The 65,173-nt window shown below is 40.3% G+C and overlaps 2 protein-coding genes and 1 non-coding gene across 4 annotated transcripts; all 3 read right to left on the reverse strand.

Annotated features, from left to right (window-relative positions):
- Window positions 1-4,320: 4,320 nt before the first annotated feature.
- On the reverse strand, window positions 4,321-16,854 carry CLDN11 (claudin 11). Its single transcript, XM_037525712.2, has 3 exons — window positions 16,445-16,854; window positions 12,384-12,548; window positions 4,321-5,744 (listed from the first exon to the last, which is right to left on the reverse strand). Exons 1-3 carry the CDS (start codon window positions 16,668-16,670, stop codon window positions 5,512-5,514), a joined length of 624 nt encoding a protein of 207 aa, XP_037381609.1. The 5' UTR covers window positions 16,671-16,854; the 3' UTR covers window positions 4,321-5,511.
- An 11,224-nt stretch (window positions 16,855-28,078) lies between these two features.
- SKIL (SKI like proto-oncogene) lies at window positions 28,079-58,160 on the reverse strand. 2 transcript variants are annotated; one of them, XM_054700714.1, is made up of 7 exons: window positions 58,144-58,160; window positions 54,805-56,558; window positions 40,982-41,079; window positions 38,881-39,113; window positions 35,276-35,514; window positions 33,804-34,028; window positions 28,079-33,187 (listed from the first exon to the last, which is right to left on the reverse strand). In XM_054700714.1, the coding sequence occupies exons 2-7, from the start codon at window positions 55,903-55,905 to the stop codon at window positions 33,029-33,031; spliced, it is 2,055 nt and encodes a 684-aa protein (XP_054556689.1). In that variant the 5' UTR covers window positions 55,906-56,558; window positions 58,144-58,160; the 3' UTR covers window positions 28,079-33,028. The 2 variants fall into 2 exon arrangements, with proteins under 2 accessions (XP_054556689.1, XP_037381610.1); XM_037525713.2 differs by lacking the exon at window positions 58,144-58,160 and adding an exon at window positions 57,281-57,536.
- On the reverse strand, window positions 31,478-31,578 carry LOC119258367 (small nucleolar RNA U13). Its single transcript, XR_005128230.1, has one exon. It is a non-coding gene; the product is annotated as a small nucleolar RNA U13 (small nucleolar RNA).
- Window positions 58,161-65,173: the final 7,013 nt, after the last annotated feature.

Below are 65,173 nucleotides of genomic sequence, written 5' to 3' on the forward strand. Positions count from 1 at the left end.
AGAGAACCAAGATATGCTTGGAAACTCCCAAGTAAATTACGATACCTTCAAACAATGGAAAGTTATACAGACATTTAAAATCTTGTTTTAGAAAAATATTTAATAATCTAAGAAAATGTTCACTTTTTTAAGTAGATTGCAAAACTATATGCAAATTATGTTAGAGGTATTTGTTTAAAAATAAAATAATGACCAAGGATATACACAAAGAAATTGCTCTAATGATGAAATGATGGGTAATTTTTTATTTTCTTTATTTATATTTTCATACAGCATTAGTTTGCTGTGAGTATCTATTGCTCAAGCTATGAGTGTAAACTAATTGCATCAGTATTCCCTGAGAGTTTATTAGATTACAGAATCTCATACTCCAGCCCTGATCTGCTGAATGAGAATTTGCATTTTAACAAGAGTCCCAGGTGATCTGGACCCACAGAGCATGACTGTCTGTGATTCAACCTAAGAGAAATAACCATTTTAATTTTTAAAAGCCCCAGATTGTGATAAATATGTGCTCACTGCTATTTGGACGGTGACTTTGATGTAAAGCATAAGCTTTTTTAAAAAAAAACAACTGTATTTTCTTACACCATTGTTCATTTTTGTTCATCATTGTGCATATCAAAACAGGGGCGGGATGAGCACAGAGAGTATGGTGATGGTGCAAGGATGATGTGGTGGTGGGAGATAAACGGGGACTACCCCTGAGGGGAGAATTCAAGGATTGTGTAAGTTATTCTTACCTTCCAAAGTCCTCTGGAAATGGCTTAAGATTTCCACATTTTTCATTTCAACAGTGGGGCAGGGCGCAGTGACAAGTCCCTCCGTCTCCGCTCCCTCCCCCTGCCTTGGGGCCACAAAGCCCAACTCTGAGATTCTGCGTGAGGTAGAGAAATATAGATTCCTCAAGAGCTGCTATTCAAGCCATAAGCAGCATGTGCCAGCATTCCCCCCACAATCCTGGGTCAGTCTCCATTAAGCTGCACATCTGGCTGTCACACACTCTTTTGTGGGGACGTCTCAATGGCAGCACTGATGCTGCCTCTCCCGGGGGCCAGCCCCACAGTGGCCTCCCTGTCCTCCAGCATGTGATGTCATGAGCATGAATGTCCTGCCAAACATTTAAGATGTTGCACTTCACATTGTGTACATTGTATAGAGAAACAGTGACGGGCAGATTTGAAATTTGAAAAGAAAAAAAAACAGGGCAAAATACAACCAAACCTTGTTCTGTTGTTATCCCAAACCACCCATTCAGTACAAATATATAACTTGTATTCTTTACACAATTTCTCTCTCCTCTCTCTCTCTCTCTCTCTCCTCTCTCTCTCTCTCTCTCTCTCTCTCTCTCTCTCTCTCTCTCTCTCTCTCTCCTCTCTCTCTCTCTCTCTCTCTCTCTCTCTCTCTCTCTCTCTTTGTTGTTGTTGTTGTTGTTGCTGTTGTGGCTGCTGTCACTGTAAGTAGCATCTCTAGATTCAGAAATTTCCTTGAAAATGCTTTCTCTAGTTTGGTTTCTATCAAATTCTTGGAAAGCACGAGCTGAACTGGTTCATTTCAAATCAAAGGGCCATGGGATGTGATCTCTTCAGAACACACCCGAGAGTGGAAGGAAAATTTGATGTCACTAACTCTAAGTCGCCTCTCCCCTGAGTACCATGGAGAAGGAGTGAGGGAGATCTGCTGAGCCACAGAAAAGCATAAGACAGCCTTCCTGTTTCCCAAAGTGTGACAGGGGACCACTTCGTCAGAATCACGGAGGGGCTCATAATGGAAAAACAGATTTGGGGGTGCTGGTTCCTAGGCACTGAGTCGGTCTCTGGGAGTGAAAGAGTGAATCTGCATTTTACCTGACATAGCAGTGATTCTGTATTTGATATCAAGAGTGTTGGAGTTCTACTTAGATTCAACATTCGTGCTATGCAGTGACTAGCTTATCTTAGCAAAGACTCCAAGCTCTCTACAGCTCATTTTCCTCCTCTATACAATGGGGGATTTGGAGAGGATGAAACGTGTGAAGTTCCTGGCACAAACTGGTCTCAAGAGCATGACTTCTTTCTCTATTATTAAAGCAGAGCACTTTGCATCTGTCATTTTACCTGTGATTGGGTGGTGGGGGCGGTCATTGTGTTCCCCCAGGTGACAATTATTATCACTCTGATTACCAAGTTGTAATGGAGCACTAATGAAAGCAAATAAAATCATCAGACTGAGTCCCTCTTATGGTTACTGAGGCAGAACCTGTTTCCCTATAGCTGTTTCCAATCCAGTGGCCATTTACCCTACTTAGCCAGTGAGTCCCTGAAATGTGGCTCGTACAAATTGAGTTACATATAGGTGTAAAATGCACACTGGAATCCAAAGACTTAATAAAAAGGAAAGACATAAAATATTAGTAATTGATTACCTATTGAGATAATGATACAGTCAACCTCCCGTGTCTTCCAATTCCGCATCCATGAATTCAACCAACCAAGGACTGAAAATACATACTGTGTAGTAACAGACCTGCCATGGTTGCAGCTGTACTGGACATGCACAGATTTTTACTTTTCATTATTTCTAAGAGATAGGGAGTATTTACATAGCATTTACATTGTATTAGGTATCTAAGTAACCTAGAGATGATTTAAAGCATACAGGATGTGCGTAGGTTACGTACAAATACTGTGCGATTTGGAGCACAGTATATCAGGGATTGAGCATCCTTGAGTTTTGGTGTCTGCGGAGGTCCTGGAATGAACCCCTTGAGGTACAGAGGGACAACTATATTTCAGATGAACTGGATTAAAGAGAATATATTAAAATAAATTTCATTTGTTGACTGGGCATTGGGAAAAAAAAAGAATTCTGAGTAAAAGCTCTTTTTTTTCAGTTAGATTTGCTCTTTTATAAAAATTGTCTGAGGGCCTCCCCTGGTGGCGCAGCGGTTGAGCACTGGGCTGCGAAGCTGCCCACAGCCTCTGCAGCGCCGGTTCGATCCCCAGCCTCCGGCAAGGGTCCCACATGGCGCGCGAACCTCTCCTGCCACTCCCGCTGCTCCCCTCAGCAGTGTATTTCGTCAGTCTGCCTGTTCTGTTCCCCGCTCTGGCTCTGGTGAATTCTCTCACCCTTCCGCACTTCTGACTGGACCCAGTGCTTATATAAATAAATAAATAAATCTTTAAAAAAAAATTGTCTGAGACATTTGAGTAAGGTTATGCTTATGTGTCACCTGATCTGTCTGGCATTGACAAAATAAAATTACGTTTTGAATGGCAAAAAAAAAATAATTTCATTTGTTTATTTTTAGCTTTTTTAATGTGGCTCCTCAAAATTTTTAACTGCATGTATGGATCTTATTATATTTTTACCTAACAGTACTGTTCTAGTGGGACAGCAACCCTTTCCTCCCCCTATCAAATTGATGATAAAACCTAACAACGGAGTTACGAGCTACAAGATGAAAGTTCCAATTACATGGACAATAACCAGTCAGGAAAAACCTGGGCTGTCTCTGCTGCTACAGGGAAAAGTGGGGGTCAGGTAGCATGCCCCCATCACATGAGGAAGGAAGCAGCAGCAACAAGAAAGGAGGAGGGCAAGTGGGCACATACATCCCTAAGACAGAAGAGAACAACTTGACACTTGATTTATGGGGACCTAAAGCTTTACTTGTTCCCCCTCCCCCATGCCTTTTGCTCTGCCCATGTACACAATGGTTACGAGTTTTGATGAGTTAGGGAGGGTGCTCTAATGCAATCACATGACCTGTGTCCTTACAGAAACTGTATCATAAGTAAGAAAATATCTTGGCCAACATAAAGATTGTCTCTTCTTGTGTAAGCAATTTAGAAATAGTTTCCACTAGGTTGTAATCTCCTAATGTACACAAATATCTCTAACAATGACTAGCCCGAATGGATCTTTCCAAAGAGGAAATGTTTGGCAATGATTATACTAGCAGCTAATGAAATTAGTATTTTTGGAAAAATTCTGACAAAATAGATTATAGTCTTTTTTTAGAGCAGACTCTAACTTGACAATTTCTAGAATAGAAAACAAACAAAAATCAACTCAAAGTGTCTTTTCCAAAATTTCCAAACATCTACATACATGTTAGAATAAAATGCATTCAGATATTACTACTTGAAGATCCAATAAAATGGATGTGTTCTATACTTCTTCTATACTTCACCAATTCCTTTACTAAAAGTTCAAAGTAGACAAAAGAGTTTAATTTCACAATTGGTTTCGGATGGCTAACCATTCATCTATGACATCAGCATGTTATCATGTCATTCAGCCTAAAAAACCTACAGAGCATCTAGGTTATACTTTTACGACCACACATCACCACCACGACATAGTGAATAGAATATAACTTTTTAATAATTCAGAGTAGTGCAGAATGACCTGTTCATGAGTAACAGATCAGTTTCCCTATAAATTACTAGTACAGATTAGCAAAATTTTTAAAAATCAATAGATGACACCTCAGGATCCAACAGAATATTAAAGGCCAGTTTTGCTGACAGTCTGTTATTTTATTGCACAGATTTCACTTAAAGAACAAAATGCACCATCAGTGTTTGGAGAGTTTGGGGTCTCAGATACTGATACATATCAGTGTTTACACCCGTAAAGCCAAATGTAACAGTACAATTTGTGTTAAGCAATAGCACTCAAGATGCCTAACAGAATGAAAATTGAGAGAGAAGGAACGCTTTGAAACATGTTAAGTTGAAGTTATGTGCAACTCGGATTAAGAACTGCATCTGGAAATCAAGAATGTTCTGTGGAGTGTAGGTTAGAGTTATACTCACTTGTACTGTTATTTATCATATAATTAAAGTCTATTTGGTTCATTTCCTTCATACTGATGAATTGAGAATTTCAGGAAAACCGTGGTTATAAAGATGATCAATCTTGACAAAAAGTATGTACAGAAAATGTAAAATCACAAACTAAAAAATATCCCCACCCCATGGCCTCAACTTACAAAAGGGAAACTTTCCCAGAGAGGGATTCCCAGCCCTCACCCACCCCACCCCAATTCTATCTTTTTCTATTGCTTAGAACTAATGACCTTGGAGCTGAAGAGGAGGGAGGAACAGAGAAGCATCTTTATGAGGCTCCCATTGTCATCTGTAACAGTTTCAAAGTGTCTTTTATTCTCTCCCCCACACCCAGCTCAGCAATGCTTGCAAGATATTTAAAATTTAAAGAGAAAGGAAACACATACATACATATATGTACGTATTTTAATGAGTAATGAAGGGAATGCCCAAGGAAAGAGCTAATAGTGGACAAACCATGAGAAAAATGTGTGGGCATTATCTCACCTAAAGATTTCTTTTAAGGCAATAAGAGGGAAGAGGGTGTTAAGACTACAGAATGCCAGGCAGGATGCCTTACTGAACCTCTGGCTTTGGAGCCCGGCTGAGGAGTGAGTGGGCTTCCCCCCTGTGCAAGCAAACCTAGGGCCCAGGACCCAGCATCTACAGCACCTCCGTGGGCAGGCTGGCAGCTCTCTTATACGTGGGCACTCTTGGCATGAGTAGGGGAGCTGGAGCCCGAAGAGTAGTAGAAACGGTTTTCCCCAAATGCCTGGGCATCTCCGGAACAGCAGACGATGACACAGCCACCCACGAGGCACAGCACTGCACCAATCCAGCCTGCGTACAGGGAGTAGCCAAAGCTCACGATGGTGGTCTCACGATGGGCACACACAGGGAACCAGATGGTGGCGACGATGGCACAGAGAGCTGGGGAGACAGGAAGAGGGCTGTGACTGGGCACGTCCGCCCCACTCCAAGGGAAGAAGGCAGGCATCTCCCCTCTCTACTGTCTGGCTTCTCTCCCTTCTCTCCTTTCCAACCAATTCCAAAAACTCAACACACACAGCTCTGCTCCCTCGGCAATCTGAACCCAAAGGTTTGCATCTATTGAGTAAGATGATCAAAAGCTTGCATCAAATTGCAAAGTCCTTATTTTTTCAACAAGTGTCAAAAAGAACTCCAGTGTAAAAACCTGGAAATACATTTAAACTCCAAAGACTATTTTTGTATTTGCTTATACATCTTGACCTAGTTATAATTTTATTACAACTTACCTGATTATAATTATCTCCATGCATGTTCACTTCACATTCCAAGTTCTACGTTCCTTGAAGGCAGGGTCCATGTCTTACTTTTTTGTAAAATAATTGTTTAGCTCAGTACAAAGCACATGGTATGTGCTCAAAATCTACTAATTGCATAACTGAATGACTAAGCTATACGGAAATGAGAGACAAGATGGTTCCCACTTCAATTTTCCACTCCATTTTTTTCAATTAGGTTAATTCATATTACAAAGACCTGAAGAAGCTATAAAAATGCTCTTACTTGTAGTGACTCTTGCTAAACACAAGTGGAGTATCAGCTAAGAGTTTGTGTTATACAGAAGCTCGACACACAGGTGAAGAATTCTTAGTATAAAAGGATTTAAACTTTCAAGGATTTTATAGTGATGACATTTGTCATGATGGGTACAATGGTAGAAGTTGATCTTCTTGTACCCACCAATCTAGCTTTCAGATTTGGTTTTGATTTTAATAAATAAGGCAAGAAATAGTTTCTATATCATTAGCTCTTCCCCTCCTCTTAACTCAAATAACAAAACAAGGACAGGAAAGAATGTTAAAGCTTAAAATTTTTTGAATTGTAGAACAGTATTGTCAAATAAGGTAGATACAAGGTACAGGGATTATTGATTCTTTCTCATGAAGCCAGTGACACCTAAAAGCTGAGTTTTGAATTTTAACTAGTTTATATTTAAATGGCCACATGTGGATATTGTAGTGAATAACACAGCTTTAAATAAAGTAACACCATAACTTTCACTGATGTCATCTGATTTCTCACCACTACAAGCAGGTCAGAAATTTTAGTTAAAGTTTTACTTGAAATGGCACCTTAAATTTGACAGATTTTTTTAAATGACGTTTTCAATCATTGGCCATAATTTCTTTAACAAATTCCAGACAGGGCATTGTAAAATCAGTGTGGTGTATCCTTGTGGGGTATCCTTGTCACTTTCGACTCAGCAAGCTTTTTCTGATTTCTATTCATACTGAGTGATTTTCTAATTTATCTTTCTCTCCACAGAGAAGAAATACAATTGTTCTCCAACATACGCGTTAAGTTTTATGTTTTCTTGAAACACATGATACACACAAAAGTAGACTCCATATTTCATGTAAACCTAACTTAACTTTCAGATTTGGTCTAAGTTTTATGAAACAAAATGAGAAATTGCCTTTAATTTCATTTAATTCGTCCCTGTTGCCTAAGTATTAGAGGAAAAAAACAAGATGATCTTTACACAGGAGAAAAATCAAACTCAGTATTCCAAAAATAACCATCAGGCTTGACTTTGACTGTTTTAGGGGTTTGGTTAGATTTTGTTCCAATATAATTCACTGGAAAGGGGAAAAATTAGAAAAATATTTAAATAATAAACATATAGGACTGAATGAGTGAATAGGTAGAAGGATGAAAGACAGACAGATGAATGGATGGGAAGTGGTCTTATTTTAAGTGTGTTTTCCATTTCACACACACCAAAACTGACTTCTAAAAGCATAAAACATAAAAGCATAAAACCTTAATGTGACTTTAGCACACTTCACGTTACAAGCTGGTGATTTACCTCATTAAAGATTTCCTTCTTTTATAACCCATGCAAAACAAGACAAATGAGCACCAGCAGGCTCTTTATTTCCTAGTAGATAAATGAAATCTGGGTGGAATTCCTGTGGTTCTCAAAGATGAAGCCCATCAAAACCACTAGAAGATGACAGACCAGCACAACGTGAAGGGAAATGAGAGGCCCCCTGGACTCAGCGACCTTGGATTGAACTCACAAGGACAATGTTTAAAACTAAAAAAGGAGGTTTTACTCCATTTCCGCAAGGGTTTTAAGAGAAAAGGAGATATGTTTTCCTTAAAGTTAAATAAATGCAAGGTAAACTATTTCTTGACTAAAAAATGTGAAATATGACTAGAACCGGCAATAATTTTTGGCTTCCCTAAGGACATAAAAGGCTTACTAGATTTATTTCTATTTGCAGTCACACACAAAAGAGTTTGTGATGGTTCTCTCTATTATTCGAGGGAAGGAATATGTTTTTCAAAAAACATATCACAGTTATCTGCAAGGACATCAGAAGATAAAGAGAATTTTCATTACTTTTCTTGTTATGTCATCAGAATTAATTTTGAAATTAAGTTTCTAAGTAACAAAGGGAAGTAGCAATCCTCACAGTTTTCAGTCTGTTGCCCCTCTTCTACTTTCAGAAGATGCAATACTTAACTGCATGCTGTTGGGGTGGGGTAAGAAAAGAGAAGGCAGGAAAGGGAGAAGCAAGCTTCACTGTGTAGATTAATCTGGACTCAGTTGACTCTCTCACAAATAGAATTTTAGCTCTTCAGAGAATAAAAGTGACTGCCTCTTTTGTTCAGTTTTAAATAATATCTTACAACATACTCTTCAGATGATAAAATACACCCTTATTAAAAGTTAACAATGATCTTGATATAGCCAAACACAGAAAATATTTGGAAAGGCAGTTTTAGAGGTAGAAAATGTGGGTGTAGCTTTTAATCTCTTTTGGGATTAAATGATACATGGCAATGGATGGAAATAAATTCATATGATGAAGTTGAATAAAATTGGTCCAGAGGTGTTTGACTCTGGCGGTAACAAGTTAAAGACAAAGTGGCAGAGAAAGACAAAAGAGCACCAGACCCGGCTATTTCTTCCTTCCTCCAATGAAAACTGTCTGCTTTCAGCCTGTCACTCAGTACTAAGCACTGAAAGGACTTTTAAAATCATCACTTCCAGCACAAAGCAACATTTTCCCTAAAATCACCTAAATTTCTCTGATGTATTAGTGATAACAGGAGAAATCTTGGAGATATTAGATCTGGAAAACTGTTCCCCAAAAAATCAGACAGGAAGAAAGGAAGCATATTGGCCAGGAGTTGATTATTAATGAGAATGAGTTCAGGCTTAGGGAGTTCATTCTTTCTGCTTTTGTGTCTGTTTGAAATTTTCCATAATAAAAACTTCAAAAAAAAATTCCTGTTTAACATTTTGCAATGCCATGAATACTGTCTTCTCATGGGATGTTATTATTACACAGGATCTAAATAACAATTAGCTTAAGCTTTTCTCAAAGAAGTTAGTTAACTCAAGGCAGCAAATAATAGGATTTCGAACAAGCTGTTGGTTGGAGTCATATTTAATTGTTTTCTTATAATTTGAAACTAAAAACAAGTTTTTCTTTTTTTTATTTGTTGTTATCTAAAATACTGACCTAAGGAAACACAGCAGCCAGAGGACATACTCCCTTACACCAGCGATGTCTGTGTAGTTCTAATATTCACAACAATCATCAAGTCAATGGAATATTTAAGAGCATTATTTTCCTGGCCTGCTTTCAATTTTTTTTCCTTTTATTTCAATTCCACACACACATCATTATCTTTTTTTCATGAAAAACTTTTTTAAAAGCCAATTTTTTTTACTTAGGAAGAAAAGTGTATTTTCTTTCCTTCTGTGCTTTGCCGCGTCTCCCCAAGAACTACCCAAATAAAGCACTACCTTGAAGCTAAGGTGAGAATTAGACTGAATCAGAACTAATCTTCAGGATTTGTTGGGTAGCTTACTGTGGCTTTTTAAAAATGGAATGAGCAAAAATGAACAACTGATCTGTACACTCTGGTGTCCACAAAGCAAACAAAGGAAGTGTTTCCGTTAGACCAGGATGCGAGCTGGTGTTTCCAGGCACGGCCCACAGTCGCCCCAGCTCCATGTATGGCGATGACCTGTAGGCTTTAGACATGATGGGAAAAATACCCACAGCCTTCTGGGTTAGCTCTCTGTTTCCTCCGGCCAACAACAGCACTAATAAGAGCAAACATTTGTTGAGCACCTACTGTGTGCAGGAGACCATGATAGTGAGTTGAGTGCATCATTTTACTATTCTAACCAATCTCAGAAGCAGGAGCTATTGTCCCCATTTTAGAAAGGCACAGAAACATTAAATAACTGCCCCAGTTCACACAGCTAGAAGGAATAGATCTGAGATTCGGTGCTGTTGGTCTGACTCGAAATGATAAGATAAAGCAACTCAGGGCATAGGTACTTCCTGCCTGAAAAAGCCACAAGATTAAACTTGCCTCAGATCTGAGCAGCCTGCAGCTCCTTGAGCTACTCATCTGGCTTAAGAAGTAGCAGCACCAGGTTTCCTTTCCTTCCCCACAGCAGGAACCAAATCTTCACACCATTAAACTTGGACTGCCCAGAAGATAAAGCTCTTGTACGACAGACATCATTTTTTTAAGATTTCAGAAAAATAAAGATTTTCAGGGTCAGGAAGAACTGACTTTAGTCAAGAGTGCTCACAGTGCCCACAGCAGGATTAGCTGTGACACCTCCCAGGCCCCCAATGCCGCCTGGTCCCTTTGGTCAGCATCCACCTCACCAGCCGGTGACCCATCACCCAGCACAAGCCCGGGACTGGCTTCTCCCAGGAGAGCGACAGAAACCAACCCAGACCAGCACAAAGGGAACCTTGACTCACTCTAGCTCCCCACACCCACTGTTAACAGGGGAAACTAGGCACTCGGGGCTCAGTAGAGAGACCTAGAGGAGACCAGCAGCTGCCCCATTTGAAACAATGAGCTTTACATGTCCAGAGCTAGCTTGTTCCAGTCAAAACAATGTCCAGCCCAGAGGCAAACGACCCGCTGAGAAATAAGCCCGGAACAGGAGCCAGCAAAGGGATGGCAGAAAACACTGGAAATACAAGGCTGTGAGAGGGCAAGGAGTGGTACCCGGGTCCCATCTGAATGGCAAGTGGCCAGAAAGTGCAACCCTCCTGGGGGGATGGGGTCACATCATTCGATGTCCCCTCCCATCAGTTCACTCCAAGCAGCAAATAGGGACTAGAATCACGGCCATGACCTGGCCCACCTCACTTTCCTCTCTAAAACTCTGTCTACAGCCATCAACCCACTTTAAAAATAAAGACTTTGTTTAAATCAACTAGGAAATTTCTTACAACTGGCTGCTATTTTTTAATAACCTTTATTATTTAAATGGATAATTCAGTTGTCTTTAGGGTTTTTTATTACATACATATATGTACTCTTTTATATATGTATCTCTGTTTCCCATTAGTTTAGCTTTGTTTAGTTTTGTTTATGTTTAACTGGTAAAATACTAGGATCCCCCATCAGGTATCGCCACCACAGAGGAGCACCCACCACCAAATCACCCACACTCCACCACCTTAGTCCATTGTGCTTCCTTCCCTCTTGTTTTATTTCTTAATGTATCCTCTTACTTGTGGATATTCTGTGACTCATATGGAAGGAAGGTCAGAATTTGTAACACAGCAGACCAGTGTCTGCTCACTGATGTATCAGTGCATTTTGCAGCAAGTTCTTAAAATATGTGTCTTCTATTAGGATTGAGAATGTGCTGATAGAATTTGCATTTAAGAAATGAGTAAAGAAAATGAAATCACCGAAAGGAGCAGAGTGAGAAGGCCCCTTCCTAGGTTGTTAAAATGAAGCCTCTAAGTGCGGGTATGATCAGAAAACTGAACAAGGACATGTCATTGCCTTGGCCTCCTCTGCCTCCCTCCAACACGTGACCTGACCACGTTCTCTTCAACTCTCGAAACTCATCTTGAAGGTCCTTTGCTCCAGGAAACCTCCGTAGGATCAGATGACTTCCCACGCGTGTGCACAACCTGGGCCCCTTTGTTAGGTGAGCACACGCCACACTACCAGGATGCCCATGTCCACCCAAAGCAGCCTGCCTTTTCCTCCACTATCCCGTGTGCCTACGAGGACCAGTAGGTACTCAATGAATGCTTACTGAATAAGAGCTTGAAGCATAGCATAGGGAGCCACTGCTCTCAACATCTCATTTTTGTCTTTCTTTATACTTCACTGACTCAGTCCTAACTGCATGTAAGAGTCAGTTGGGAAGATTTCAAAAGATACTGCCCAGAAACTCTGACTCCACTGACCTGCTGTGGGGCCTGGCATAGGGGTTACAAAAAGAAATTCCACTGTGAAGTCTGACAGTCACCGTGTAACTCTTTTCTGGTTGCTTCCTCAGACATTTCCAATCCTCAAAATCCTTTCTCTGTTTTTAAACTTATTTTCATGTTCAGTGACCCCACAGACACGAGTGAGCCCTGTGTGTAGAATGTCAATGAAACATAAAGGGATAACGCATGCTGTGGTGGACTAATTTGACTTCCTTTCAAATGACTTTCAAATAAGATCACATATTGCTCAGGTTCCCCCAGAGCGGGGGCGCTGTAGAGAACACTGTCTTACCCAACAGAATGAGCATAACCCCCGCCAGCTGGGCCCGCCGGTACTTGGCCACGCCAGGCTCGTGGCCCATTCGGATGCAGGGGAGAACAGTCAGCAGCAGGAGAATGGCCGGCAGACCCAAGACTGAGGCCGCGATCATCAGGGCCCGGCAAGCCTGCACATAGCCTGGAAGGAGAGAGCAGACGGGGCAGGTTAGGCCGTGAGTCCCCTTGGATCCCCAGACCCATGGGAAGTCAGCACCATCTGCTTTCCTGCGCTTACCCCATTCCGGAATGTGCTGAACGTTGTCCAAGACCACTTCTCATTGTCAACTTTTTTAAAATTTTATTTATTTATTTTCCTTTCATTTATTTATTCATTTATTTATTTGTTTGTTTGTTTGTTTGTTTATTTCCTTATAACAGTGTTCATTTTGGACAGTATTTGATTTCTCCCCTCAGGTGAAGTGCCCATAGTTCTCCCACCACCATGGCACCCATGACCATCACCACAGTCCCTTGTGTTTTTCCCTCCCTGTTTTGACCCTTCTCTCCTCCCCTTCCCTGCTGCGTGCCTCGGATCTATGGTCAGCTTGCAAGTTTTGTCTTTTTCTTAACCCTTTGTTTGTTTCTCTGTATTCCACATATAAGTGACACCATCTGATATTTGTCTTTTTTCCTTCTGACTTATTTCACTGAGCATTATCCCTTCCAGCTCCATCTATGTTGCTGCAAATGGCATGAGTTTATCTTTTTGATTGCTAAATAGTATTCCATCATGTATATATACCACATCTTAATCAGTTCATCTGTTTGGGGACATTGGGTTGTTTCCATATGTTAACCACTATAAATAATGCTGCAATAAATACAGGAGCACTGGTTTCCTTTTGAATTAGTGTTTTTGTATCTTTTGGGTAGATTCCTAGTAGTGGAATCAATGGATCACATGGTAGATCCATTTTTAGTGTTGTGAGGAACCTCCACCCAGCTTTCCATAGTGGCTGGACCATTTTTACATCCCCAGCGGCAGCATGGTCAACTTTTAAAGTGACCAATAATAGGAGGTTGAAGGTTGGAGAAACTCAATGGGGATCCCTGGTTTAAACCACTTGTCCAAGCATCCAGGATGACGAGGTTAAAAGTTCAGTTACAGTATTACCTCACTTTGTGAAAAATTCAGATTAGAACTCATATCTCTCAGCAAGTCTTCTGTGATGGTTCTAGTGTGCTGTAGAGATGCTAGACCTATGTGGCCTTGGGTAAACTACTAAACTGCTGTATCTTGGCATTTTCATCTATGGGGGTAAAGTAAGATATCTCTCTAACAGAACACGATGAGATTAGTTAACTCATGAAGTGCTTAGAACAATATCTAGCACAGGCTATTAGTTATTATTATACTAGTGTTACTGCTCTGTCAGTGCAGTGCTTTTATCTGCAGGTATGCTAGTTAATTATCTTCCTAATCATGCGCTTTCAATTCACATTGTATATAAATAGTGTGCGGTCTTTACTAGACTAATCTATGACTCAGGCCCCATCTCTGACCTTACCCATAGTGCCCTGGGCATTCTCCCAGTCTTCAAGCTTTCAGTCATTGCTTTAAAAAAATCCCTCCAGCCCCAAGGATTTCTGGAAGGCAGATTCCTGCCTGGGTCTTCAGGGAGTTAACAGTGCCCACATCAGATGATGTAAACATACAATTACAAATGAGGGAGGAAGTGAGTTGAAGAATAAGAATGGAGCGAAACTATTTGAAATTTTTGCTGTCAAAATCCCAAGGAACAACTTTATAAAGAAACAGATTAGAAAATGTGCATATTTATATAAAGCATATCTGAGAAGATATAGAGAGGATATGATAGACTTAAATGTATCGTTTCTCATTAAAACAACCCTCTCCTCCAAAATAAAGTTGCATTTATTACCTTCCCTGTTTTGCTATGATGGAATGAGCGCTGGTGACCTGAGGGAGAGAGGGGTAATGGTTGAGCAAAACGAGACCCAATTTCAGCCTCACAACCAGGACCCTCATACCAAATCCAGTCAGCCTGCCTTGCGCACCAGGCTCTAATAACACTGTCTCTTAGGCAGAATTCAGAGCCACAAGCGTGCTCTAACCACTGCCCACCTCAGTTTTTTCAGAATTAATGATAATTAGCCGATCAAGTATTACTGACTTGAAGACACCCCAGGACAGAGCTACAGGAAATATGAGGAAGGATCTTGGACTGCAGACCTAAGCCCTGTGTCTTGCAGGTGAGCCAGACTGACACCAGAGTCAACTTGGGACCGAGGTCCTGGAATTCATGGCACAGGCTGTCTCCATGCTAGGTGCCAAGACCACGTCTGGAAATCAAAAGATGGAGGCTGAGATCTGTCCCTTTGCCCACCCAAAGTAAGAGGGAGGGAGGGAGCAGGAATGACAAGCCTCTCCCTATAATGTTCTCCATCTGTCCAGATGGTCTGTGTTCTCTGAAAACAAACCACTTGGCACTGAACAATCAGTAAACTTAATTTCAGGGACAGGAAGCAGACAGTAATTTTATGCTTTAGTCAAAGGTTCCTACAACTACTATGCCCAGCTTTTAATAAAAAATTAGAGTTGCCTTTTATGGAGCATCTACTACATGAGAGGAGGCTTACACTTTTTATCTCATTTAATCCCCCAAACAAACCTGATGGATAGGTGGCTTGATTTTAACTTCTAAATGAAAACCACTAGCTCCCAGAGCCCCACCCAGGCCTACCAACACCAGCATTACCTGCAGGTGGGCCTGGACCTGGTTCCCAGGGCCTCTCACATCCTGAAAGTTCAACATGAAGAAAAGGCTAGTGGCCAGCAGGCCCAACACGCTGTGCACGCCTGCTGTGTGCCAGTGGCCACGAGGGGCCAAGAAAGGATGCAAGGACCCCAGAACCATCTGTATCGTCAGGAATTTACAAAGTAGTAGGAGAACTGAACTCACCATGAACAAAAAAGAAGTCAGGATGTGGCCCGACAGAGCTAAAAACCAAATGCCAGGGCAGCAAGGAGGAAGGCGGGATTGACTAGGGCTAAAAGGAGGCACATGAGAAAAGATTTAAAGGGGGAGCAGAGCCCCTGGGGAGCAAAAGACATCCTTGGAGAGAAAACGCAAATAGAATTACTCTGCTTGTTAGGAAACCAGGTTTTACCTTTAAATGCATAGAACCTTCTAGCAGGACAAAAGGCAAAGGAGAACAGGGAGGGACAGGGATAAATCCTGACAGTCAGGATATTCTGAGAGAAAACCTCCCCAATCACCCAACTGTTTCGAAGTTTAAATCGGAATTGAAAGCGTTGACCAAAATTCTTGAACCTGCCAGCAAATAAAATGGGGACCCTGCCTGCACCAGGGAAAATGGAGGCTAGTCAATTCTCCCCTCCCACTCTGAGACAGCTGTGGGGGGAGCGGAGTTGTGGCTTGTTGACATGGCCCTCAGAGCAGGGCCTGCTCTTCCCCATCCAACCCCCGCAGTACTGAGACAGGGAAGATGGGGGTGAGCGGTCATGGTAGGCCAGAGGTCAGGCCCCACAGCATGGCAAGAGGTCAGGGGAGAAAGGTCCCAGGTCAGCCCAAATGGATCTGGAGGAGCTGGAAGGTTCTAGAAGGGTCCTAATTAGGCCAGGACACCACCATTGACCCACAAAGACCATGAAACTTCTGTTTCTCTCTGTCCTGTGTGGACGCTAACAAGAAAGCAGATGTCTGAGGGAAAGGCCCTGATGGGGGAATGAAGCACTTCTGGTCAGGGGAGGTGAGCGCAGGGCTGAGTTCCTACTTCCAGGAGTCACTATCTCAGGTCATTAACTTCTCAGTGTGACTGGGCCTGTGACCACCACTACAATCCAAATTCCAGATAAGAAAACTGAGGTTTAGAGAGGTTAAATCTGGGGATCTGGAGTTGCCTGATTCCTCCACCACAAGATGGTACTGAAGATGTCAAAAACTGTGCCCCAAGATCTTAAAACCCCCAAAAGTTTCCGTGAGCATCATCTAATGCTCCCCCCCCCCCAGAGGATGGAAGAGCCTCCCTTCACAGGGCAGGGGTCCTTACCTGGCAGGATGAGGATGTCCACCAGGGGCTTGCAGTGGTACAGCCCTGTGGCCATGACGCAGTCGGCCCACAGCCCCTTGGAGCCCAGCTCATCCAGTTTGCGGCAGGTGGGGATGGTGTAGCCACAGGTCACCACCCAGTCATTGGTGGACGTGGTGACAATGATCCCGATCCAACCCACGAAGCTCGTGACGAAGCCCACCACCTGCAAGCACGTGGCCACCATGGTGGCCAGCCTGGGTCTGCGCGCCTCGCCCCTCACTAACTGCTTGTACCGGGGGCTGGACGGCGCCTGCCCTGGTCCTCACTTTCGCGCGCCCGCGAGCCGCTGGCCGACGAGGGCCCGAGGGGGCAGCAGGCAGCTAGCGGCTGCGAACCCGGAGCGGAGGGCGCGACGGGCGCAGCGCGGGCCAGCGACAGGCGCGCTCCGGGACAGCAGCGCGGCTGGGCAGCGCGCCCCCGCCCCCCTCTTTAAACCCCGGGGCCCGGCGGCGAGCGCCAATCCGCAGCCGCCGGGGTTGAGTCGGCCAATGACAGGTCGAGTCCCGAGTGGGATGCGGAGGGGAGCGGAGTAAGGGGGGGGGAGCTCCCCGCAGCAAGGAGTGGGGGTCCCGCAGCCAGTGCGGGCAGTCAGCGTTGGGAAGTGAAGTAATTGGATCCTGGTCTGAGAAACGGAGAGAGCCCGGAGGGTCCCCGTCCCGCACAAGTTCTGTTTTGCGATTTGCTGCGAATATTTTTACAGCTCTTCTTGCTGCGCTCCCTCAGCTCTCCGTTTCGCTCCATCCCTCCCCACCTTCTCCCACTAGCACCTCCTTCCCAGCTTAGAGCAGGGCACGCGGTAGTCCCGGCCAGGCGGGGGTGCTCCACCCGCGCCCGGGCTGGTCACTGCTGGACTGAGAAATGCCCTAAGGGACGGACGCAGCCATTCAGCAGACCCCGGTGCGAGGGGAAGGAACAGGACTCTTCAAGTCAAAGTCCTCAGGGGCAGCCATGCGATAAGAAAGGTGACGACCATAGCAACTCACATTTATACCACACACTATGGACATGCATTTATAGTCTATGCATTATCTCACTTAATTCTCATAACAGTCCTTCGTGGTAGGAAAGATCAGTCACATCATAAGGCATGAGAAACAGCATGACGGCCTCCCTGGTGGCGCAGGGGTTAAAGTCTCAGCTCTATCAAGCCACGGCCAGCCACGGCCAGCCACTGCAGCATTAGGTTGGATCCCCGGCCTATGAGCTAACTCACATGGCACAGCAGACCTCTCCTGTCTCCAACTTTGCTGCCCTCAGTTGTATTTCAGTAGATCTGCCCGTTCTGCTCCCCACTCTGTCTCTGGTGAATCCTTGCGTGCACGCACCTCTGGCCTATACCCCAGTTCTTGTATGCATAAATAAATAAAAATAAATCTTAAAATAAATAAATTTGAAAAAAAGAAAGCAAGCAAGCATGAAAGAGGTTAAGTTGCCCAAGGATTCATCTCACCCCATTCACTGATAATTCCTGGGAACCTGTCTTGATGCTTTTCTGAAAATCCTTACAAGGTTCAAGTGCTCCATTTTTGGCACATGAGACTGTCCCAGCTCACTGCAAACAAATCAACATCTGCTCCACTAAGAACACTGCCTAGCCTGAAGCGAGGTCTCACCACATGAGTTATCATCATCATCATCAAGCCATCTTCTCTCCCTGACTTCAAATAAGACCTATTAACATGCTTTTTTTTTTTTTTTTTTACTTAGAGAAGTTCTCTTTGGGGCATATTTACATTAAACCGTTTTACTTCCCTTTGAAACTGTTGGTTTATCTTATATCCCTCTGTCACCAGTCATGAGGTATAAAGCTGCAAGGATTTCAGCAAACTCAAAACTTCCTACTGACCATGCCAAACCCATGGATCATAAATTAACAGCTACTGAGTTTCCCCAAATCTATGCTGGATATCAGGGCAAATCATTATGTCTTCTAGGGAAGACTGGCCTCAAGAAGACCCAAAGAAACCAAGTACACAAACAGAAAAGGCTCTGTAATTGATGACAGTGTCAAGTACAAGGGCCACAATAATCACCCAGTGGTGACATTCAATAATCAGCAGGTTAAGTGACTTCAAATCTGGCTCCACCACTTACTGTGGAACCAAGTTACTTCACTTTTCTGGGCTACAGTTTTCTCATTTGCAAAATGGAGGTAAAAAATAGTACCTGCTTCATTGGTTTCTTGATGAAAATGTGAGTTAACATATAGAGAGGATACTCTACCTCAGCCACTGTTCCAGTATGATGATTCAAAACTCGCTTTTGCACTCTAATTGTGTTTTCCCTGCATTTGCATAAGTTTGATTTATTATTTTCTAAGAGGATGTCTCTTTTCTGAACAAGTCATTGTATTTAGGGGCATTTTGGTGCATTGTCTTGAATGTTTTTGGATATTTCTTTATAACATAAAAAAAACAACTTTTATATTAAGTACAATATAAAAATAAATAAATAAAAATAAATCTTTTTTAAAAAGTGTATAGCAATATAGAGGAACCAAATAAGACATCAGGGGAAAAAAATAATAAAATACAAAACACAACAAAACAAAAACAGACAATTATAAACCAGAGACATCCTGCAGGAGAGGAGGAGGGAGAGGGATCAGAGGGAGGGAGGGAGGAGCACAGGGGACAGGGTGACAGGGGACAGGGTGACAGGGGACAGGGAGGAGCACATGGGACTGAGGTGAGGGTGCACAGGTGCATTGGTGAAGGAAATTCTATGGGGACTACACCTGGGCGGGGGGAAGCAAATATTGTTTAAAAATGAACAAAGATGTAAAAAATAAATTAATTAAAAAGGAAGAACTTAAAAACAAATAAAAATATCCTTTGGCATTTATAAAAAAAAAGTGTATAGCACAGTGCCCAGGACAGATGGGCACACATACATATCAGCCACTGCTAGCATATAGATAAATACACATCAATTGGAAATGTTTGTTGCCTTTGATCTATTCCCCCAGCCCTCATTATCATTAGAATCTGATCTTCCATGTAGCATAACTTAATAAACTGACATTCCAGGCCTATCACAGTCTGAAGTGCCCATTTAGTTGGGGGAGTCCCTTAGGACCCAGTTAGCCCAGACCTTCCAAGATCTTTCCAGTTAATTTTCTCTCAGAAAACTCAGCCATGTCATCTCGTGACATTTCTAAAGTGTGTAACAGAACTAGATGGTGAATTTATTCCAGGAATTCTGACCCTGAGTCTAATATTCTTTCCATTAATAAAATAGGTCTTTCCTATAATTTGAGCATAAACTCTTCAACCGTAATCTTACTGAAAGATATTTAAAGGAGGAGGATTAGGAGCCAGCCAATGTACTAAGCCCCAACTTTGCTGAGAAAAGGGAATTGCCTGGTTAACTATTCTTCTACCACTTACATCTAAAAATAGTCAAACTAATGTGTGATTCAATTAAAGGCAAATGCAGATAGCACTGGCAAATGTGTTTGCTGGCAAGCTTCAGATGCCAGATTGGGAGCAAAACTTGGGCCAAAGGAGTAGGCTTGCAGTGACTGCTAGTGGTGGTGTTTTATCATTGCATGATTGGTTCAAAAAAGTTTTCTGTGCAGAGGCCTACGACTTTTTTTTTTCCCCAAATCCAGGCATAGCACACACCAGTTTATTTTGAAATGCACCACAGATCAGTAGCTTATTAATACAACTTATTACTACATTATCAGTAAAAACAGCTTCCAAACACATGCATAGAAAATTAAGCAGTCATTGAACTCCTTAATTCTAAATATACAAAAAAAATTTAAATTATATGATTTTAATGAATCAAAGACTTACAAAATTACAGTCTTGGTTTTCACAACATAGAAAAAATACAAAAATTAGTATATTGGGTTGTATAATTTTTTACCCAAACTTCAAAGGAACAGCGTGAAGAGGTCTATGACTTATAAAGAAACATGCTTAACCACAATCTCCCACAATCCAAATATGTGATCACTTGATTCAAATGTAATATACATTTCTCTGGGAAAGTATTCTTCATTAAAGAATGCATATCCTTAGGAACCCAAACATGAAAACATAGGATGTATATGAAATCATAATGTTTAGACGAGATTACTCACTTAAAATTACTTTTTATAACACCCCTTTTAAAAAAAGATAGTCCAAAAAAAATAAAGTTGTTACTGAGATATAAAAAAATAAAATAAAAAAAGTATTCCTCTGGTGGATTTTAATATTCAGTATCACAAAAATTCCACATATAATTGTAGAAATATTGTAGTATAAATTCATAGTGTGAATAAATGTATCAAGTGTAAGCTTTAAAAATTGAAACGCTCTGTGAGTTTCAGGATTTTGTCTCTTTGTTGATCATGAAAACTTGATGTAGCAGTGACTGCCAAACATAAAGCACTTAATACTTAACTGAATGGAGCTGAATTGAAGGGTTCCAAAATAAAGAGAGTGAATTTGTAAGCCTCCAAGTTTTACCTTAGTCCTTCAGCTGCTGTAGCCGTGCACTGAGGGGCTTAGAAAGAGCAGAAATCTGTTTCTCACAGCTGTGGAGGTTGGGAGACTAAGTCAAGGCAAATTCAATGCAGTCAGTGTTTGGTGAGGTCACAGTTCTCAAACAGCAGCCTCTGACTGTCCTCGCATGGCAGAAGGGACAGGGAAAGCCCCTGGGGCACTGACCCCATTCTTGAAGGCAGCGTCCTCTTGACCTAATCACCTTCCAAGGCTTCACGCGAACAACATCCCATCACAGATGAGGTCTCAGTTTTGGAATGTCGAGAGGGTACAAATATTCAATCCAAAGCAGATGGAAATCTGAAGTCAGGTACAGAAGAAATCAGGAGGGGTGGATTAGAACATACCTTTAAGGTCTCAGGTATGTATCTGCAGACTTTGGTAAAGGGAACCTTCTCCTATAAAAGGGTGTCAGATCTCAAGCAGGAAAGTCTCTGATTACCTAGAGATGCTGGCCTCAATCAAAATAATTTCCATTCAAAGAACCATCTAGAGCACCTCCGTAACTTGCTTCCCTGTAGAATTTCAATTCAACCGCTAGGGGGGATAATTGCCTTTGCAGGGTCCCACTTTTTGGCCTTTGATGTACAATGATAATACCATTTCTTCAGAAACCATTTTTTTCACCCAAATTTCCTCTCCATCTTGGAGATGAAGCAAAATAATGAAAAGCTTGTTCCTGCAGGGTTAGCTTTGAGTCCTTTCCAGGATATCTTTTCTTTTCTGTCTTCTAGAGTCAATTCTATTTACCTATTTCTCTAAGTAAATAGAGAAGTTCAGAATACACTGAACTTCTGAATGGCCAATATTATGTCTAATCTTATGGGATCATACTTAATGAAGAACGGTGAAAGTTTTTATTTGTAGCTCAATTTGAAGATCACATTTTTAAAAAATGTAATAGTAATAAAGTATTTAGTAAGTACTGATTAAATATATAAGAAAATTAACTAGAAAACTATGCCATTAAATTCGCTTAGAAATTAAGAGCAGGTGTTTCCATTTAGCTACCCAGGACATCAAAATATAGAACATTGGTTGAACTTTACATTTTTTTCTGAAAACACATAAATTATAAAATAATCCAAACTATCACATGTCTTCTTACTAATCATACCATACATAATATAAAATTATAAATATTGTTATTTACTATACTATTCCATAAAAAAGGGCTAGAAATCTGTCTGAGTCATATGATGCTGCACCTCCCCCTGCAGTGACCTTTAGGGCTAATGGCTTTCGCCAAGGTCCCTAGGTCCAGCTGGGCAAAGAACCAGCACGCAGGGGGAGAACAGCAAAAACTCCCTGAGGCAGGGGAGTACAGCAAAGTTCCCTGAAGACATGGATAAGACAGAAGCTTATCAAAGGATTACGACCACCAGAAGTTAAAACCTTATCTCGTCTTTCTAGAACTACAAACTTTATCCCTTTATTGTCTTTCTAAAACTTCCTTTTTTCTTCTATAAAGGTCATTTGTTAATTAAAAAATCATATGAAATCCTTAACACAAGGCTGACTCAAATGAAACGTTACTAAACCCTGTAATAATTAAAATATAGTATAGGTGAAAAAAGTAGTTAGTAAAACAAAAAATGCGATCATATAGCTTAAAAACAAAATTAATGGATTATCTACTTAAGAAAGAGGCTAGGTCCAGATGTAAACCACTCAGCGATAAGCTAAATCCATTCACTGCTCCTGTATATCTACTGGCGACTAACTTAAATAAAATTGCATTCAGATTTACACTCTCTCTTGAAGTGTGTCTGTTTGTCATTTCTTCAGCCGAATCCCTGACCACCCTGCGCAGTCTCTCAACCCTGAGACGGCCTCATCTTCACTGCTATGCTGGTCTGCGGCAATATGATTTGACTTTTTTTTTGACAGTGTGTTACATAAATTAAATTCTACTTTATGAAATTATCTTGACTAGGAACATTGGTAAATAGGACACCAAGATCCAAAAGAGACATTAGAAAATGATAGTTAAGGGCACTGAGCTGGTTCCATTACATATTAGTTGTTTGACCTTGGATAAGACATTTAACATTTCCGTAAGTAACAATTTGCAACTAATGTCCTATTTCCTGCCAATAAGATGGCATTTAAAATAACAGTAGCCATTAGAATTAAGTGTGTTACTATCAATAAACAAAAATGCTGGCAGCAATGACTAGCACATAGTAAATGCTCAACAAACATTAGCTTGTATACCACAAATAGTTTGTTGGGAACCTCTTTGAAGCAGGCATAGTCTTAACCCTCATAGTACCCAGCAAATTCAAATGAAATTCAAAGCAGTTGATGATCTTGTAGCAGATGAGCAAGAATTTGAAAAGAAAGCAAATTATATCTCTTCTCCAACTACAAGATAACAGCTTAAAATAGTTCCAGATAATCCCATTTTTGTCACTAAGATTGAACAATTGGATGTAATCGTTTTTAATTTCTGCAGTTGTAATATTTTTGTAAAAATAAGTTTGGCCGCTGGAGGGCTCTCACAACCTCTTATTGACGCTATTGCATAAAAAGAGACTTCAATACAAATAACTAACATAGAATGAACAATACAAAGTGCTAATAACACAACTGATGCCTCCATTCTCAAGAGCAATTAGGCAAGGTACAGCAAAGAGATTTAAAATATATATAATCTTGGGCCTCCCTGGTGGCGCAAAGGGTTAAGCACTGCACTATAAAGCAATTTGCAGCCTCCGCAGCACTAGTTCCATCCCCAGCCCCGCAGGGAGCAACCCACATGGTGTAGCAAACCTCTTCTGACTCGCCCGCTGCTCCCTCAGCAGTGTACTTCAGTCAATCTGCCTATTCTGTTCTCCACTCTGTCTCTGGTGAATCCTCTCACCCCACGCATCTCTGGCCTGTGCCCAGCTCTTGTATGCATAAATAAATAATTTTTTTAAAAAAATAAAAAAATATTTATAAAATCTGAATCCAGTTTCTAAAAGTTCATGAAAGTTTCAATTTACATTTATTCAATTAAGAATAAGCAAGGGGTTAAGATGTAACCTATGAAGCTATCTTGCTGCCATTGCAGCAAGAGCTCGATCCCCAGCCAGGGAGCTACCCACATGGCACAGCAGACCTCTCCTGACTCGCCCGCTGCTCCTCTCAGCAGTATGTTTCAGTCAATCTGCTTGTTCTGTTCCCCACTCACTCTGGTGAATACTCTCACCCCCATACCTCTGCCCTGTACCCCAGTTCTGGTATGCATAAATAAATAAATCTTTAAAAAAGAATATATGATATGCTATAAAATATGAATTTCAAAATATAGGGCCTCCCTGGTGGCGCAGCGGTTGAGCGCTGGGTTACGAAGCTGCCCGCAGCCTCTGCAGCGCTGGTTCCATCCCCAGCTGCTCCCCGGCCACTGGAGGAGGGTCCCACATGGCGCGCAGACCTCTCCTGCCGCCCGCTGCTCCCCTCAGCAGTGTACTTCGGTCCTTCTGCCTGCTCTGCTCCCCGCTCTGGCTGGTGAATTCTCTCACCCTCCCGCGCTGTACCCAGTGCTTGTATAAACAAAACAAACAAACAAATAAAATAAATAAATAAATAAATAAAACATGCTTCTATTAAAATAATAATAATAACAAAATATAAATTGCTAAATTTCATTTCCAAATACATGTACAGTGGGAGATTGGCTTTTTAAAATATATATATTTGGATTTAAAGTTTTTTCCTCTTGTGTTCTTTATGCATTTTCCACAGTGAACATGACTTGATTTCACAGTGAGAAAAAAAAATTTTCTTAATTTAAACTATGAGAGTTTTAAAAACACAGTATTATTTTTTTTAAGATTTATTTATTTATGCATACAAGAACTGGGCTACAGGCCAGAGGTATGGGGGGTGACTGGATTCACCAGAGACAGAGCGGGGAACAGAACAGGCAGATTGACTGAAATACACTGCTGAGGGGAGCAGCGGGCGAGACGGGAGAGGTCTGCTGCACTATGTGGGTAGCTCCCTGGCTGGGGATCGAACTCATGCTGCAGTGGCTGTGATAGCTTCATTGGTTATGTCTTAACCCCTTGTGTTACCAGGGAAACCATAAAAACACAATATTATAAGGGTCTATAAGTAGTACTTATGTCCCTCGGCACTATGTAACTGTGCTGATGATTATGTACTTCATTGGCAGTCCTCTTCACCTTCAGCACATAGCTTAAACCCTCTGAAATACAAGATCATACATCCTCTCAGCAACCCCCTCCTGCCATTTCCCCAAGCAACACCCACACCCGTCATAATGTACTCCTAGGCAGTTCAGTTCCTCCTGGGGGAAGTTTCTCATCCCCTGTGTTTTACACCTGCTCTTCATCCTGCAGGAAATGACCTTTACCACCCAGCCACTTCCAGCCAAGCTAAATTAATTAGCCTAAGGCTCCGCTATGATGGGACTTTCCTTCTCTCCCTATGGAGTTCTGAAGGGTTCACATAGTACCTTGCATATGCTTTTATAAAAGCATAAATTACTCCTAATATACTGTTGAGTTCCAAATTGTTTTCTAGTAAGCACAATATTGCCATCGTTACTAATCTGCCTGGAATGCTTCCTAGCAGTCACAGTACATCCCTTGTCCAAATTCACATCTCTAAGTTCCCTTTTTTGTCTTTTTTTTAATTAATTTTTTTAAGATTTATTTATTTATTTATTTATTCATTTATTTATTTATTTATTTATTTATTTATTTATACATGCACTGGGCACAGTCAGAAGCGCGGGAGGGTGAGAGAATTCACCAGAGCCAGAGCGGGGAGCAGAGCAGGCAGAAGGACTGAAGTACACTGCTGAGGGGAACAGCGGGAGGCAGGAGAGGTCTGCGCGCCATATGGGACCCTCCTCCGGTGGCCGGGGAGCAGTTGGGGATCGAGCTGGTGCTGCAGAGGCTGCAGGCAGCTTCACAACCCAGCGCTCAACCACTGTGCCATCGGGAGGTCCTTTATTAATTTTTTTTTACATCATTTGTAAGGGCAGGAATGGACACAGTGCAGGTTTTCTAGGATCCCATGCAGACCGGGTAAAGGAGGAGTCAGAGTCCTCAGTGGCTTTTTGCAGGTCTTTTATTGGGATTTACCAGGCACATGGTAGACAGGGGAGCTGGGGGGCCGGGAGTCTGGCAGGCCTCCCAGCCCCCAGCAAGTCTTCACTCTTTCTGGGCTCTTCGGTCTTCTCTCTGCTTCACTCTGCTCTTCTCATGGCTCTGCTTCTCTCTCGGCTTCTGCTGCTGCTTTCTCGGCTTCTCTTTCGGCTTCTGCTGGCGTCCTCGTGATGCTGCCCTTCAAAGCCCAGTCTTAGCCCAGGTGAATCCCATCTACCTATGCCCACACCCTACTCCAGGTGCCCGCCATCAGGCATGCATTCAGGACCGCAAGGATCCTTCATCTATCCTGATGGCGGGAGGGCAGAAAAGCCTGATACATTTTCCTTACCCTACATCATTGTTCATTTTTAAACAATATTCACTTCCCCCCACCCCCTGAGGTGTAGTCCTCATAGTTTCCTTCACCAATGCACCTGTGCACCATCACCTCAGTCCCCTGTGCTCCTCCCTCCCTCCCTCTCATCCCTCTCCCTCCTCCTCCCTGCAGTATGTCTCTGGTTTATAATTGTCCATTTTTGCTTTGTTGTGTTTTGTACTGTTATTATTCTTTTACACTGATGTCTAAGTTCTGCACCACTCTCATTTGGAATGGGAACACTTCTCACTCTCCAGGTTTTGCTGGGTATAGGCCTCATGCTTTCCTAGCCTCTCCAAAGAAATTAGTCACCCTGCTTTGAAATGACCTGTTGAGGGGCCTCCCTGGTGGTGCAAGGGGATAAGACACAACCTATGAAGCTGTCCGCAGCCTCTGCAGCACTAGTTCGATCTCCAGCCAAAGAGCTACCCACAGGGCACAGCAGACCTCTCCTGACTCGCCCACTGCTCCCCTCAGCAGTGTATTTCAGTCGATCTGCCTGTTTTGCTCCCCACTCCATCTCTGGTGAATCCTCTCATCACCCACGCCTCTGGCCTATACTCCAGCTCTTGTATGCATAAATAAATAAATTTAAAAAAGGAGAAATGACCTAATGACCTGTTGAGGTGTCTGGAAGTTCCCCAAAGTGCTTTCTTTATTTCAGTAAGCCCAGTATCTAGCAGAGTATATTTGGCCAGGGAAGATGGTAATCACTGTCATCTAAGCAAAAGTCCATCCCTCAGATTTCAGGTTCTAGCTTTAATGTACAAAACCTTGCGGTCCTGGGACTCTCTGGTTGGTGCAGGGTTTAGTCTCAGCTCTATCAAGCTATTGCCAGCCACTGCAGCATGAGTTTGATCCCTAGCAGGAGAGCAATGATGCAGCAGACCTCCTGTCTTGCCTGCTGCTCCCCTCAGCAGTGTATTTCAGTAGAACTGCCCGTTCCGCTCCCCACTGTGTCTCTGGTGAACCCTCTCAACCCCTACACCTCTGCATCTCATCCAGTTCTTGTATGTATAAATAAATCTTAAAAAGAAAAACAAAACCCTAATGGTCTCAACCAAGTTTATTTTGAGGGAAAATTCTGGTCTAACATGACTCCTAGTCACCCCCCTTCCACAGCCCCTCCTTGCTTGTGCTCTCCTACATTGCTCCAGGGTGACTGTGTATGAACAACAGCACATAACAGAAGTGGCAATCTATTACTTGCAAGAAACGTTATGAAAAGACTGGCTAAATAGGAGAGAGAGCAGTAAGCAAAATAACTAGGAAACCCCAGCTCATTCCCCACAGAAATATTTTAAAAAACTCAAATTGTTGGAACCAGCTTCACCAGTGCTCTGGAAAACAGTCATATGTTGATAGGAAACAAGCCGCACCCAATCAAGAAAAGGCTATGTTCAAGATAGGAAAGTTGGGAGGCATTTTTTTTTCCACCTTTGTTCCTCTCCTTCTCAGTTCCCTCCTGAACAAGAGGGAACAGAGCAGCCCTTATTCAAAAATCATTAGGTACATCTGTTCTGACTTGCCTGAGGGATGCCTGAACTACTGACATGATTCACTTTCAATTCGCCTCGCTTGGAACTTGGGTGGCAAAAGCGATGGGCACTGCAGGTAAAGCATGCCAGGTTGACTATGCCCGACCCAAGAGACTACGAGTAGAAACAATCAATAGACTAAGTATTGGAGAAGTGAGGGTGAGTCTCATTAATTGGAAAATGAGAATACATAAGCAGCCGGTTTGCAGGGGAATTTAGAAAGTTCCACATGCCTAGGCAAGATGCAGAAAAGACCTGAGGTCATATGCTTTCACTTTCGTCTAATTCCTAGTATCAGAGCAAGCCTAATAGGCGTTGAAGGAGTGTCAACAAGTTGCAGCCATTGGGAGTAGCATTTTTTTTGTTTTTTTTAAATTGTGTAGATGTTTGTCCTTCTATATAACTTCTGGCATTTAAAGATACCTACCAAAACATTAGCTAAACATGAGCTAAAGAACAGACACATCAATTAAGAAATGGACAAACAGAGCCTTCAACAATTAAAAGCAAAACAGTAAGCCTAGGTGGGGGGAAATCCGATTTCCAGAATTACCTCATCACAATTATAAAACACTCAGTTTTCAACCAAAGAAATCACAAGTCATGCGAAGAAAGAGGATGTGTGATGAACAAACTTTAAGGGAACAATAGGAGAAAATGTCAGTATTTAGGGACAAGAAAGTTAAACTCATGCAGGATAGTAAGATGGATTGAATCAATTTCATTGGCATTAAAAGTTTTTATTTGGAATTTAATCCACAATCTATACGTTATTTACAAAGCATGAAAATGGAAAACAGCACAAAATACAATTGAGGTATAAGCTAAGAGCACAGTATGTCATGTTTCAATAAATATAATTCAAAATTTGTAAACTAAGTGACCAGATAGATGAGTCTTGTTTTATAGTAAAACCATATAAAATATTTATTTCACGTGAGGTAGAGGACAGTTTTGTGTGTCATGTAATGCAACCAACCACAGCAATGTTAACCATAAAACTGTACATCATTGGCAACATTTTAAATTGAATTATGGTCAATGTGGTCAACTATTTGTTTCAACAGGCAGAACAGATATTTCACTTACTGTTTTCACAGATTTAGAAATTCAGAAATAATTTAAACTCAGAAATAATAGTAAGACTACCGTTAGCCTAAAATATTCAGATAAACAATTCTAACGGGATGGTTAAAAGCAAGGATATTTTTTTCCCCAAACTATAATTCCCCAGAAGGTGTCCTAGATTTAGCAATTCTTTTAATAGGACTTCTTTTACTAGAACTACTTTAAGTATGCTGTGCTTTATTTTCAAGTGAGGTATCTATATTGAAGGAAAAAAATCTTATAAATTTCTTTTACATTCAACTAACTTAATACACTATTTTGTTTTCTGGGCTGAATTTTTAAATTTCAGTTTATACATGTGATCACTAATTCAAAAACAGTAGCACTATATAAAACATTTAACTCTATTACTAAAGAAACAAGCTTCAAATTGCATTATGTAGTTCAGAAGCCATTTAAATGGAAGGTTTCTTTTTTTAAAAAAGGCTATCCTTTTAAACAAGATGCAATATAGAATATCTATACAACTTTCTTTCAATAATGGAAATGCTTAAGTATCCTATACTAGAAAAAAAATTGAGCTGTTTAAATTATTCAATCCCACAATGTATAAAACAGCAGTAATGTGTCCCTTATTGCTGACAGCTTCAATAAAAATTATTAGCAAGTAGTTCCAAGCACAGAAACAGATGTACAGTATGAGCACTTTTTATTATATTAATGTTAATGTCCTGTAGATTAAATGTATAAGAGCAAATAAAATGAGGATTCTCCCTAAGTAATCAAAACATAACTCTTTTCACTGAGAAAATTTTAGAAGTTGATCAAAAACCTTCAGAACCAGCTAATTAGAGGGAAATACCTTGAGCATGTTTCTTATTACTTGAGTGTCCTTGTCACTGTACTTTCCTTCAAATAGAAGCCAGATGTGCAATAAATTGATTGCCATCATGACTTCTAAAATATATGGATAACCTGGCAAATATCATTGTACTTGGTCTATTTTACCTACTTTACTGGTTTTTAATTCAATATATACAAATGACTTTATATCTAAACTGACAATATATTAAATATGTTATAAAATTAGTTTAAGAAGCATAAAACATCCTAATTCTCAAGGATATGGGATTTCAAGAAGAATATGCTTTACAAAACTAAAGCACAAGTCAGACTTACACTGCTGGATCAAATTCATTCAGTGTCACAAGTTGCATTTGTGAAACTGGGATGGTTTTAGAGTTTCCTCAATGACAGCAGGTTATACCTTTACTGCCCATATAAGTTTGGTACATTTTTCTCACAAAGTTTAGAGACACTATCAACACCCAAATTAAACATTACCCATTACCCTGAAAGCTAATATTCTAATCTCTTCCCTTCCTTCTAAAGACACTCTAGCACATTTGATAGGCCATTCCTTTAATACAGCTTTTTAAATATTTTTATACTTTTTCATAAAAGGAATAAAATTATCAAATCTGAAGGAAAAATCTGCTTGCCTAATGAATTGGTATGCAAAAACTAACACCAAAACAAACTTTAAGCTAGCAAACAACACACAAAATGAGCATGCAAAGAATAGAAGAATAAGTTTATATGGATATTTTAGCAGAGGTCACTTTTAAAGAATTACAAAATCTATATATTTCCAAGCTATATGATGCAGTTTAACTTAAAATTACTTTTAACTAGAATAGGTGTATTTACAAATGACTAAAAAACTATTTTCCAGGAAGCTAGACAGAAACCTATGGCACATCAATATATCTTCTGGAACATGAAGACCACACAATTTTACGTGGCAAGTTTTCATTTTGGGAAGGACTAGAAAAAATATTCCTTTACTCAATTCTAAATTAAGAGTACATGATAATTTAAAGGTACTTAAACACTGCCTAGAATTTTAAAATAACATATTTCAAAAGTAAAGCAATTTATTTTAAGCTTTGGGTTGAAACTTAAGTGAATAAGAAAGAAAAGGAAATTAAAGGGGCTTAAGTTTGTCTCCCAAAATGCTTAGTGTGACACAACTACAATACGATGGAACTATCATAAAATGTCTGTGATTTTTCCTTCTCCAGATCTAAATAAATGGTATTAGGAGAGTATGTCATTTTCACACTTGTTCCTCCTTGAGGAAATCCCAAGAATAAACAAATTAAATTTCAGGGAAAATTTTAAATAGAAAACAGACATTTAAATCATACTTTACAAAAAAAAATCCTATATTTTGGAAGTACAAAAATTGTATTAGCATATGTAAGTACCATTTTAGCAGAGTATAAAAATAAGAGGTAAAATGATGGGCTACAGATTGTTTTTGAAGTTCTACACTATTGGAGTATCTGTTGTCTATGCTGGAAAAAGTATATCATCGTAACCTTAACAAATTTTTTTCATGTCAAAAGGGTAGTATGCCGGTGTTATAACAAAGTTTGAGAGTCATGTCACACACAATGGCATGAATACCCAATCATCATGCTTATGAATCCAAAAGGATCACAAATTTATTTTAAAAATAAATTTAGTTCTCAAGTAATTTCATACAGTACCTTATGTGAGAACATGAGAAAACATAACTCACGGGATAATGATGTCAATTAATGGTAGCTTTAGAAAACTTTCTTTAAAAAATAAAATGCATTCCAAGAATTTTACCTGACACCTTATAAGCCAAGAATTAACTAAGATGAAATTTGCCATTAAAGAATGACAGAATTTTCTGTGCAAAAAAAGAAAAGTGCAGAAGACCTCGCCCCTCCCCCAAAGTATGGAATTCCTTGGTCTTCTAAAAATTATGTAAAAACCATTTAGTAGCAGATAACTAAACTTCCCCATATTAGTCTATTATATTCTATCAGTCGTCTGTAAATTCCTGATTTTGTATTAAGAAGTAATTGAAAATGGTCCCAATCGTGCAAATTTTGATAAGACTTAGCATTTAAACATACAGAAGTTCAAAATAACCTTCAAGATGTTTAATATTGTACAATTTAAAGGAAAAAAATCCATTAAGGAAAACAAATCCATTATATAAATTTCAGTAAAACCCATAACTACATATAAAAACTGTACAAGAACATTATGGATTAGATAGAAATTGGTATACATCAATGGTAATCAGTTTATCTCAAAACATTAATATTTTCACACTGCTATTAACAACATAAACAAAAGTCCAGAAATTATTACATTTCATTCCCTCCTCTGAAGTTGCATTAAAAAAAAAAAGTTCTAAATATAAGCACATTAAAACTGAAAAACAAATTCTAACTACTTCTGCATGTTAGCAGCAGTATATAATAAAGCATGTCATCTTTCCCCATTCTGCCTATGGATGTGCTATAACCTCATCACTGAAATGCCTCTTTTGACAAAATGTCTCCTAGGAAACAAAGAAGAGAATGAGTGAAAAATTCAACCTATAATCTGAACAAAATAAAAGCAAATTTTGTATATATTAGTGACTATACTATCAATTTAAAAAGAAGACTGTGCTAATGAAAAAAAAATGGAAATTTAACTCCTTGAGTGAATTTATATATTTGAAATACCTACCACTGTACCTAAAACTATTTGAAATATGAATAAAATTGACCACAAATATGAATAAAATTTCCATCACATAATGCAGCTTTTAAAAAGTATACAACTGTTGAATTTGCATTAGAAATATAGGCAGATTTTCTACTATTTGGAACCATACAGTATTGTTAACTAAGCAGGTTGGGGGGAAAATAAAAGTACAAACAAACATACATTTTCATTCATTTGGCAAATGTAAAAATTTATGTACTAATATATAATTTCTTCATTTCTTCTCTGATCTACAAGTGGGTAAAATGCCTAGTTATTTTCATGCAGATAAATTATTCAGAATTCAATTACCAAGGAAAATTTAAAAAAAAAAAAATGTTGAGAATATACATTTGAATCTCTTGAAAAGTCTTCTATTCTTTAGCAGCCTTTGAGGATTTCAAAATTTGCAGCTTTAGCTCTTTTATCATCATCTCTAACTTCTGTCTTGCCTCCCGTTCCTGTCTGAGTTCATCTTGGAGTTCTTGCCTGTCAGCCTCAGCGTGGTCCAATCTCTGTCTCAATTCAGCCAACTGTGATTTAAAATATCCCATTAGTTTTCATTTACTTTGACTTTTTCATTTAATTCTTACCTCATGGCAAAGACTTCTTTTCAAATTCCTTTTTACAAATGAACTATTTCATGCATACTATAATCTCTTGAATATCAAATGTTATTATTAACCAGACATCTGGCATAACATTGAGGGAAAAACAAATCAATAGAAATGAGCACCTGAAGAGAGCACTTTCATTAAGCCCTGTACTTTAATATACCTCGTCACAGCCTCCCCATGTTAGCTATTTGTTTATCTTTCTGAAGATGAGTGTGTCTAGTCATTTTTTGCTCCAGTGTTTCTGAACACCGTGGGCAACAGTTCATGTTTGTTAATTTGAAAGCTCACGAACTACATTAAAATAATCTAACATTAGATGTTTAGCTAGCTGCCAATTAACAATTTAGGCGAGTCAAGCACAGTTAAAAGTAAAAAGCAATCAAAGATGATATAACATAAAGGTGCATTTTTAAAAAATTTGTTTTGAAGTCTAGCTTAGTAAGTGTGACAAAAGTAATTTCTCCAATAGAGAAACAACAGCTTCAATTTCCATGTTGAATGGGCAACATTAGACAAACTGAGCAATTCTTACCTGTGCTGCATATTCAGCCTCTTTGTCTTTTTCTAAATTTGAGTCACAGGTACATTTTTGCTTCATTACCTGCTCTAACTTTTTCTCTAGGTCTTTCTGTTCAACATAAATTTCTTCCATTCTTTGAGTGTGTTCGTTCTGCAAAGATTCAAGTTCTTTCTGTAAATTCTGCTGCTCTTCAGTGAGTTCCTTCATAGCTTTTGAACTACTCAACATTTCAACTTCCTGTAAAGAATCACAAAACAATTTCTACCTTTCCCCTATTATATTAGAAATGTCAATTCAGAAAATGCTCAACCTCACTTATTAAGGAAATGCACATTAAAACCACAACGAAGTATCATCTCACACCAGTGAAATGGCCTGTATCGAAAAGACCAGAAACAGTATGTGCTAGCAAGGTGCAGGGAAAGAGGAACTCTCATTTCTTGCTGATGGAATATAAATCAGTGCAGCCTCTATGGAAAACGGTATGGAGAGTCTTTTAAACTGTTAATACAGGGGCCTCCCTGGTGGTGCACAGGTTAAAGACAGTGCTGTCAAGCTATCGCCAGCCACTGCAGCACAAGTTGAATATGGGCTGGTTGGGGAACAGCTGGCCAGGGAGTAACCCATGTGGTGCAGCAGACCTCTCCTGTCTGCCCACTGCTGCCCCTCAGCAGTGTACTTCAGTAGATTTGCCTGGCTCCCCACTCTCTCAGTGAATCCTTTTACCCACCACCCCATACCTCTGCATAAATGCATAAATACATTGTCCAAAAAAAAATTGTTAATATATAATACTTCTAGGTATTTAGCCAAATATGAAATCACTGATTCAAAAACTACGTACTCCTATGTTTATATCATATTCACAAATGCCAACACATGGAAACAATCTAAATGCCCATCAACAGATAACTGGATAAAAAGTTATGTTATATAAAATCCAATGGAATACTACTCAGCTAGTTTTAAAGATGAAATTTTGCTTTTGCAACAACATGAACAGAACCTGAAGTGGTTGTGCTAAGTGAAAAACATCAGACAGTAAAAGACAATTATTAATTCCTCATGTGGTATATAAATAAACAAAGCAAAACAGCTAGATGCTGAAAAATATGGTGGGAAGCAGAAGGAGGGGAAGGGATGTGGCAGGAAAGAGCGGGATCAACTTGATAGTGGGGATGGCAATGGAATGCTGGTGGTGGGTTTGGTGAGACATCTACATATATCAAGGTGTTGAAGCTGCTCTCACAAAATTTATGTAGTATTGTAAACTAATGGCTGCTCCCCTCAGCATTGTATTTCAGCAGACCTGCCTGTCCTTCTCCCCACTCTGTCTCTGGTGTATCCTCTCAACCCCCACACCTCTGGCCTATACCCCAATTATTGTGTGTATAAATAAATAAAATAAATCTTAAAAGAATACACAAAAGTTATCTTTTCATAATAGACTACATAATAGACTGAATAGTGGACAAAAATTTTACCATCTGAAGTTGTTGCTTCTTCTGTAAAATAGAATTCAGTTTTTCCTGTTGTTTTACATAAGTTCTCATTACTTCTTCCATGATTTTTCCCTTATCATCCTCACTGACATCTTTGACAAAAAGTGGAGATGAAGTTGCAGCATCACGGCCAATTCCCATCTTGCTTGTGTCTCTAACTAAGTTGCAAGTGAGTGATTCAGGTTTCTTTTTACCTGTGGAATTATTTGAGATCGATGGCTCTATGAGGCAAAAATGAAGTAACAAAGTATAAATATCACTTTGTTAAAAAGTCACTAGAACAAAACTATAAATTAAAACAAAGACATTTATTTACAAATGAAATAAAATATGAATAAATTTAACAAAAGGAGTACAGCACTAGTACAATGAAAACTACAAAACATCACTGAAAAAAATTAAGACAGGTAAGTGGAAAAGCATCCAATGTTTACAAATTGGAAAACTTAATATTGTTAAGATGATATTATAAACTGAATGTTAGTAAACATCCCAAATTCCTATATTGAAATCCTAACCCCCAATGTAATGGTATTAGGAGGGAGGGCTTTTGGGAGGTATTTGTCATGAGCTCCCATGATGAAATGTATGTTCTTATAAAAGAGACCCAAGAGAGCTCTCTCACCCTTTCCAGCACATGAGGACACAGTGAGAGATGGCCATCTGTGTACAGGCCCTTGCCAGAGAAAATTGCTGGCACCTTGATCTTGGATTTCCTAGTCTCCAGAACTATGAGAAATAAATGTGTATGATATAAGCCACTTAGCCTACGATATTTTTGTTAGAGCAAACCAAATAGACGAAAATAAATGGTATTAATCCCCAGATGGATCTACTTTTTTCAATGCTAACTTCGCAGCAGAAATTGATAGGTTGACTCTAAAATTCACATAGAAATGCAAGGAAGCCAAAATAGTCAAAATAATCTTTAAAAAGATTGAAGTTGGAGGATACACAAGTCCCAATTTCAAAACTTATTACAAAGCTACAGAAATCAAGACTGTGACTAAGCTCTGAATCCAGAAAAAAAAAAAAAAAAATAGTGTATGGGTAACTGGTTTTCAACAAAGCTGCCAAGACATTTCAATCAGAAGAAAATAGTCTTTTTGACAAATAGTGTGGGGACAACTGTATATACAAAGAATAAGAACTGAACCTCATTTAACTCAAAATGGATCAAAAAACAAATGTAAGAATGCAAACTCTTAAATGTAAATCTTTGTGACAGTGACTTAGGCAATGGTTTCTTAAGCATGACACCTAAAGCAAGCAAGCAAAGAAAAGTCACTAAATTGACTTTCATCAAACTTTAAGACTTTTATGCTTCAGGGGCCTTGGTGCAGGGGCTAAAGTATCAGCACTATCAAGCTATTACCAGCCATAGCAGCATGAGCTCAATCCTCAACCAAGGAGCTGACCCACATGGCACTGGCAGACTTCTCCTGTCTCGCCAGCTGCTCTACTCAGCAGTGTATTTCAGTCAATCTGCCTGTTCTGTTCCCCACTCTGTCTCTGGTGAATCCTCTCACTCCCTGCACCTCTGGCCTACACCTCAGTTCTTGTATGTATAAATAAATAAAAATAAATCTATTTTCATGCTTCAATGGGCACAAATAAGAAAATGAAAAGACAACTGACAGAATGGCAGATTGCGTATCTAGTAACAGTCTCATGTTCAGACTATGTAAAGAACTCTCTTTACTCAATAGTAAGAGACAACCCACTTTTTAAAAGGCCAAGGGTCTGAAATAAATATTTCTCCAAAGAAGATTTGCAATGTCCCATAAAAACAAGACATTCAACATCATTATTCACTGGACAACTACAAATCAAAACCCGTTAGATAACATGTCACAACCACTAAGATGGCTATCATCAAAAGACAGACGATAGCAAGTGTTGACAAAGATGTACAGAAACTTCATAAGCTAGTGATGGGAATGGAAATGTTGCAACTGCTTTTGAAAATAGCTGGCAGTCCCTCAAGATAGAAAACATAGAGTCACCATATAGGCCAGCAATTTCACACCTAAATATATTCCCAAGGGAAATACGTAAGTCCAAATTAAAAGCTATACATACGTATTCATACTACATTATTCATAATGGCCAAAAAGTAAATAATCCAAATATCCATCAACTTATGAACAAAATGTGGTATATCCAGCTATATAATAGAACATTAAGCCATAAAAAGGAAGTACCAATATATGCTACAGCATGAACTGCAAATACACTGTTAGATGAAAGAAACCAAATAATACAAAGTCACATACTATATGAATACTTTCAGATAAAATGTCCAGAACAGGCAAAACACATAAACACAGAAAATAGATTAGTGGTTGACTAGAGACTGAGGAAAGGGAGAATAGAGAGTAACTTCTAACAGAGAATAGGGTTTCTTTTGGGGGTGATGAAAATGTTCTAGAATTAAACAGTTGCAGTCATTGTACAACTTATGAATTTATTAAAAACCACTGAACTGCAGGCCTTCCCTGGTGGCCTAGGGGTTAAGTCTCAGTGCTATCAACTCTGTGGCCTGAGTTCGATCCCTGGCCAGAGAGCTAATCCACATATGGCACAGCAGACCTCTCCTATCTTGCCCGCTGCTGCCCTTAGCAGTGTATTTCAATAAATCCGCCTGTTCTGATCCCTACTCTGCCTCTGGTGAATTCTCTCACCCCCCCCGATATTTCTGGCCTACACCCCAGTTCTATAATATTAAAAAAAAAACCACTGAACTGCAAATTTTAAAAGGATAAATATTATGGCACATAAATTATATCCACAATTTTTAAGTCTCTAGGATTAATTTGGAAAATAAAATATAATAAAATAGGCATAATGGCACATTTTACTAAGAGCTTACCATATCTAAATCCAAAGAAAACTGATCTTTAAAATCTCAAAATTAAAGTACAGAAAATCTCCAAAAAGTCTAGTTATATAGAAAAAGTTAAATGACTAGAGAACTGTTTAACTGTTCTGAAGCAGCTGTCACACAGTCTAAGCTATATGCAAAGCTTTGCTGCTGTAAGGAGAGTAATATAGATAGCACTTGGGCAGACTCCTCTTGCTGGTCCACAGTATTTTAAAAGGCATGGTAACTAGGCAGCTTTTTTTTTTTAGATGTCCAGTGAGCATTATGCATTTATACCATCTGCCTCTCTTTTACCAATATGAATTTTCAGTCCTTGCTTATTTCATAACAAAGTATCCCTAATTTCTATACTTAACTACTGTCATATTTGTTAGCATTATTAAATGGTTTCTCAGTTCACAGCAGCAAATTAAGAAGAAAAATAAAGACCTACTAAAGAAATTGGAGGCAGGTACTCAAACAAAAATCTTTGCAGTGTGTAGCTATGCAGCCAATATATCAATCTTGTCAGTCTTCATGGCTATCACTATTCTAGAAAAGTGTAGCAATTGAGGTTCAAAGTAATCACTCAGTTTTGAAAGGTGGCACTTTTCTGGTAAAATTATCAATTATCTAGAAATTTCTCTTAAACAGAAAGCCTCTGAAAATACTGAAAGACTTTATTAGATATCAGATTTTAAAAAGATAATGTGTGAATACTTACCTAAGCGGCTACATAATTCTCTACTTGTTTTTAAATCCATTTTCTCTTGTTCCTCAAGAGAGACATCTGGATAAGACACCGATTTTTGATGTCTTCCACTACTGTGAGGTTTCTCTGACTGCCGTGGTACAGATCTACCTGCCTCTGTCTTTGTGACCTCTTTAGATTGGGCTGTAGCAGAAGTAAGTGACACATTCGGGGCAACCACCTTATCACACATGTATAAGTAGTAGCTATAAACAAAAAGAGGCAAAATAAGGCACATCATAAATTTAGGCAAAAAGAGAAATGTTTTTATCAAAATCGACAACATAACAATTCAGAAAATAAAAGTCAGAAAAAAATTCTTGAAAAAGTCAGTACTCTGGCAGTAAGAGCAAAAGTATAAGGGATTTTTGTTATTTTACCAAAAGTAATTTCTAGGCACTAAAAAGATCCTTAGAGAAAAAAATCACTCTCTCTCTTTCTTCAAAACCTCCCGACAATTAAAAGCATGAAAGCTGTTTATAGAACTGTTTAACAGCTCTGAGTAGATGAGGTTTATACCAGAAAGAAAATAGGCTAAATGGTGCTTTGGAGGACAGTTTCCTTGCCCATACCTCTCCAAAGACAAGGAATCCTTGCTCTTCATTATGGTGAGGTTTTTTGTCCCAGACTGCATGGCCATAGCCTGATTCACCATAGGCCCAGTGAGGAGTTCCCAGGGCCCTTCTTATAAATCGAGGAGAGAACAGACACTTTGAATGTTGCTCAGCTTTAGGGTAATCCTTGTACAAGCCCCCCCAAAGCAATCATCCTAAAATACTTGAGTACTTCCTACTCGTGATAAAAGACTAATAATAAATTGTGCAAAACTAAGATTGAAGGAATAACTACCAATTGTGCTCAAATCTCACCTAAAATTGTTCAGATTATCTAAGACTCATGGAATAAATTTGAACTATTTAAGTTCCCTATTACTAACTATATACTGCATAGTCCTTAGTTAGAAGATGAAACCATTTCACTGCTGCAACACTTCATCCATGAAAGTCTAATCTCTTTTATTTTCTTTCCATGAGATATTATTTACTAATCACATGAATTCTAAGAATGAAAACTCAGTATTTTGCTAAGAAAACTGACAGGTTTATTATTGCCCAAAGACTTACTTTAAATGCAACAGTAACAACTTTACAAATGTAAAAAGACTAAATATTCTTCATCAACATGCTAGGGAGGAATGTATAGTTATGGCATCAAATAAAAATCTAGGACCCCATATATGGTTTATAATCTAAGGTATATTTTCATTGAAAATAGGAAAACTTGATTTTCAGGGATGTGGTTACTATGAAAGTCTAAATTTCAAAAATTTTCTTTTTAAGACAGCAAAGTTGCACACCAAACTTTTGAAGAGCTGGCTTAACTCTTGAAGAAAGAAAGGAAATTAAAGGAAAACTTTGATTGTTTTAGTGTGGAGCAAAAAGGAGATGAGCTATTTCTAGAAAAATATAGAAATGCCATGAAAAGTTTTCTCAAATATTCAACACAATTTATGATTTCAGATTCTTTCTTTGATCCATTTCCGTATCAGAGTGCTTAACTACACAGTTCTACTACAATTTCCTTATAGTACTAAATAGGAACAGAAGACATATTATTCTCCATCTACTTAACTACAAATGATTTTCAGGGCCTCCCTGGTGGCGCAGCGGTTGAGCGCTGTGTTGCAAAGCTGCCTGCAGCCTCTGCAGTGCCAGTTTGATCCCCGGCTGCTCCCCAGCCACCGGAGGAGGGTCCCATATGGCACGCAGACCTCTCCTGCCACCCGCTGCTCCCCTCAGCAGTGTACTTCGGTCCTTCTGCCTGCTCTGCTCCCTGCTCTGGCTCTGGTGAATTCTCTCACCCTCCCGCACTTCTGACTGTACCCAGTGCTTGTATAAATAAATAAATAAATAAATCTTAAAAAAAAAAAAAGAAAGAATTTTGAATTTTCAAAGATAATCTATGATTAACAAGTCTAAAACTAAGTAACAGACTCCCAAGGTAAAGAAAGAATAGTGCTTGACATATAGCTGTTGAATGAATCAACAAATGAATAAGCAAATATTCAACTCACCTGGGATGTAAAAATGAATGTGTCTGAGAAATATGGTCACCTTCCTGCTTTATAACAGGATACCATGACTGTAAGTCCATTCCTGATGGTGTATCAACCTACAGAAAAATGAAGAAGGGGAAGTTTACTGAAGGAAGATATAATGGTTAATTTTATGTTTAAACCTGATAGGGCAACAAGGTGCCTCTGGAGGTCCCTGAAAATTTAAGTTACATTACTTACGTTGTAATGGGCAATCTTTCCTTAAGTAAATACCATGTCTACTCACTTAAAATTCAAAGAGACTGCTACAGGGCCTCCCTGGTGGCACAAGGGGTTAAGACACAACCTATGAAGCTATTCACAGCCACTGCAGCACAAGTTCGATCCCTGGCCAGGGAGCAACCCACACGGTGCAGCAGACCTCTCCTGTCTTGCCCGCTGCTCCACTCAGCAGTGTATTTCAATCTTCCTGTTCTGTTCCCTACTCTGTCTCTGGTAAATCTTCTCACAATACCTCAAATAGTATACAATAGTATACTTCTCAAATAGTATGCAATACCTATTTGCTATTTCTAACATGTCATTAAATACATGTAATATAATACATACTTATTAACTCTAACAAACACCTCATTCAATAGGCATCTTTATTGCCATTTCAGATTAGAAAACTGAAGTTCTGAAACTGAAAAAGAAAAAAAAACCTGGGCCTCCCTGGTGGCACAGCGGTTGAGTGCTGGGCTGCGAGGCTGCCTACAGCCTCTGCAGCGCCGGTTCGTTCCCTGGCCGCCAGCGAGGGTCCCACAAAAAAAAAAAAAAAAAAAAAAAAACCAAACCTGTGATTTCCAAATTCCCCCATAATTTGATTGTCCTTATATTTTATCTACCCTTCTACATATTTCACATTTCAAATATTCCACTGAATTTTTGGGAAAAGAGTACCTTAAGATGACAGCTTAAGAGCCTCTGATAGAGGGGGCAAAGAGCTGACAGAAGGCATGATTGAGGTAAGCAACAAGGGTGAACGGCTAAACCCAGTAAAAGAAGGTAAAATGAACTGGCCATGAGATAAAGGGAGAATGAGACAAAAAGGAGAGCTAGATATTCTTCTAAGAGGCTCTCCTCACTTCTGCAACTAGGTAAGGAGAGTGGGGAATGACCTCATCCAATAACACAAACAACACTATTTGGGAACAGCCACAAAATAAAAAGAAGTGAGGAAAATTATTTTGCCTAATGTCCCAATACCGCAATTCAAAACCAAGCAACTAAGTGAAATGGAATGAAAAGAGATCTCCCAATGCTATAAAGTTGTGATGAAAGCAAAAGATTCATAAAGTGCCAATGGTTTGATTAGGGATATCCTAATAAAAAATGGAAGCCAATGAGGGTGACGAAACTTGGGAGGTCTAACAAGTAACCCAGTGCGTCCCAACAAAACTGGTGATAATGGAAAGGAAACAGATCTTGAAGCACAGGATATACAATTTGGTCAATCACAAGATGATTTAAGGTGAATTAAAAGCCAAAAACAAAAATACAGTGACATACAGTGGAAAATCAACATTTTTGTTTAAAATTAATAGGCAAGAAAGGCCTCCCAAGTGGCGCAAGGGTTAAAATCTCAGCACTATCAAGCTATTGCCAGCCACTGGGGCATGAGTTCGATCCAGCAGCCAGGGAGCTAACCCACATGGCACAGCAGACTTCTCCTGTCTCACCTGCTGCTCCCTTCAGCAGTGTGTTTCAGTAGAGCTGCCTGTTCTTCTCCCTTGATCTGCCTGATCTGCCTGTCTCTGGTGAATCCTCTCACCCCTTCCCACACCTCTGGCCTATACCCTAGTTCTTGTATGCATAAATAAATATAAAGAAAACTTAAAAAAAAAAAAAGACTAACACTACCACAAGACTACAGAGAAGAGAATAATATTTTAAATGGATTTAAGAGTTGAGTATTCAGTGAAGCCCCCTAGACTCTACATAGAGAAGTGTTTTTAAACTGCACAATCCTTACCAAATATTCTGAAGATGTTAAGACTCTCAGATAAACTCAACTGCTTACTTATAAAAACAATCAATCAATCACTTGTTTACATAGTTTCTCAGCCTACAGTTTAGTTCAACAAGTAAATCAGAAAGGGAACTGACTGCTAGCAACAGAAATACTAAATGATAGATGCTAGATGAAGGCTTACAGCCTAAGGAGAGAAAAGAATTACAAAATGAAAACAGAAAAACTGATTCAAAATGCAAGACAATCAAGGGCTTTAGTATAAGCCAGAGCAAATAATTTAACATATCTCAATTGTCTCCTACCCTTATCACAATATAGTAATGAATGTTAAGTCGTCTTGGGTCAAGATAACATAGTTAAATTATTTTCTGTATTTACACCATATACAAATATACCACACTATATACTACTCAGGAAGACTGGAAACTATTTAAGACATTTTAGAATCCATGAGAAAGATAAGAGTCTAAAAAAACCCCAGTGCTTAAAAGTGTAGCTTCATTATCTAGAAAATTCACTTACAGAATTCCCTTTTCACCAAAACACTGTATATAATAAAAGAGGTGTTAATGAGAATGGGTAAGCTCATGCTAACAAATCAATGAAATATAAAATCTGCTGGAAATGAAAATTTCTTTTCTAAAAGTCATTTGTTAAACACATTATTCAGAAAATAAGGTACTGTGGTTTTATATCAGAAACAATTCTGGATATATTGTCCAATAAATTAAGTGATTCCACATTTTTATATTAAAATTACCAAAATCAATTTGCATATTTATGTTTTTCCTATTATGGGTATTTGGAATCTCAAACTTTCAGAATAGCAAATTCTAAACTTCTTTAGCCAAAGAAGGTTGACTTAAAATCTCAATTTTGATCATTAAGTTCATTTCAAAACTCCAGTTTGATGTGTGTAAATTTTGCTTTGCTTCATAGTCCAAACTTAAGTGTATCTTTATTTCTGTGATGTCCCGTAAACTTTAGGTAACAACTTAAACACCTGCTGGCATACTCATATTTTTAAAAATCCATCCCTCTCTAAGTTACTGTCCTTTTATTTTTATCTCCTATCTTCACACCAACCCAGTGGACAGACTATGTTTCTGAAGAACCCTTCCTTAAAGGTTACCTAGTACAAAACCCAAATCAATGCCTGGAATTTTCCCTATTCAAAATCCCTAACAAATGGCAATCCATCCTCTGCTTGAACAGCAGCTGGAAGTCCAGGGCTGTCTTACTTACATTTCTATTCAGTACCTAGTACCAGGCCTGACTGATGCTAGAATCAATATTTTGATGAATTTTAAATGCCAGCTTAACTTAGTAATTCCCAGGGTGCTTTTTCACAAGGTTACTCTGCTACCACAAAACTAACAGAATAGTCTCTTTCATAGTCGATAGCCTTATATTCTAAGATGCACCAAAGACTAGTCCCTGAGATGTATTTTTTGAGATCAGATCTACAAATAACATAAATGATGGGTAAATGCACAACACTAACTACTATAGAAAGGTGAGAGTTAATCTTACCTAATATGCTGTGGTAACATTTATAACAAATTATCTTAACTGCCTGTTAAAAACAGTTAAGAAAAGCACATATTATACAACAAAACACTCACAGGCATGCCAGATTTCTCGAGTCTGCATTTGTGTCAACATACAAATTAGGTCTTCAAAAAAAGAACAATATAATTAAATGGCACCGCAGTAATGCTACTACTCATCAGGAATAAAAATTAGATATGAAGATATGAGTACCTATTGCCTCTTATCATACCTTGTAATGTAGGAATAATTTATTCCCTTTGTATATTTAAACAAAATACAGTTACACTATTTAGCAAAGGAGAGAAATAGATCATTTAGTAGCTTAACTTAGTGCTTTAACATTTTTTAAGTACTCTGATCACCCAACTACCCCACCATTATCTACCACAAAATGAGTAGATAGGGGGCCTCCCTGGTGGTACAGGGGGCTGAGCGCAGCACTGTGAAGCTGTCTGCAGCCCCTACAGCATGAATTAGATCCCCAGCCTGGGAGCTACCCACATGGCACAGCAGACCTCTCCTGTCTCACCCGCTGCTCCCCTCAGCAGTGTACTTCGGTCTATCTGCCTGTTCTGTTCCCCGCTCTGTCTCTGGTGAATCCTCTCACCTCCCACACCTCTGGCCTGTACCCCAGTTCTTGTCATCATAAATAAATAAATCTTTTAAAAAAATGAATAGGGCCTCCCCTGGTGGCGCAGGCAGTTGAGTGCAGTGCTGTGAAGCTGTCCACAGCCTCTGCAGCACCAGTTTGATCCCTGCCAGCGGGTGAGGGTCCCACATGGCGTGGCAGACCTCTCCTGTCATGCCCGCTGCTCCCCTCAGCAGTGTATTTCATTAGTCTGCCTGTTCTGTTCCCCGCTGTCGCTAGTGAATCCTCTCACCCTCCTGCGCATCTGGCCTGTACCCTGGTTCTTGTATAAATAAATAAATCTTTTTTTTTTAAAGATTTATTTATTTACTTATACAAGCACTGGGTACAGTCAGAGCGCGGGAGGGTAAGAGAATTCACCAGAGTCAGAGCGGAGAAGAGAACAGGCAGACTGAGGAAGTACACTGCTGAGGGAAGCAGCGGGCAGCAGGACAGGTCTGCGCGCCATGTGGGATCCTTGCCCAGCAGCTGGGGATTGAACCAGCACTGCAGAGGCTGTGGGCAGCTTCGCAACCCAGTGCTCAACCGCCGTGCCACCAGGGAGGTCCTATAAATAAATAAATCTTTAAGAAACAAAAAATGAATAGATGGCACCCTCATCTGAATTACCTAAGAAAAATCTCAGATATACCTTTTCATTCCAAATTCTAAGCCATAAGACAACAAACGACACCTATGAATGCAAAATTTTGGCAATCCCAAAACATACAGCACAATTTATTTTAAATAAGTAAAAATTAGGAAATGTTTTATGAAAGTTTTTCTGTATTTCAACTTACTATGTTATATATACAACATGCTTTTATAATCAGATTTCCTAATAAAAGAAGCATTATATTTTGGTAATACAATGCTTACTAGTCTCACAGTGACAATTTAGAAGTTGATTTTATTTACAAAAAAAAAACAATAAGCATTTTTGTTATCACTTTCTAGATACAAAAGCAATTCAATCCACCCAGCGCTATTCATGTACAAATATTCCAGTTTGTACTCAAAAGTCAAAACTCTTTAAAATTCCTAGGCTTATCTTCAACAATAAAACTTTGCTTGTAAGTGGCACTGTTTCTTAATTACAATATTAGATTATATTATGATCTTTAAATCCTTGTGAGAAACACTGAACTGGAGTCAAAACAATGTTTCAAAATATTAGTGGAATTTCCAAAGTCTGCTCCAATCAGAATTAATTTTTTTTAAATGTGGGGAAATTAATTTTTTAAACAATTTTAAAAGTGCTATAAAACATAAATATTAATTTCTACATTTTGGTATTCATAAGACAATAAGCACATAAAGGACTAGTGAGACTGGTAGATTTAACAGTCTATTCTAATGATTTAAGAAATAAAACGGTGCATCTTAAATACACACTGATTTGTACAAGCCCAAAGTAAATCATTAGCAACCTAAGTACATGACTGAATATGTAGTTCTACTACAACTTCTTAGGTACATAAGTCTTTTTTACTGTGTATAACACTAAGACATTCACGTAGTCAATAAATGATTTCAGAAGGACACAAGACACCCTCCCAAACAGCTGCCAACAGCTCTTACTGAAAGTAACTGAATCTCTCAGTAAAGGATCAGGTTTCCCCAATACTTCCAACATGTTGTGAATGAGTGTTTCAACAAGTGAAATAGGAATAGTGTTACAAGGTAGCAAATAGCTACTTAAGAGATTTTAAGGCTTCATCTGGTGCCTCACTTCATTGTAATTACTAGAATTAATCAACCTAATGGCAAAAACTGGAACTCTATGATCAAAACAACTCCACCAACAAAGACTGATCTTCAGGAGTTAGGGCAATGTCTGCTGTTCTCACTCACTGACCATCTCATAGAACCAATGTTAGATCTAAAATGGCTTAAAATGGGACCTCCCTGGTGGCGCAGGGTGTTGAGCACAGCTCTGTGAGCTGTCCAGAGCCTCTGCAGAGCAGGTTCCATTCCCAGCTGGCCAGGGAGACACCCACATGGCACCGCAGACCTCTCCTGTCTCGCCCACTGCTCCCCTGAGCAGTGTTTTCAGTCCGTCTGCCTGTTCTGCTCCCCACTCTGTCTCTGGTGAATCCTCTCACCCTCCTGAACCTCTGGCCTGTACCCCAGTTCTTGTAAGCATAAATAATCTTTAAAATAAATAAACAAACAAATAAATAAATAAAATGGCTTAAAATGTTTACAGGAAAAGCAAAGGCCTATTATCTTAAGTCCTTCACAGAAGCAAAGCCATGTGAAGTCAGTAGTATGTTAAAACTTCATTTTATATCTTGAAGGAAAAGGAACTGATTAAAAATACTATTAATTCCCAGGACTATTCAAAATAAAAAAACTTTAAACTGGAATTCTGCGGTATAAAATCCATTCACTAACACAATTACTTGGAAATCTCCATAGTGTATACATATTTTCACTAAAATGTTTTAATCTGCTCAAATCTAAGGCTTTGCTAGTCTCTCCCATTTCGGCACAAATGGCTTTTAAGAATTATGTTTTTTTATTTTTTGACCTTCAAATAATTAACAGTATCAAAATGTAGATTAATTTTCCTATGTACAATACACTATGCCTTTTTTTAAAGATTTATTTATTTATGCATATAAGAACTGGGTTTTAGGTCAGAGGTTCAGGGGGTGAAAGGATTCACCAGAAAGAGTGGGGAATAATACAGACAGACTGATCTACTGAAATGTACTGTGTGGGTCACCTCCCTGGCCAGGGATCGAACTCGTGCTGCAGTGGCTGCAGATAGCTTCACAGTGCTGTGCCTAACCCCTTGCGCCACCAGGGAGGCCGTGCCTTTTATTTTATTCTATTTCATTTTTTTTTTTAATTTTTTTTTTAAGATTCATGTTTTTTTCTTAAATGCTGGTGACCCACTAAGTTGATTTCATGACCTTACTGGCCCTTCTCCACTGGAGGTCTCTAGAGAATTAAGCCCAAATGCCCCAAAACACTCATTGCATGCAGTGAATTAACCTCTCCAAGGCACTTTAGATGGTACTATATACACCATCCTTGGGAGAAGTGAGGAAACCATCATTCATATCATTTTCTACAGGGCTAATTCTTTTGTCATGGAACTCCCGATAAGAAAGGCTGCATGGGAGCCTCTGTGGTGGCGCAAGGGGTTAACCATCGCACTATGAAACAATTCGCAGCCTCTGCAGCACGAGTTTGATTCCCGGCCTGCTAGGGAGCAACCCACATGGCGCAGCAGACCTCTCCTGTCTCACCCACTGCTCCCCTCAGCAGTGTTATTTGTCAGTCTGCCTGTTCTGTTTCCCACTCTGTCTCTGGTGAATCCTCTTACTCTTCCCCTCCCCCGTATCTCTGACCTGTACCCAGCTCTTGTATGCATAAATAAATAAATATTTATAAAAAAAAAAAAGGCTGCATGAATGACTAGTTGTAATTTGAAGGGAAAAAACACTGCACTAAAGTGAAGTGTCTTAAAATTCATTCTGAAGTAGTATTTCAACAACTAGTCCTGTATTAATAACACTGTACTCCACAGATGCTTCTGCAGACTTACAAAGCATTACATATGTAAAAGGAACCAATCCCCATGGTAGTTATCATTCCATGAGGAAATTATGTTTTCTTCTTTACACTTTTTAAGTCCAATAGTTCTAGACAGCTTTTATAATCATACCAAAAAGAAAATTTTAATGGAATAAAAGCCTATTACTTTATCAAAATTGCCTTCACTAAGTTTCTTAAACTTGTATCCTTATCCCCATAAACAAAATATGTATTTTTATTTGAGAACTCAAAATAAATTCACTATCTCAAATAAAAACAAAATTCTCCTTTGCTTTAAAATTAAACCAGTTTTTCTCCTTAAAAGTCTCTGGTCAGGTCTCCCCAGTGGCACAGCGGTTGAGCGCTGGGTTGCGAAGCTGCCCGCAGTCTCTGCAGAGCCACTTCGATCCCCTGCTGCTCCCTGGCCACTGAAGGAGGGTCCCACATGGCGCGCAGACCTCTCCTGCCGCCCGCTGCTCCCCTCAGCAGTGTGCTTTGGTCCTTCTGCCTGCTCTGCTCCCTGCTCTGGCTCTGGTGAATTCTCTCACCCTCCTGCGCTTCTGACTGTACCCAGTGCGTGTATAAATAAATAAATAAATAGATAGATAGATAGATAAATAGATAAATAAATAAATAAATCTTAAAGAAAAAAAAAGTCACTGGTAACTGGGTCTCCCCAGTGGTGCAGGGGTTAAAGTCAGTGTTCTTAAGTTATCTCCAGCCACTTCAGCAAGAGTTTGATTCCAGGCCAGGGAGCTAACCCCATAAGGCCCAACAGACCTCTCCTGTCTCACCTGCTCGCCTCAGCAGTGTATTTCAGTCAATCCGCCTGTTCTGCTCCCCATTCTGTCTCTGGTGAATCTTCTCACCTGCACCTCTGTTCTGTACCCCAGTTCTTGAATGCATAAATAAATAAAATAAATCTTATGGCCTCCACCTAGTCTTTACATACACATTTCTGTGACTCACTTCTAAATCTGGAAATCATGAAGTCAAATGTTTTTTAAACTAATTTTATATCTTTCTTAGTTATTCCTCTTCCTGCCTACCATAGTGCTATATTACTAGACTTAGATACAGAAGCAAGCCATACCTTAAAATATCTACTTTCTGCTTTTTGTAGCCTAAAAAAGTACTTAAATAATTTTATGTATGTGAACCACAATAGGCAAAAATTCTACAATGTGAATAAGACACAGTTTCAAGGCATTACTAAAGCTACTCCCAGTTAGTTCTACCTCTTGCACAAACTTAAGCTCAGGCTCCACAATCACCTTCCACTCCCAGAATTCTAAAGGGATTGAAATTAACCCAATTCTTGATTACTTCCTTGTTCTCCTGGTGTCATAAATAGTAATGTATGCACAGTTACAAAAAGGCAGTACTGACTGTCTACACAATGGCCCAGGCCTACTCTTTTTCTTTTCTTCGCTGAAGTTTCTTTCTATCTTTTCTCAGACCAAAAGGATAAATGTCTGTGTTATCACAAGCCTTTCTGAAAATGTTAATATTTTTATATGTTTAAACAGTTTTTAATAGTAGATGTGCATGTAGACTATTTCCTAAACCATAAGGGGGCACTATTCCCAAAGTCATTCTAGATGTCATTTAAATATCCTCTTAATTCTTGTAACAAACCGTTTCCTACTTCTTGAATACTTCATTTTAATAAATAAATCAAAATCCAACTAGTATAATCATTGTGTATCAGTAACTAAGGGAGATACATTTTAACCCAACACTAAGTTACCTTATTTGTCTTAGAACTATCTTGACATAATTCTGAGTCAAGAGGATGTTTGGGGAAAGGAGAAATCCCCAAATACACATTAGTATTTCAATAGTTTGAAACACCATCTGATATTTCTAGACTCTTTCAAAATCCACCCTCTCATTTGATCAGTTATTTTATTTGACTGCTATCTGCAAAGTCTATGTTTAACATTATTTTTCAAAAAACTGCAAATATTCTAAAATAGTGGTTTTTTCAAAATGTATTTGGTTAAAAAGAAATTACAGAGTGCCTCTGGCATGCCCAGCACAAACAGAGGTTATGGGAAGATGGGAAAAAAAGACATTCTTTAAACCTATGATTATTAACTTTAGAAATTCAGTCAAAAATATTCTTAGTAGTCTCTCACATGAACACATGTACTTCATTTGATTCTATTTCCACCTGATCAAAATTTAGGCTAGTTATAAAACACAAACTATGTTTGATGTATCAAATTAACATCAAATCTACCACAATTATAACTGGAACACATTTTATTCCATGACCCTTTTGTAATCACACACACTCTAATATATTTCCTGAGCCTCATTTAAGTTTGTACTGAAAAACACACTTCCTAAATAGAAGTATCATAAATAAATAAATAAATAAATAAATAAATAAATAAATAAAAGCTTACAAGAAGGGAGAAAATTTTTGTACTCCAATGACCTGTGCAGAAATGATGACCTGAAGGGAAAATGCAAAACTAAAAGTAGTGAAATAAGGCCTCCCTGGTAGTGCAAGGGGTTAAGCACAGCACTGTGAAGCTACCTGCTGCCTCGGCAGCTTGAGTTCAATCCCTGGCCAGGGAGTTACCCACACGGCGCAGCACACCTCTCCTGTCTTGCCTGCTGCTCCCCTCAGCAGTGTATTTTAGTCATCTGCCTGTTCTGTTCCCCACTCTGTCTCTGGTGAATCCTCTCACCCCCGCACCTCTGGCCTGTACCCCAGCTCTTGTATGCATAAATAAATAAATCTTAAAAAAAAAAAAAGTAGTGAAACTTTTAAATGCTTTAAGAGGAAATTTCTTTAATTAATAGCTTTGTGATTTATTTGCATCATAATATACACAAGTTGTTATCCCTAAGCAGGGTAAAAACTGATTATTTTACCTACCAAAGAATAGTATAGTTTGAATGTTAGAAATCTAAATTATTAATTTTTAAGAAAGCATATACAACAATAAGGGCATACTCCCCCTTTAATTTAGGGAAGATTGTCAGTTTCATGCTCTAACAATAACCACCTATAATTTATCTTATTCACTGACTACAAATGGGCTTTTCTAATGTACTTGAAAATAAACTTAAACAAACATCACCCTTCAAATTTTATTTGCAAATCATCAATTTGCTTAGCAAGCTTCTCTCCATTGATAGAAATGTAATACTCAACAATCTTACATTTAATTATTTGATCTCAAAACTAGATCAAATAATAGCCATTGAAGACTTTCTCCCATGTAAATATAGCTACTAAGTATGAGCATTAAATACATCGATTAACTACGTAGTTTGGTGATCATTGCTAACGTAATTTCCATTCTTAGAAATTATCAGTTGCTATATCTCAAACAACTGCCTATGAATTTCTTAATCTAAAAACAACACCTTGTCTACATAAACTATATAAACAACAAATTACATTACTATTCCCACTAAACATAAGAGGTTAATAATGTATTTAGTATATGCACTCATTAAAAAAAAAAAAAACCTGCCTTGACTTTTTAAAATAAGCTTCCTCTGGATCTCTTTAGTTGGCAATCAACTCACTGACTCACAGAAAATAATGAAAAATGTTCCCTAATCAAGAATTACATTCTTGCCTCCTTCGTAGTTAAATACCAATATACAAGTTAATTCAGTGAAAGAACTATTATACTAAAGTAAGTTGATGAGAAAAATTAACGGCTTTCAAAATTCAGTTTCTGCTAAGGAAAAGTAGTGAAAATTGCTAGACTTCAAGTCAAAAGGCCTGCATTCAACTCCTGATTCTACCTCCTACCAGTTATACAATCAACAGCATGTGATCCATGTGGGACTCGTTTCTCAGATGAAAAACCTTGTTCACAGACTTCAAAAAAGTTATACCTCACAACGTTTTGGGTACCTTACATTTTTTAAATGTAAGTGGCACACACAATAAAATTACTCAAGTATGTAGTACATGCGAACCCAAAAATTGTCTGTTCTTAGATCTGACCACTGGAATTTTTCTTCCCTTAAGTTATTTAAAATTCACATAAAATTGGATTACATGAGAAACACTGTAGAGACTAGTGCCAAAAAATATGGAAAAACATCACATCTTCCTCAAATAAAACCTTTCTGATACAATAAAGAACTACATCAGATGAAGGATGGTTTCAGTATTAACCAAACCCAGCACATTCAGTTTCAGGTAAGCAGATACATCATCTTTTTTCAAAAAACTCTTTACCATGGCTTAAGATAGCTTTTCTCACAAATGCAGAACAGGAACGTTATATAAAATAGTTTGTCCCTAAACCACAAAGTAGTTTGCTCTAAGATTAGAGCAAGCCTACCTGTAAGGGTAGAGCCCAAAGTAGCTTGAGGTAATGTATATTAAGTATCAAGGGAGATTCCACAGTTTGATTAATATATATAGATCTTCTCCAAGTACACACTTCAGCATGGAACGAGTGCATCTATATGCAAGTCCAGCAATCTGAAAACTGACCTGCAATCAATCCTGCTTCAAAATCAGTTAATAACTGCCCCTGTACAACATAACCTACAACCGATCAATATGAACTTACCTAACAGCCACAGGCCAGGAGTTTCAAAAAAGAGCTGAACCTTTAGAAGCAGCAAATAGCAAACTACCCCAAATTACAGTCTCAGTTATCTTCATTGAACTTCAGAGCAAATCACTGTCTTAAAACTCAACGGTAACCAAGTTTCCCTCAAAACCTTAAAGGACATTCAATCTTAGACTCCAGCCCAAGCTCCAATGTTGCAGTAAATAACCTCCAGCCATTTAATTCACATCACCCATTTCTTAAGTGAAGTAAAGGGTAGAGATTATTTCAAGACTAAATACTTCTGGAAAAATTAGATTATCAAAATGAAAGATGGCCAGCTTTCCTTTGCACAAATCTAGTAAAATTATACATGTAAAAGTGCTGAAGAACAATGCTTGGAACATTTTGAACATGTAGCCTCGTAAATCAACTAGGAAAACATATTTACAAATCAGATCAACAAACTGAATATTTAAAAACTCAAATCTTATTATCCAGGAAGTCAAATTCTTAGACTGAAGATATTAGTTTAGCATACCAGATAAATCAGTAGGAGAAATATTACATTTAAGATCCCTTGGCTGTTAAGTTTTATATTAATATTTTAGTCTAAAATAATCTTTTCTTTATCCTTTCATAATTTTAAAAATGATTCCTTTCTTCAAGAAAAGTTCTTGGTTACTAGAATCACAAATTCTTCACATAAATCTATCTTTTTGGCTGCTTCTAGCTTTAATCAAGTCTTAATATCCAGGTATAGACACAATGTCAGAAATCCTACATTTACCTTTGAAAACTGTCTGGACCCCACCAGAATTGTTTTGGCCAGCTATTATACAACTTGCAAATGGAGAGAACATCAAAGTATAAATTATCCTGAGTCCTAGGAAACACCATATTTAGTCACCAAAGAGCAGGATGTGTGGCAAGAAGTCATGATTTGAGGGCCTCCCTGGTGACACAAGGGGTTAAGTTTCAGCACTACGAAGCAATCCACAGCCACTGCAGCACAAGTTTGATTCCTGGCCAGGAGCTAACACACAAGGCACAACAGACCTCTCCTGTCTCACCCACTGCTCCCCTCAGCAGAGTATTTCAGTCAGTCCGCCTGTTCTGCTTCCCACTCTGTCTCTGGTGAATCCTCTAGCCTACACCCCAGCTCCTCTGGCCTATATCCCAGTGCTTGTATGCAAAATAAATTTGAGAAAGCAGCCCCAAATTCTCTATTCCCTGGCTGGATAATTTTAGAAAAACCACATGATTTCTATTAGCCCCATGGTTTTCATCTGTAGAATGGGAATAATGCCATTTTCTTCACTTGATTGTTTGGAAAATCAATGAGAAAACACACAGGAAAGCACTTTATAGGCGAAAATGTGTAATACAAACCTATCATATAGGTCACAGTGTTTTTCTGTCATTGCATGAGCATTAAGTTTCTTAACACACCAGCTAAGTTATATTCTAAATACATACTTCTGATTTCAAAGTAACACACTATTATTAGTAAACACTATACAATATTCAAAAATGCTTTAAAGAATACACTTGCCTTGGATTGCGTTCTCTTCCCACTTCTCACACTAAATTTTTCCTTCATTTCTTCTAAAATTATCTTCAGTTTCTTTTCTTCAGGTGTCCCTAAGTATTTTTGGTTCACATGAAGATAGCAATGCCATTTGGCTGATTCAAAGCCCCAGTGGCAAGTCCTCTTGTCAGGTGATCTGTGAGAATGCATCACAAATGTCTGCGGCGCAAACATTCCACAGCACTCCAGACACTGAATACATGGAGCATCAGGTTGAACATAAAACTGGGGTGCAAACAGACCCTGACACTTGCCCAAGCATTCATGTTCCACTTCAAAGGCACTGCCAGTTTCCTTTAACTGGGCCAATGAGTTTTTAGCAGGAAGTATGCTACCATTTTGCGGGAAAGTGCGTGGCCGCAATAAAGCATTACAAAGTCTTTGTGCATCAGTTAACGTGATCAGTCCACAGGATGGGGCATTGAATGGAAGGATTCCCAGGACCTTTAAAATATGAAGTTGATCTGAAGTACACCTTGAACAGTAGATGTACAATTCGTCACACACTGTATTTATTTGCTGAAGTGAAAATTCTCGGAGAACAGAATTTAAGACTTGGGGCAAACAGAGTCTCTTTTCTCCTCCAACCTGAAAACAAGAAATAGACTCCCCTTCCAATACAGTCTGGGTGAGCTCTGTGGAACTATCAGAAGGGATGAGCAGTGGGCCAGGAAGAACCTGAGGAGATGGAAGAGGCAGAAATACAGTAGGTGACATGCTTTCTTGGGAATACCGAGCTGAAAATGCTGCCGGTCCACCCAGAGAGCTCTGACTACTTAAGTGGAATTGTGCCAAAGTATGTTTCAAACTGGGATTTAAATGTAAAGGTTCAGGCACCGAGGCACAGGTTCGTTTGACATGTTCTCCATCAGTTTCCATTGGCACTTCTCCATAGTCATCCAAGTGTTCCTTCTTTACTGTTGGCATCTTGTTTATCATCATTTTTCCATTGACATGAATGTCTGTCATCATTTTCTTCGCTGGAGGGCCACCATCATCTTCCATCCCATCCAGTTTTTTATGTGAGCCCTGAACCAACGAAAAACTTGTCTGTAGATTTTCCATTGCTAATAAGTATTGTGTTAATAAGTCAGTCTGAGACTTGCATTGTTACTTAGTTGCTCTGAGAAAAGTAATATATACCAATACTTATGGTAACTTACTCTCTAGAAAATTTAAATTTCCAAAGAGTGCTCTATTCAGATATTGCAACTTTGTTTTGGTTCTGTTTATACTGTGGTATAATTTTGTTGCAAGTGCTGTAAAACGTCTCCTTTTGTCTCTAATAATAAAGAATATAATTTTAAGATGCACACCTCTGTAGAATTCTACTTTTAATCCTGATAGATGTATTAAAATAGTTACCAACTGTCTCAATTCCAGATGTCCAGGTTCAAGGCAATGGTTTTGTTGTGAGCAAAACTTGCAAATAAGTAATTTATGCAATTACTTGTGGCACAAAACCTAGACACAAACATAAGTCAAAATGCTGCACCCAAATTTAATTTTTGGCACCAAGGACACCAAAAGAGGGGGAGAAAGTGTCTTCTCTAAAAATGATGATCTGATGGTCTGTGTTGACAAACTGAAGACTTATAAACAAATCTTCACTACAGTAAGAGCCTCTGACTTCACTTGAACTTCCACAATTAAAAAATGATAAAGAAAAATTGCCCAGTTATCTTCAAGGATTACTGTTCATTCTTCTTTTAATTAATCTGGAAAAGAAAGGGGGTGGGGGAGAAAGTTACATTTGAATTTGCTCCAGAGGCCAAAGGGTCACTTTGAAACCAGTTTCTTAATCTTAAACTGAGTTCACTTTACCAAAGGTGACACTAGAATTATTTCTTTAAATCTAACACCAGTTCACTAGAAGAACCTTCATTTAAATAGGAAAACAATTTGGAGAATAGGGAAAGGAAGCAATACTATCCCTCAAAAGGAAAAGGCTACTCCAACTGAGTATAGGAAGAACCTTAAACAGATCATCTCACCCAAACTCAGAACCAGAGGCTTAGGCCATTTTAGCTGAATTCATTACTTCATCTACTTTGAAAAAAAAAAAACACGTTTCATCCAAAAAAAAAAAAAAAAAACCAGACAGACATTAACACAGCTACCATATGTAACTAAGTTACAACCTTAAGTGCATTAATTCATCTAGTTTTCTGGAATGAATGTAGACAAATACTAACTTTCCCTTTAAAGGGTTAGCGAAATTGCTTAATAGATGCCAAAAGCTCTAGACTCCACGCCTGGAAATCTCCATCCTTGAACAAGACTAATCCGGGACAAAAAGCACAAGGCAGACAGCCCTCACAAAGAATGCAAATGGAGGAAAAGGGAAAAAGAAAAGATTCTTCCACTTCCTTCTTGAGAGAAAATCCAAAAGAAATGCAATAAAGCCAAAATGTTGCCTCCCAAACTCCCAACAATTTACCTTAAAACAGACCCAAAAGGGTTAAGGACCACGGCCACCAGCCAAAGTATTGACTTTCGCCTACCACAGGAACCCCTCAGCCCACGCAAGCCAAGGAAGAGGGCAGGAGGCAAGACCTAGAATGGGGGAGCCCCCCCACAACTCTGAAATCCTCCGCCCACGCAAAGGCATCCACCCATCCCCAACCCGAGCGGGCGGGCGGACGAGCGGGAGGGAGGGAGTGAAAGACAAGGGATCCGGGACGCCCGGGCGTGCGGGGCGCTAGTGGCAGCTAGAGGAAGAGAAGCCGCCCCCCAAGTCCCACCCGAGCTTCGGGACTACCCCTACAGTCCTCCCCACACGGCCCCACCGCCGAGGCCGCGGGGAAGACTGTGGAAATCCCCCGCGCACCCGCTCCCCGGGAAGTTCTCGGGTGTTACCCCGGCACCCCTAAGGCTGCACCTCCCCCCGCCTTCCCGGGCCTGAAGGGACAGAGGTCCGCGGGAGGGGGGGGCGCCCAGTCAGGGCGCCGGGTCGAGCCCCAGGGCATCCCCGAGGAGCGCAGACGGGGGAGGGGGACGGCGGCCGGCGTCTCGGGCTCCCGGGTCCCCGCGGCTCCGGTCAAGTGCAGCGCCCGTCCCCTCCCCGCCCGGCGCCGGCGCGGCGCGCTCCGCCGCGGGACCCCCGCCCTGCGCACCCCCGGCTCCGGCCCCGCACGGGACCCGCGCATCCGGACCCCCGACTCCGGCCTCCGCGCCCGGGAAGCTCGACCAGCTTTGTTAACTCCCCACGGCCCCGGCGCCGCCGCCGGGCTCCCCGGGGCGCGCGCCCCCGGCCGCCCGCCGCGCCCGCCGCGCCCCCACCCCCGCGAGCCCGGGCCGCACCTGCGCCCGCCGCCGCCGCGCGCTCGCCCGCTCCCTTCGGCTGTGCCGGCGCCGCCGCGAGCCCCACACACATCGCTACACACAGCCCTCTGACGTCACCGGGCCCTCGGCCCGCCCACGTCACTGCGGAGACACACGGCTTCCCGCAGACGCCGCCGCCGTCTCCGGCCGCCCGGGGGAGGGCGAGGGCGGCGGGGGGGAGGGGAGGGCGCGGAGCCAGCGGCGGCGCCGCGCGCGCGGGCCCGCCGGCCTCGCCGCCGCCTCCGCCTCCGCCTCGCGGCTCCAGCCCCGCGGGGACGCGCGCGCCGTCTGGCCTATTGTAGCTCCCCGGGGCTCGCCCCGCGCGCCGGCGTCTGGCGCGCGCGCCCCTCCCCCCAGGCGCGCGCCCGGCGCTCCCGGCCCCGCGCGCCGTCTGGGCGGCTGGCGCGCGGCGCTGTCTGCGGTGCACCCAGCGCAGACAGGATGTTCCCTCCCCGCCCTCCCCCCGCCGCCCGCCCTCCTTCCTTCCTCGAGTCGCCCAGCCGGCTGTCTGGGGCCGCCGCCGCCCCGCCCCGCCCCGCCCCGCCCGCTGCTCTGTGGTGACGGGCCAGACCTGGGGCGCCCTGGCCGCCCGGCCGCCGCGCGGCGGGGAGGGGGCTGGGCGGCCGCGCGGTGCACTGTGCGCGACCCCGGCAGCCGGCGGGCGGAGGCCGGGCCCGCCCGGCGAGCGCCGCCGCCCGAGGTCAGGCGCGGGCCGCCCTCCCCCCGGGCCGCAGCTGGGCCGCCCCGCCCCGCCCCGGAGGCAGCCGGGTGGCGGCCTCCCCGCCGCGTAGCCCCCCCCCCCACGGCGGGCTCGGCGCTCCGGGGCTGCCCCCCGCCCCCCTGGGGCCTCCCGCCCGAGGGCCGCCCTGCCAGCTGCCGGGCTGCGCCCGCCCCGCCCCGCCGGCCGCGGCCTCCCCCTCGCCGAGGCGGCCTCCGCCCAGACGCCTTCCCCTGGCTGACCTCCGGCCGCCATCGGGCCAGCGCGGGGAGCCGGCCCAGCTCCTGCAGCGCCGAGAGAAAACATTGCCCGCCCCTCCCAGCCGGCCTCCCGCCTCGCCCGCCTGAAACTACACGTTTCTACAGTGTTCGCTGAAGATTTTTTGGTTTTTATTGTGGGGAAGAACACGGATGACAACGAGGAAAGACACGACCTGGGGGGCTCCGGCCGCCCCCGCAGGGCCCAGCAGAGCGGTCTTTCTGGCCAGTGTCCCCGGGATAGCCAATTAGCATATTGAACGCCACCCAGCTGCTCCCTCAAATTTCGAAACACCAAGAAATCCCCTTTTCTTCACCCCACCGCAAGATCAGGAACTGAAATAGTCGGCCCGCCGAGTCGCAGTACACAGAATTCAGAAAACCGAGCTTCGTCCTCTCTTTTTTTTCCATCTTGCCGGTTTTCGTCCTGTGTCTCCTGGTTTTGCTGCTTCGAGGTCGCTCACATGGGGTCCGCGTTTGCAGCTGGCCGACTGGGGATACTCTTGTGCTTGTAGATTTTTCACCTCTTTTCCTCCCAGTGGGCCTACCAAGGGCTCTCATGCCTCTCATTTCCCCCCCAGCAACTCCCACGTTCCCTTCCCTACGCCCCCACTGCCCCGCTCCGCTCCCGGGTCGTGCCCCTCTCCCACCCCCCACCTTCTCCTCCTCCTTGACTACCTCCTTTCCAGAACATGAATAATTCCGCAGCACTTCCCATCTGTTATTGCCATAGAGACAGAAGCTCGGCAAAGATAATGATGTTCTGTGCAGAGCCAGTGGGGGGAGAACAGCATCTGCGAGTCTGGGGGATAGATTTTCTAACCGCAAAAATATTCAGAAGGCCTGGCTTAAGATATGGTTGGAGAACTGGACAGTCCTGACACTTGGCATCCGGTCAACTTGTGGCACCTGGCTCTTGTATCTAGAAAGAAGATACAGTTTTTAGAAACCAAAATGACAGATTTTTTAAAGTGATTCCCAGCTGCAATTCATGAAAAATATTTTGTGCTCCTTTTATCAACCATAAAAATAGTACTAGCATGATCAAAGGCCTGAGAAGCAAAATTAATCGCACAGTAAATAAGACTTCTCAGATATCAAACACATTACATTATCCCTCTTCCCTGTATCCCTCTTCCTTTTGATTTACTTTCCCCAGGAAATTGTGTTTTGGGGATAGGGTCTTTTGTGTCTCTTGTGATTTTATGTACAATACTTTCAGACAGTGACAGGCAAATGTGGCTAGTACCAATCAAGCTTTAAGGGCATTTTTTTCTTATTCATCAAAGTACAAAATGTACCAAATTAAAATTCACTTTGCTATTGAATTTCCAAGGTCTTGGCCTGAAAGGTACAAGTTCGAAGGAGTGCAAGTGAAACTAGACAGCATACATTTACATCTGGTGCAGGTGAGGAGACTCACACATACCACATTTTTGCAGATCTACTTAATGATTTTCAGAAATTATCAGAATGGGTTGTATGAAATTTTATTTTTTTTTTAACATTTATTTATTTATTTGTTTGTTTGTTTGTTTGTTTATACAAGCACTGGGTACAGTCAGAAGCGCGGGAGGGTGAGAGAATTCACCAGAGCCAGAGCAGGGAGCAGAGCAGGCAGAAGAACCGAAGTACACTGCAGCAGAGGTCTGCGAGCCATGTGGAACCCTCACCCGGTGCCGGGGGAGCAGCCGGGGATCAAACCGGCGCTGCAGAGGCTGCAGGCAGCTTCACAACCAGCGCTCAACCGCTGCGCCACCGGGGAGGCCCGGTTGTATGAAATTTTAAAATACTGAAACAATTTTTTGTCCCAGAAACATAATTAAATGGACACAGAATACAGAATTTAGGGAAAAAGTACTATGAACATTATAATTCCCATATACTGATGGTCTTCACCAGTACTGAAAGTATTATTTAGTAAATAGCTATTAGATGGTTTTCACATGGCCTCATACCTCACCTTCTTAGCTGCCTGCAGAAACTGAGCAAGGCACTGTGAGAGTGTTTGCCTGTGTGCAAAAAATTGGGGGCCCAAGGGGTGAGGAGACAGGAAGGTGAGGAGTATTCTATCCATTGTCACCATTGTCTCATCTTCCATTAAGCAATACAGACAAAAAATCCAAACTAACTGGTACTAGGTAATCTAGAATTTCTTCTTCAATAGATCTGACCAGCTGGTTACACACACACACACGCACACACACACACAAGAATTTAGAGGTTATGACTTCGAGGACCAGTTTTGCCCTGTGGCCTGGTAAGTGGTTTAGGGCAAATCCTTTCCTCTTTCTCCATTTACTGATCTATTGATGATGGCCTACTAATATCAACAAGAATTTAAAAATGAAAAGGTTAGAGTAAAGCGATTTCGATGTGAATTTTTATTTTTATGAAGGAGTGGGTGGAAAAGTTATATGTTAATCCATAGAGCATGCAAACACTCTCTTGTATTTTCAGTTACACCTCCTGCTCTTTTCCAAGCAAGATAACCCAGTTGTAGTCTGGTGTTTCTCGTGCCTCATCTTCACCCTTGTTTGATTTTGAACAAAAAAATCTTGTTTGAAAATGATTTTTAGCTGCAAGCTAAAATGCTACAACTTCCTTCAATTTCACGAAAGACTCTCAACCATTTCTTTTTCATCTTTTTTTTCTATAGCTTTTCATTTATTTCTACTTGTCAGAATTATGAAGATGAGGCCCTTTAACTCCTTCACAGCTCTTTAATATCTTTCCTACCTCTCCTCTTTCCTGTTCAGTTTACTCAGCATTTTTGTTTAATGGTACTGTCCCTGCCTGTACAAAGTCCTTTCCCTTCATTGACTAGACTTTTGTTACAAAGTTCCTTCCCTTCATTGACTAGACTTTCTCCAGGGACGCCTTTTTCCTCTTAGCTGCCAAATCAATACTGGATCTACAAGGTCCCAACTCCCATTTTTCATGCCTTAAATAAGATAAAAACCAGATGCTTAAAAACTATTAACCTCCTCTTCCTGTGTCACATAGTCCTTTCTCCCCCCTAGGTTTTAACTTGGGCTCTGTGAAAATGGAGGGAAAGTAAGAGAAAGAAAACAGAAAGGAATAGCCAGGAAGAGCAAAATAAAAAAAAATCATATTAGAAATATTTGAATTCCCAAAGTTTAAATGGCAACAAACTCTAAAATCGGTGTAACAGACACATTGAGTGCATTTTATTGTCAACTCTAGGAATTTTATGAGTGTTTAGAAAATCTGGCAAAATTTGCCTTATTGCAAATCAGAAGCTTTTTCTGTTTTCGAAAAAGAAAAGGGGAGGAGTCATCCCTAGCCCTATGATGCTGCCAAGCTATGATTCCCAACCTGCAAGTTGAGCAGAATGGTCTAATATGTAATATTGGACACTACGTAGCTCAAAATACTTCTTAATTTCCTATGAGATACATGCAAGAAATTTCCTCTTTGAACAAAAGAGAAGTTGAGGCAGAGTATAAGTCACATACTAATCACTTTGCTGTTCACCACAAAACAGGCAATAGAATCAAATGCACTTGACCCACATCAGTGGAGTTTCCACAAAGCACATTTCCTCATTCTTTTGATACTCAAAAATAAGCTGATTCATATTGGCAAAAAAAGAGAGCGTATGTTGAAACTTACAGATTAGGTAGTATTGTGGTATCTATATCACAACCCACAATTATATACTTACCCTCGCTACATGCAATGCTCTTTGAGATTTTATTCTACTCGATACCATTTCTTTGTATTTCAATTCACTAATGCTCTGCAACCTACAGTTTAAGCAACAATACATTAAAGATTAGTAATCAATATTAGCATTTATGTAGCATGTAGTATTAGACTCTGTTCTAAGCTCTTTGGAGATAAAAATTCATTTAATCCTCACAACAACCTCATGAAGTAGATATTATTACCCCATGTTATGGATTAATAAAACTGCACAGAGGTGTGCTCAAAATCACGCAGCTAGATAAATCCTTCCTTGGACTGTGAAAGAAAAGGTAAAACATGATTTTCAAATCTGAATTCTATGCAGGATCAATCTGGATATAAAATAGGGCTATAGTATATGTTATATGATTTGATATTAAAAAAGGATTCTGTCTCCTCTCTTCATTTCTGACATAGTGTTTGAAGTTCCCAGAAGACATATTATTTCCATTACTATCCAGGTTAAAGTGAAATTGTATGATTTAGTGGGGAATAAGCATGATTATTATTGTTGTTGTCTAAACCTCACAACAATGCCTCAAGATGGGCATTATTATACCCACTTAATAGATGAAAAAACTGATATTCTTGGTTTATCTGAAATCTTTGGTCACCTAGAAAATACTATTGTATTTTATTGGTATGCAAGCATAGAAACTTAGAATAGAGAAGGATATAGTTTATTCATGCTAGAGCTCAGGGAGGGAAAGTTTAGGTAAAGGACAATGTAGGCGATCCTGGGTCACCAAATGGTAGAGTGAGACGCACCTGAGCCAAGCTAGATCAATCAGCACCTTCCCAGCAATGTCTGGAATGAGCGTTGAGAGTATAGGCTCAGTGTGGCTAATATCCTCAATGGAGGAAATATAATCTCAGGAGCTACTGGCCATATAATCTCAGGAGCTACTGATATAGCTACTTGCTATATCATTAAGTGGGACAGCAGTGTAAGCCATTCTGCCGAGAGAAAACAAAATGAGGTGGAGGCAAAGATGCAGAGAGGAGCAGATAGTGTTGATAAATCTCAAATCTTAGGTTCCCATTTGCCTCAAGGCTAAGCTATATTACTGTTCTTGGATGTTCCTACAAACTTGTACTAAATTCCCTTTTTTGCAGAGTGGTTTTCTCTAATTTGCAACCAAAAGTCTGAGGAGGAAGTAAAAGAATGAGGTAGTGGCAGGAAAGACCTACCCATTTCAATTTTATGTATCAGTGGACTCAATTATGTCAGATCTCAACAAGTGTTAGATTCCTCAGCTAAAAGGAAAAACAAATCAAACAATTATTATACACCATCTTTTTTTTTTTTTTTGCCTTTGGAATAATATATAAAATATTTAAGGATCTTTCTTCTTGCTTCCTTTAAATGTAGGACTCTCTAGACCAGAGCTAGCCAATAGAATTTTCTGCAATGATAGATATGTTACAAATCTGCATCATCCAATTAGGGAACCCCTAGCTACAGGTGGCTGTTGGGTGCTTGAGGTGTAGCTAGTGCAAACAAAGACTCTGAATTTTAAATATTATCTAATTTTAATAAATTTAAATAGCCACTATGTGTGACCAGTGGTTACCACACTAGACAGCACAGCTCTCTAATCATTGAAACTGGGTTTCTTCCATGAGAAAATGCAAATACTAAAGTTGGCTATAGTCTCAAGATGAGAATCAAAAGAAAACTGGAAGTGAATGGTGCAGAAACACTAGGTGACAACATAAAGTGCCTGACCCAATAATTTTAAATTGCTACATTCTCCATAAAATAACTTGGAAAAGGGATAGTAAGATAGTTAAAGAGTAATGAGAAATACCTACGAAACAAACAAAAAAAGAAAGAAAGAAACAAGGAAGGGAAAGAAAGAGGGAAATACAGAAGCAAAGTCACCTTAAAGAGACAAAAGTGTTCCGTGGCCAGAGTAAAATTTGATTGTACTAACAAATATCAAAAAAATGTATCTCTCTCAAGGCAAAACTGACCAGCTAGATTAAGGTTATCTCACTCGTGAAAATGAATGCATTTGCCTCAAGGTATCTACAAAGCAAATTATGTATTTAAACTCCCTTATTCTGATTTTTTGCCATAAAGCAACCCTCTGATTTAAATTGGATTCCCCCAAATCATTTGAATGTGGGGAAGCTCCTGCCAAAGCAAATGTTCCACTTCCTTTGTAACAGTCAACAAATGCATGGCCGGTGAGTTTGGGTACTGTTAACCTGCTCACAGAGCCCATCCAGTCTTCTTTGTTGACAAAATCAAGTGTCTGAACCTCTAAGGCAAAAAGCCAGGACCTAATTAAATCAGATAAGATCAGCCTGGTCTTCT

Source organism: Talpa occidentalis, unplaced genomic scaffold (genome assembly GCF_014898055.3).
Source record: "Talpa occidentalis isolate TD23 unplaced genomic scaffold, MPIMG_talOcc4v2.1 talOcc4.4, whole genome shotgun sequence".
Taxonomy (NCBI): domain Eukaryota; kingdom Metazoa; phylum Chordata; class Mammalia; order Eulipotyphla; family Talpidae; genus Talpa; species Talpa occidentalis.

Coding starts and splice junctions, on each gene's coding strand:
- CLDN11 (XM_037525712.2), bottom strand. CDS start 16,670: ATGGTGGCCACGTGCTTGCAGGTGGTGGGCTTCGTCACGAGCTTCGTG. Junction 12,549..16,444: donor GGACATCCTCATCCTGCCAG/GTAAGGACCCCT, acceptor CTCTCCTTCCAG/GCTATGTGCAGGCTTGCCGG. Junction 5,745..12,383: donor GGTTATGCTCATTCTGTTGG/GTAAGACAGTGT, acceptor CTGTCTCCCCAG/CTCTCTGTGCCATCGTCGCC.
- SKIL (XM_054700714.1), bottom strand. CDS start 55,905: ATGGAAAATCTACAGACAAGTTTTTCGTTGGTTCAGGGCTCACATAAA. Junction 39,114..40,981: donor CATTCATTTTTACATCCCAG/GTGAGTTGAATA, acceptor TTTTGTTTATAG/CTACTACTTATACATGTGTG. Junction 35,515..38,880: donor AGAATTATGTAGCCGCTTAG/GTAAGTATTCAC, acceptor TTTGCCTCATAG/AGCCATCGATCTCAAATAAT.